The sequence below is a fragment of the Rhinopithecus roxellana genome, chromosome 4 (assembly GCF_007565055.1).
Source record: "Rhinopithecus roxellana isolate Shanxi Qingling chromosome 4, ASM756505v1, whole genome shotgun sequence".
Classification (NCBI taxonomy): domain Eukaryota; kingdom Metazoa; phylum Chordata; class Mammalia; order Primates; family Cercopithecidae; genus Rhinopithecus; species Rhinopithecus roxellana.
This window is the reverse complement of record NC_044552.1, coordinates 123,916,113-123,988,201: the sequence shown is the minus strand read 5'-3', so window position 1 is coordinate 123,988,201 and position 72,089 is coordinate 123,916,113. Positions and strand designations below refer to the sequence as shown.

General features: G+C 37.3%; 1 protein-coding gene across 1 annotated transcript; it reads right to left on the bottom strand.

Annotated features, from left to right (window-relative positions):
* Positions 1–14,642: 14,642 nt before the first annotated feature.
* On the bottom strand, positions 14,643–69,546 carry STX7 (syntaxin 7). Its single transcript, XM_010357899.2, has 10 exons — positions 69,354–69,546; positions 59,885–60,035; positions 32,535–32,604; positions 29,193–29,286; positions 28,376–28,513; positions 27,492–27,544; positions 26,893–26,989; positions 25,343–25,415; positions 20,973–21,055; positions 14,643–17,585 (listed from the first exon to the last, which is right to left on the bottom strand). Exons 2-10 carry the CDS (start codon positions 59,967–59,969, stop codon positions 17,493–17,495), a joined length of 786 nt encoding a protein of 261 aa, XP_010356201.1. The 5' UTR covers positions 59,970–60,035; positions 69,354–69,546; the 3' UTR covers positions 14,643–17,492.
* Positions 69,547–72,089: the final 2,543 nt, after the last annotated feature.

The window sequence follows — 72,089 nt, the reverse complement described above, 5'->3', positions numbered from 1 at the left end:
CTCTGCAGACAGGCAGGCTCCCTAGTTCAAATTCTGGCTCTAGCATCTACTTGCTGTGTGACTATGGGTAAGTTAAACTCTTTGAGCCTTAGATTTCTCATCTGTAAAATCCCTCTTTAGTAAAATGGGACCATAAAGGCTACTCCAAAGGGTCGATGGTAAGATTGCCAGTAAATGTAAGTAGAACATACAGCTCAGTACCTGGCATGCAGAGCTCAGCAACAAACAGTAGCAATTACGACTAAGACAGCTTCAACATTCCCCTCAGCTTGACTAAACTTTAGACAGGTTTTATCGTGAGCATAGGCCCCTTTTCTTAGATCATTTACTTTAGAAAACTTGCAATTATAATTTCTTTGTCTATCTCTTTGTAAAATAAATCTTCTACAACCCAGGAGGATCTTTCTCCAAAGCCTAAGAACCATGCCTTTGAAATGTAATCATCAAGAAAAATTGCACCTCTATTCCTTTGTATCTGTGGGAAAGGAGAAGCCTAACTTCAGTAGGTGCCAATTAGCAAGCACAGATAGCCTGACCCCATTTACCAACCGCATCCCTAGTGTCTTTCGGTACTAACTCACCTCAATTCTTAAAATTCTCCTATCTTTTGTTTCAGTGTGATTGAGTTCAATTTCTCCCCCGTTGCAATAGTCTTGATCTCTTTTGCAATAGTCTTGAATAAAGTCTTCCTTCCCTGTCTGACTCATCCCGTGTAACTTTTCTTATATTATAATGGTTATTACACGCAGAAAGAAGCATGGGTTCTCCTTCTGGTTGTTTCATTTGTGTAACTTTAGTCAATATCCACTGCAGAGAATTTCAATAAATTTTGAAATTTATGGGTTCTCTTTGTGGGTTAAAAGGGAAGGGCATAGGGGGGCCAAATAAGAAGCACTATGGTTCAATTATAGTGTTCTCATTTCTTCTGAAATCCTCTAGTTGAGTATTGTAATTTAAATGGAACAACTTATCTCCCTAAAAGACCGATTTTGAAAGACTATTTTCCTTTCCCTGTTAACTGCTCCCAACCCAACAACCATCGTCATTTTTAAAAGAATTCTAAGGGCAAAGAAACTAAGAATCTAAGAGAATGTAATACAATTCATGACCCAAAGAAAAGCAGCACATATTAAATTGCGACTTAAATGCTATTCAAAACATAAAATTGTGCCATTGTAGTACGTGTGTGCCTGCGTGTCTGTGAGTGCCTTTATTTCTCAATGATGAATTATGTTTCAATGAAAAAGAACAATGACTTCCAAGTAATAGTATCATTATATAAGAGACAATTATGCCACTAAATTTAGATAATTTAGAAATAGTCTTAAGGAGAGAAACAAAAATTAGAGAAAAAGTATGGAAATATAAAGTAAGGAACTGAGATGTATTGTTTTTCTCAATGAAGATAATATTTACTTTTGCTTTAAGATCTAGATATGACAAATGTTTTCTGGTTAACAATTTATCCAAAAAGAAAAAAGAATGTCAACTTTTTTTTCTCTCTATTCCAGAGAGCTCCAGAAGGTTTTTAGGTTTAAAAAAGAAAACAAAAAACAATAATAATACTCAAATGTCATATCAGAATTCTTAGGCAAGAGCTGTTGGTCTTTTAATTTGTTCTTAATACCATGATCAAAGGAAAAAAGGGAAAATTTTACAAATCATTAACAGCTTTGAGGATGAAGGAAGAGCAGATTTTCAAGCATTCTTCTTTATTTAGTCAGAAATGACAGGCTCAACCTCAGCCTACTTCTCTGAGGCACATTCCTACCAACTCTTGCATATTAAATTTTGCCAGAGCAATGGGCCTGGCATGGCCTTTAGAATCACAGTGAATCACAGTGACCCTTACCCAACTGAATGTCTCCTCCAATCATGTTTAATGTACAAATATTCTACAGTGCCAAGATTAAGACTTGCATTGCTTTTTTAAAATCCACATTACCTTGTCATTGTGTAAGACAAAGGTATATTTAGGACTGAAAGGTGCTTCTTATTAGACCTATTCAGGAAGAAAATAAGTCTAGAGGAGCCAAACTCAAAACATACTCTTCACCATACATAATCAAATTCCTCTCAGAAATAATGTTCTTCTTCTCCATCTATACTTTGGAAAATTACATGAAAATCAGTAGGTACCTGTAATGCAATCAGTGCTGAATTAATACTCAACAAACCGAGTCTTTGAGGGCACCAGCAAAACAGAGGAATCAGGAATGACTAAGAAAAGTTTAACTTTCATGAATTTATGTAGCGTCTTGAAATAAAATGTAAAAATGAAGCCATTTTCATTTCAGTATTCATGAGTTTTATAACATTTTTAAGAAGTAAATTTTCTTTTGAAGATTTTATACATTACACATGGGGTTATTACAATCTCTTCAGTGTTCAAGGTTTCTAAAATTCTCAATTCAGCCCTGGATACAAAAACTCTAAACACAGAGGGTTAAGGTATTAAAGATGAAAGCTAGTACCCTTACAACTATTTATATTGCAAAAGCTTTGCCCTCCTGCAAGAACATGCAGTTTCCCAAACAGTAACCTCTCTTTACAAGGTTATGCTTATTAGCTGGGATTTGAAGCTCAATGGAAACACTGTTCATCCATGGTTCAATTCAGATTGTAATTTCTTTTTAAACTACCTGACCCTTATAATCATATGGTGAGTTGGTCTGATCATTCATCTTCTCGAGGCCAAGTACTTGGTCTGAACACAGAGTCACTTGTGTTTCTGAAGCCTCTCTGCATCAAGATGATTGGGGTGAAAAACTGTCAATTGAAAAAAGTTTGAAAGAAACCTTTTATACAATGTTTTCATTGTCTTGTTCTTTTTCTGGAACTACAATTTCTGATTGGGAAAACGAAAGTCTTCCTAGATACAAGAATGAGGTTTTAAGAGATAATCTTTGTTTCTAATTAAGTGTGGAAGCTATCAACTATTCCATTGTCCCCAGTGTCAGAATATGCTGAATAAGATTTTGCTTTTTCTCAGGGTCTAGCATTTATTAAGCACTCAGCAAATACTTACTGAATGAATGAATGACTCTGCCCAAGCTCGTGTCTTTGTCTCGAAGCTGTATCTTCCGTCACACTATTAAAATGTTTTTTATGAACATGAGCATCTGGCTTCACATACAGAGCAGCACATTCCACATGTTGCCCTAACTGGATCACCAATTGGAGGAAAGTAAGTCACAAGCTGATTGCTTAAACTGGGTTTTTCCCCATCTCTGAACCAATCTCTGAGGCAAAAGGAATGCTATTAGGCTGACTGATTTATATAAAGCAGTGCCTATCGTTTCTGCATTAGGATGGAGTCAATTCCATCCAAAGCCAATAGTACAGACAACACTCTAAAGGAAGGCCTAGGAGCCATGAGTAACTGCCGAGGGTACCACAGATGCTGGGTTAGACAAGCAAGAAATAGTGACGATGTGACTTCTGTTTTTGTGATGGCTCAGTGGAAAACTGATACATATAACCAGTGTGTTAGAAATAATTCCACATCTCCTAAGATTTAAAGAAAATCTTTACATTGGTTAAAAAGATACTAATAAGTTTTTGGTTTTAACATTTGATACCAGGCTTTTGTTTTTAAGTAAAAAACTCTTAAGATGCAGTTTACTGTGCAGTGGAAAGAGTGTTAGGACTCACTAGACATTGATTAGCTGACTGACCTAGAGTGTTTATCAGTCAACAAAACTATTTCCAGAGAGGTTTTAAAGAAAACAGTTGACTTTATGTAGACTATGGTTAATATCTTTTGCAGATTTTCTAAGAAATATTTCCCTATCAGAAGTCCCCAAAACATTCCTTTATCATTTTCCTTCTAAATCTTTTATACATGCTTAAGGAAAATGTGCATGCTCTAATTTGGGGGAACATTGATCCTTTTTAGGTATTAATTGAATCAACTTTGGTTACCATGTTGTTCTATTTATTTTTTGCTGCTTGAGCTAAAAATTGAGTGACTTCAAATACAATAGTTCCATTTTGCTCTATACAATTTTTACTTTAATAATTTTGTTTAGAACTGTTATACCTACTTCAGTTGAAATTTCTATTATTTTTGAGAGTCTCCTTATCCCTATTAATGCTTTTCACTTTAATATTTGTAAGGCTAATATTGATATAGCTATCCTAACCAGGTATATTTGCTTGTTTTATTTTCCCTAATTCTACTTTTTGTCTTTTTCTCTGTCCTTGTACTGGCTTTTGTAAATTGTATATATTGAACAAAGTAGACTTTTAAAATTAATCTGGTGAGATAGGCAATTTATATTTATTGTAACCATTTGTTATATACTATGCCATTTCTTTGCTTTTTCTATGCTTTTTCTTCCTTTCTTGCATTTTTGTGGTCTATCAGAGTTGGGATTTCTAAAATGTTTTTCCCTTATTTCGAAATGTTTTCTCTCTACTGGTTTGAAAGTTATATTGCATTGCTATTCTTTAATGGTTATCTGAAAATTTCCTGTTAAGTACTTAGATTAACAAAGTCTAAAGTCATTCATTATCTTAACTTCCACCCTAAAGAGTATCCGGATCTTGGAGCACTCACACTAACTTCTAAGTGCTCCCGGACACTTTCCCCACATATACATTTTCTGAATTATGTAAAATGTTGCTAGTATTTTAATTATGCTCTTTTTTACTCCACAGAGTAACTACTTAATATAGACAGTATTTATTTACATTTCTCATGATTATTGATTTTTTAGCTCACCATACCTTCTTGCATCTCAGATTTTCCTCCTAGTCATTTTGCTCTACTCTAAAATTCATCCTTATTCTTAAGTGAAAGTCCATTGTTTGTAAATGCTCATTTTGAGAAAAAAGTGTTTTTAATATACCCTTGATTTTGAGAGATAATTTCACTGGGCACTCATTCTATTGAGTTATTCTCTCAGTACCTTAAAGATGTTATTCCACTGTCTTTTGCCTTCCAGTTTTGTCTCTGAAAAGTCCCCTGTCGGCCAGGTGCAGTGGCTCACACCTCTAATCCCAGCACTTTGGGAGGCCGAGGCAGGTAGATCACCTGAAGTCAGGAGTTCAAGAACAGCCTGGCCAACATGGCAAAACACCGTCTTTACTAAAAATACAAAATAATTAGCCAGGTGTGGTGGTGCACACCTGTACTCCCAGCTACTTGGGAGGCTGAGGCAGGAGAATCAATTGAACTCGGGAAATGGAGGTTGCAGTGAGCAGAGATCACACCACTACACTCCATCATGGGCAACATAGCAAGACTCTGTCTCAAAAAATAAATAAATAAAATAAAATGAAAAGTTTCCTGTCAATTTGTCATTCCTTTATAAGTGGATAGTTATTCTGGCTGCTTTTAAGATCCCTTTGCCTTTGTAAGTTTGACTATAATGAATATACATTGGCTTCCTTTTCCTGGTTGATATACTTTTTGTTTCTTGTGTATGTGGATCCACTTTTTTTTTTTTTTGAGACAGGGTATAGTGGCACCATCATAGCTCACTGCAGCCTTGAACTCCTGGGCTCATGTGATCCTCCCTCCTCAGCCTCCTGAGTAGCTGGGACCACAGGTGTGTGCCACCATACCTGGCTAATTTTTGTATTTTTTGTACAGATGAAGTTTCACCACGTTGCTCAGGCTGGTCTTGGACTCCTGGGCTCAAGTGGTCTTTCCACCTCAGCCTCCCAAGTAGCTGGGACTACAGGTTCGTGTCACCGCATCTGGTTAATTCTTATTTTTTTTTTTTTTAAACTTTTGTAGAGATGGAGATGGAGTGAAGGCTCTTGCTTCATTTCCCAGCTTGATCTCAAACTCCTGGTTTCAAGTGATCCTTCTGCTTTGGCCTCCCCAAATGCTGTCATTACAGGCATGAGCCACCACACCGGGTCCCAGGCTTTTCTTAGCTCTGGAAATTTGTCAGCAATTACCTCAATTTTTTTTGTTTTCTACTTCTTAGACTCCAATTAGCACAAATTAAACCTTCCCATTTATCCTTCAGATCTCATAATCTGTAATTCATATTTTCTATCCCTTTATCTGTTTTTGCTGCAATATGTTGTTTCCTCAGTTAAAACTTGACAGTCAACAATTCCTTTAGTTGTGATGAATCTGCTCTTAAACGATTCATTATGTTATATATTTCAATAATTAAATTTCATAACTAAGTTGTCTTTGGTTCTTTTTAATATCTGCCTTTTAACATATCTCTTATTTCATGTTCATTTTAATTCATACATTATTTATTTAAACATATAACTGTTATTCTACTTCTGCTAATTGCAATACCTGAATTCCCTGAATATCTAAATCTACTGTTTCTCAATGCAAATGGTGTGTTTCCTTGCATGTCTGATTAATCTAGAAGCATTAATTAGGGAGGCTTTTCTTCAGAGGGGATTTTCATCCACTTCTTAGAGTAATCACTAGAGTCCACTGACTTAGGACTGCTTTAACACTTTAAAGCATTCCTGGTTTTATGAAGGAGTCTTAGGTTCACTTTCTTTACTTTGCCTGGAGTCCATGGCTTAGTCTCAGAGGCACAGTTTTCCTTTCTCAGCTACTTTAATTTTAGCCCACTTTCACTGGTAATAGCCTTTAGTGATTATCTTTCTTTCTAATGAGCCAGGAAATGAACTAATATTACGTGTGTTGTATTTTATCCAAGAACTAGTTGTCTTTTAGTAGAAGGATCCTTGAGTATACCTAGTCAACCATATGGCAGGAAGCAGAAATCATCTACATCTTAGCTGATTTTGGTAATCTGCATTTTTCATATAAATTATTCATTTTCTGTTTTGTGATATATTGGCATAAAGTTGTTTATAGCATCTTATTATTATTTTAAAATCTATATTTGGTTATTTATCTGTATTTTCATTCCTAAATTTTTTATGTCTTCTATTTTTTTCCAGATCAGTTTCACCAAGTTATGTGTACTTTATATACTTATTTAGAGAGACCAACTTTTGTTTAAATTGATCTTCTCTTCTATAGTATGGGTTTATACTCCAGGGGGTCAGCCAACATTTTCCGTAAAGGGCCAGAAATTTTAAAACTGAAAAATGCAGGAATCAATATGAAACACTTAATTGATAGGCTCAATAGCAGAATGGAAGCTACCGCAGAAAGAATGAATAAATTTGAAGATAAAACGATAGCAATTACACAGTCTGAACAACAGAAAACAGGCAGAACAAAGATGAACAGATCCTCAGGGACTTACGGAACTATAATAAATCTAACATTTGTGTCATCAGAGTCTCAAAAGAAAGAACAAAGAAGGCAAGACTGAAAAAATTCTTGAAAAAAATGATAGCTGAAAACTCCCCAAATTTGGCAAAAGACATAAACATACAGATGAAGATACATCATAGTTAAAAACTAAACACACACACACAAAAAAAAAAAAGAAAAAGAGAAAAGACAAATGACACCTATCTACAGGGATCAAAACAATGTAAAAAACTGGATTTTTCATGGGGAACTATGAAATTTTCTTTCCTTTTTTTTTTTTTTTTTTTTGAGAAGGAGTCTCATTCTGTTGCTCAGACTGGAGTACAGTGGTGCGATCTCGGCTCACTGTAATCTCCGCCTATAGGTTCAAGTGATTCTCCTGCCTCAGCTTCCCAAATGGCTGGGATTACAGACGTGCACCACCATGCTGGCTAATTTTTGTATTTTTAGTAGAGGCGGGGTTTTGCCATGTTAGCCAGGCTGGTCTCTAACTCCTGACCTCAAGTGATCTGCCCGCTTCGGTTTCCCAAAGTGCTGGGATTACAGGCGTGAGCCACCCCTCTTGGCTGGAAGTGGCAGAACAATTTTCAAGTGCTGAAAGAAAAGAACTATCAACCTACAAGTCTATGTCTAGTGTAAATATTCTTCAGATATGAAGGGAAAATCAAGACATTTTCAGATGAAAGAAAACTAAGAGAATTTGCTGCCAATGGAACTACAATAATAATAATAAGGCTAAAGGAGTGCTCTAAATAGAAAGGAAATGATAATAAATGAAGGAGTTTTGGAATATCAGACATCAAAAGTCTAACAAAGTACAACCAAAAACTCTACATATAAATCTGACAGCTTAGATGAAATGGACTAATTCCTCTAAAAATATAAACTATCACAAGTCAATATAAAACAGATATATTAAATAGCCATATAACTACTGTAAAAGTTGATAATAAAAAGAACTCCCTTCCCAAAAATCTCTAGGCCCAGATGATTTCATTGGAAAGTTCTATCAAATGTTTTAAAAAGCACTGACACCAATTCTATACAATCTCCATTAGAAAACAGAAGAGAAAGGAATACTTCCCAGTTCATTTTGAAGCTAGTATTACCCTGATACCACCAACCAGTATGTCTCATTAAAACAGATGCAAAAATCCTTAACAAAACATTAGCCAAAAGAATGACACTATAATACAAATATACCCCATGACCAAGTGGAGTTTATCTCAAGGATGTAACAATGGTTCAACATTCAAAAATCAATGTATCTACCACATTAATGGGCTAAAGAAGAAAAATGACATGATTATATAAATTAATGCAGAAAAAGCATTTGACAATTCAACACAAATTCATAAAAACTTTCAGAAAAAAAAAGGAATAAAGGGTAACTTCCTTAACTTTAGCAAGAGCATCTGCTTTAAAAACCTACAGCTAACATTATACTTCATGATGAAACACTGAATCCTTTCCTCCTAAGACCAGAAACAAGCCAAGATCTCTACTCTCACTGCTCTTATTTCTGCTGGAATTTCGACCCACTGCTTTAAGGCAATGAAAGGAAAAAAAGGAATACAGGTCAGAAATGAAGAAATAAAACTAGTCATTATTTGCTGATGATACAACGGTCTATGTAAAAAAAAAAAAAAAAAAAAAAAAGTCCCAGGAATCAATCAAAATCCCCTAAAATGAGTAAGTGGGCTCAGTAAAGTCTCAGTATACAAAATAGAAAAATTCACTTTATTTCTATATACCTAGAGATAAAGAAAAAAATATTCCATGTGAACATGGAAATTCAAAATACAATGCCATTTGCAATCTCTCTCAAAAATTAAATTGCTTAGGTATAAATCTAACAAAAATATACAGAATCTGTATGCTGAAAACCACACAATACTGATTAAGGAAAACAAAATTAAAAAGAAGTGAAGTGAAGTGATCCTGTGATCATGAACGGGAAGGCTTAACATGGTAAAGATATCAAATCTCCCCATATTGATGTATAGGTATAACATAGTTCCTATCAAAATGCCAGTAAGATATTTGAATAGATACAGACAAGATTATTCTAGAATTTATATGGGAAGACAAAGGAACTAAGTGGCTAAAACAATTTTGAAAAAGAATAAAGTGGAATAAATCAGCCTATTTGATTTGAAGACTTACTACAGTAATCAATATTCTGGTCTTGGTGGAGGTATAGACACATAGTCTAATGGAAAAGAATAGAAAACCCAGCTATAGACCCACACAAATATGCCCAATTGATTTCTCGTTAACTCATTTTTGTTCAACTGATTTTTGACAGAAGTGCAAAAACAATTCAATGGAGAAAAGAGAGCCTTTTCAACAAATATCATGTTGGAGTAATTGAATATCCATAGGCAACAACAACAAAAATGAACCTAGACCTAAGTCTCACATTTTATACAAAATTAACTCAAAATGGAAAAGTAAAATGTAAACTCTAACACATTTAGAAAAGAACATAAAAGAGAACATTTTGGGGATCTAAAGAGAGAGGCAAAGTTCTTTATACCAGAAGCATGATCCATGAAAAGAAAAATGGACAGAGTGGACTTCATCAAAATTAAACACTTCTGCTCTGTGAAAGGCCCAGACAAGAGAAATGAAAAGACATGCTACTGACCGGGAGGAAATATCTGCAAATCACACATTCAACAAAGGACTAGTATCTACAAAAAAAAGTACACACACAGACACACAGATACACACACACACATTATTTAAAAGCCCTCAAAACTCAACAGAAAAAATTCCAATTAGAAAGAAAAGACATGAAGAAACATGTCACTAAAGAAGAGATAGAGGTGACAAATAAGCATATGAAACAAAGATGCTCAACATCATTGCCATTAGCGCAGCGTAAATGGCAAATCAAAACTGCAATGAGCTGTCACTATACACCTATCAGAATGACTAAAATAAAAAGTAGAGATACCACCAAATGCTGAAAAGGACATGAAGCAACTGGATCACTCATACACCACTGGTGGGTATATAAAATAGTACAGCTATGGTATATAAGTTTGGCAATTTCTTAAAAACTAAACATTCAACTACTATATGCCCCAACTACTATATAACTGCTGGGCATCTGACCCTGAAAACTAGATTATGTTCACACAAAAACTTGCACACACATGTTTATAGCAACTTTATTTATAGTAGCCAAAAACTGACCCAATGTCTCTCAGCAGGTGAACAGTTAAACAAATGGTGGTACTTCTAAGCTATGGGATTCTATTCACACTAAAAAGTACCTGTCAATAGACTTGATACACACAATAAGCTGGATTAATCTCCAGAAAATCATGCTAAATGAAAAAAAGCCAATCCCAAAAGGTTACATATTATTATGATTCCAGTTATATAGCTTTATAGAAATGAAAAAAAAAAAAAAAAAAAACTATGAAAATGGAGAACAGAGTAAGGTTGCCAAGGGTTAAGAAGGGAATAGGGATGGGAGTGAAGTGGGTATGGTCATCAAAGGCAAGATGAGGGATCTCTGTGCTAGAAGAAGTTCTGTGTGGAAACGTTCTCTACCTTAGCTATACCAGTGTCAATATCCTGGGTATGATATTGTACGACAGTTCCGAAAGATGTTCACTGTGTGAGAAAAGGTACACGAAAGAGGTCTCTGTATTATTTCTTTACTTCTTTTCTTTCTTTCTTTTTTTTTTTTGAGATAGAGTCTCGCTCTGTTGCTCAGGCTGGAGTGCAGTGGCGCGATCTCTGCTCACTGCAACCCACGCCTCCCGGGTTCAAGTGATTCTCCTGCCTCAGCCTTCTAAGTAGCTGGGATTATAGGCGTGTGCCACCGTGCCCAGCTAATTTTTTGTATTTTTAGTAGAGATGGGGTTTCACAGTGTTAGCCAGGATGGTCTCGATCTCCTGATGTCGTGATCCACCCGCCTCAGCCTCCCAAAGTGCCGGGATTACAAGTGTGAGCCACAGCACCCGGCAGGTCTCCGTATTATTTCTTACAACAGCATGTGAATCCAGTTTTCAAAAGTTTAGTTAAAAATACTAGCATTATATATATATTTTACACTTTATAAAGAATGGGATCTTTATTTCAAATGTCCATACCATTCCAAAGGAAAGTATTGGTCACATACTCCATTCCAGATTTAAAGAAAATTTAAAACAACATAGAAAATTTCTGAATGACTAAGAAAAATGTTTGACTGCCGATCAGGAAAAGACGTAAAGACAATAGTGTAGCCCTAATTTTGAACAAAAAATGTTTGTGTATTGCCTCCAAGAGAGAACTAATGTGGATTTCTTGAACAAGAAATGTTTATTTATTGCCTCCAAGATAGAACTAACATGAATGATATATAAGTAAGGTTATCTTACTTATTAGCAAATTTTGGTATATACCCCACTATAAAATAGTACTTAAATGTTAAAACCATGATAACCTTTATGAGGCTGAACATTAAATGTGGCCCTGGAAAGAGGTTGGATGTGGTGAGGCACATTGACAATGCCTCAAAATGAACTCAAAACGATCACAGCACCTAGGTTTGAAATAAGAATAAAATAAAATATAATATTCCCCATTAAAATCTTGTTTTATTTTTAAAATCATTACTGACAGAAGGATCAGCTTTGATCTGAGAGCTTTTCACCATCTAGTTTTTAGCTATACAAGTTATTAAAAAAGCAAAAGCTTGTACCTTACTTGGATTAAAAACCTAATTTCTAGAAAATAGGTTCTTTTCTTTCTGTTCTGAGTTTAATATTTCAGATCTCCCATTAAACAACTGATGAAAAAACTTTCAGAGGGCATTAGAAAGTGAAATTAGGTATCAGAAAAATCTTAGTCTAGGCTAAATAACTGTATTTATAAGTTTTCTACCAATGCTATTAGGTGTTGGAGTTAGTAACTACTGTCTAACGATACTTACAGTAAACACTTAAAAATTTGTACTTTGGGTTGGCCAAAGTGGGAATTAATGCCCTTTCAAGTTTATTTAAAGATTCAGTTCAGTTCTAGAAAACTCCCTCTCCAACAAGTAGAGGTGTTGTGCGTGTAACGACTGCACAGGAAATCTGGTTTTGCCTTCCACCACTTACATTTTAAGCATAAATGCCATCACTACACAAAACCTACGGGAATCCCACTCTGAGTAATTAAGTGACCAACCTCTTAAAAACTTGCCAGAAGCAACAGTGTCTATAAAAACCTATTTAGTGTGTTATTTAGCTCTATTTCTGCATTTAAAATTAGGATTTGGAGAAAAATATTACGTAATATTCATATTAGCCAAATGATTACCAAAACAAAGAAATAAAATTGGTGTATTGATATGGTATTTAAATTATGAGAAAATGCTCCAATAGGAGGATTTTATCCTTATTCCTATTTGATTTAGAAGACAAAGATTTGTCAAGGGATGGGGTAGGGTTAAATTAAAAACATTTTAAGATACGTTTCTTATATGGAGCATACTTACTGTTTTTGCTTTGAGTGCATTCTGATGAAATACAGATTCCAAATTCCCTTTGGCTCTCACCCTTCTGTCTAGTGCTTTGCCCTCTATTTGGGGCAGTAATTCTATACATATCCTGTAAATGTCTGTCCTGATGATCAGGATGCCCAAGCTCTGAATCCAACTGCTGCCACCAAGAGAACGGCTCCTTTTTGGAGCCATTACACACAGATCATCACTCAAATCAGTAGTTTCTCTTTAGAAAACTAGTAATTTTCTGGTAGTCTGTCAATTAAGAAAAGAAAATGAAATTCGGTTACTTAGTAAGGAAAACCGGATAAACAGGAGGCTGGTCCAAAGGGAGATTTATACTTAGACATTTCCTTTCTTCCTTGCCTCCTTCCTTTCACACAGATATTTCCCTTCTTTTAACACACCAAGTGCTTTTCATATGCCAAATAACAAAACGTAAACTCCCTGAGGACAGGAAGCTTATTCTTTTGGTTCACTCTTAGAACACCCTGTGCCCAGGCATTTGGTAGCCCAGCAAAACAATGGCCCCAAATAAGTGCCAAATTAAGTATTTATTAAGGAACTACTATGGGAGGGAAGGAAGAAGGGAAGGAAGGAAACTGTGTTAAGTCTTGGGGCCCCAGAAGCTTAGTATACGTATTTTTTATTTTGTTTGGAAAAAAATTACTTGCTTACCATCTAGAGCCAATGCTTCTACATTTGTCCATCAAACAATCTTTAATGAAAGTGAAGAAAATTCTGAGGCTTCCAGTTCATGTGGTTTGAACTGTACATCTCAGTGCTCGTTTCACAATTATGCTAGACTGACAACTCATTGCTCTTTCTAGAATGTCCTCTGCAGTGCAGGTAGACCAGAAACTGCACTTCCCACAAACTCCTTCTGTCTCTGGTTCTAAGTTAGAGTTGACCAGTGACAGGCACTTCCAGGAGAAAAGGAGAGACCATCTTTCCTCAGGGGCCACTGTAGGCAGAAGTGTAGGCAGGCAGCGGACATGAGTTTCACAGCAGTTTCAAAATCTCTTGCAAGTCACTGGCTTAACAGCTGACAGCTGGGGACAACTCCCTGAGACACACTGTCAGTGCTGCATGCCAAGACAGCACAGCCTTCTGGATGTTCTCAAGAGTCACAGCAGTGCCTGAGCCAGCTCCTGAGATCCACCCACTTTGCAGCTGCAGACACCTCCCTCACCCACCATTTTGATGTCTAGTTCCCTATGTTAAAACACTTTATACTTATAATCCATCAAGTGGTTTCTTTTTTTCTAACTGAATCGTTCAAATAAGCAAAATTCACATTAAAGAAGAAGGTTTCCTACCTATCTTGTGATCTCAGTGAATGAGATGCTGCTTCATCCAATCTACTGACTTTGGAAAATCCAGCTGAAATGAGGAAAGATAATCGTGCATGTCTGGCAACCAAGTAATTTCTTGTCCTATCTCCCATGTCACAGTACTTTGATGACACAAATTCCTAAATACTCAGAAAAAATGGTTTTTATCTTAATTGATTTATAAATTATGTTAGAGTAGCTGTTAAACAGATACTTTTGTCAAAGAAGCAGTATATTGTAACACTTTCAGGCTCCCATTGGCTTAAAATTTGATTTCTTTGCTGATGAGTCAAACTGTTCAAATGTTATGGAGGACTAAAAAGGCCTGGGATTCACAGGTTTATTTTTTGTTTTAACTGAATCATGAAAATACACAACTTTTTTTTTTTTTCCAGGAAAGACAGATGTTATTTACCACCAACGAATTTTTATCATATTTAAATGAACTTGAAAATGTCATTCAACTCAAATCCCTCAATTTACTTCAACCCATTCTGAAACTTTATATTGCAGCAAACCAGCCATGTGAAAGAAATAAATTCAATTTTGACTTTCAAAAAAAATAAATGTTGAATAAGTTACCTTGTGAACCTTAGCTATTAAGGTAGACAATGACTTTATTTTCTTTACATAAGTTTTATATTTTATTATGACATTCATTTTTCTACATGAAGACACAAAGATTATACCAACTACATAAACTGTTTTGTACTTTCCTTGCTAAACCACAGATGTATTTCAAGGAAAGAGGGGCCTTTAAAGGCACTTATTTATCATTGTAGGTGTGTCTAAAAAATTGATATTCAAAAACACAACTTTTTTGTGTACAAAATTTTACGATTTTTAACAAAAGCGGTGGAGACACTAAACGACCCAGTGGTGACCTCTTCAAAGTGCAGTGTCCTTGGTCACCGATGCAGATGCTACTGTGGCAGCCAGCGTGCTCAGAGGGTCCAACTCCAGACACTGCATCCACGGCTGTCCTAGACTGAGCTGTACTTGTAAAAGAGATGGTCCCACGTCTACTAAAAAAACAAGCTACTCTATATCAATATGACATCACTCTTTTACCATCAATCATATTGCAAGACCATAGTATTTAACGACGAATACAACAGCCAAATACTTAATGCCACATTGTCATTCAATGTACCTGGCTGGTTAATATCAATCTGTGTTTGAGAATTTCTTTTGAGCACACAAAAACAAATGTATAGTCACTTGAGGAGGAAATTCTTCAGTCTGACTCAAATGGACTCACCATGCCGTCAGTTATGACAACAACTCTAATCTTATTCTTCACAGGGCAACCTTCACTTTTCACGGCAATTCTAAAACTGACCTACAGAAAAATTCAAATTTTTTTTTTAATTTGGCTACCATACTATGTTTCTTATTTAATTTTTTTCTAATTAATACTACTTTTACGTTCCAAATATTCTGTGGGAAGTTTTTCCCTCAAAATTAATGTTTCTTAAAAGAATTGAAACCACTAAAGTTCCTTTTTAAACCACTGATCACTGCCCCAGTTAAAATAATAATAATTTAAAATGATTACACTTCAAATAAAGGTACTAAAATCATGCCCCCCAACTTTAAGTGCTTTTGTTGTTACTGGGTACTCACTGTGAAATGAATAGAAGTAAATGTACTCGACCTGTATGAAAATAAACATTTTATCAAGTACAGCGAAAAAACTAAACTGATGGTGAAAGTCATGGGGCCGGGACTTTAAAACAGCAGTAAGATGCTGGTTTATCACCAGAAACCTCATGTGCCTCTGTGCACTTGAAGACCACATTCGAGCAGGCCTGGTGGGCTGGCCGGGCCTCAGAACAGGCACTGTTTGTGTGAATTCTCCTCCCTGCATTGTCCATTCTGTTCTAGGGCGGTCTGATTCTGGCAACAGGAGTCTCTGAGTTCCAACCACTTACTCACAAAAGAGTTTTGTGTAATCCCTTTTGTGGAAAAAAATGGAGTTTTTCTGACATGCAAAGAAACTTCTATCAGTCTGACAAAGTAGGTAAAATCGGTGACACCCTAAAATAAAAACCTGGAGTGAACTGGTGCTCCAGAAAGATGGTGAATGGCCACAGTGCATGTGGTGACGTCTCCATGCTGAGGTTTCAGGCAGCGCGGCACTAAGTATCAGGTGACCTGTGGTCCCACCAGAGCATAATTCTCATGAAATAGGCCTAACTAGATACCTTTTAACTCATCTTTATTTTGGTTGCAAAGATATGGTTTACTTAGCTACTTACTATTTGTTCCCATTTGAAGTCTCAGAGCTTGCTAAGTTAAGCACTGCCTTCAGTACTGAACTGCTATACAAGAACATTATAAAATACAAAGCATAAACTAAGATAATCCTCTTTACAGAATTCAGATTAGTGCATTAAAACAACACTGATTTCAAAAGGGAAGTGAGATAACTGGCAAACATCCAATTGCTTTTCTAATGAAGGATGGCACAAAAGGTAAACACTAAATTTTAAGTGTCGGGCGTGCAAAAACAGTTAATTGTGGGAAAGTTACTTTCCAAAAGTAATTTGGACCTAAAAATAGTAGCCATTATTCTATAAGACATAAGGGAAGGTAAATAATGGCCCACAAAACCAGATGATATGGTTAAGATAACTAGTTTAGTGGAATAACAAACTGGGATCTTTAGAATCCAAACACGATAGGAATTGGTATTGGTTTTTCATACTCTTTTTCCAAATGATGTTAAACATTTGTAGTAACTACACTTTCCCCAGTAAACATCAGACTTAAATAGGTCATATGTAAAAACAACCTGTCCTTAGTAATTTTTACTAGGCAATCTACAGCAAAAGCTTAATATATACACAGAAGGAGTATCAAATAAACTAGAAAAGTATTCACCGACTTCAGAGTAAAAAGGATCTTAAAAGAAAATCAACAGAAAAATGAAAGACACTTTGTGCTGTTGTGAACCAGAAAAATATACCCCATGAATAGACCTTAATTATTTTACATTATTGAGAATATTTTCCCTGCTGAAGCAAATCAAAATTAAATTTGAGAATTTTAATTGAAGTAACACAAATCTAGGTGTGTCACAGTGACAGGGAGATGCAGACAGAATACACACACCTTTAAATTTACAAATTCCCAAAACTAAGTCAAGCAGGCTAAATAAATTACAAATGAAAGGCATATGCAATGTGGGCAAAAACTTAACAACTATTAAATTGAAGACCATGGCAGTTATGTCAGCAGTGATATTTAGAAAATCTTTCAGTATTAGAAAATATCAGATTTAATCCAAAGGAACCACCCCAACCTCCCAATAAAAATAACAAAGTATGGGAACCATCGTTTATACAATAGCTTTAAAATAATAATTTAAAAAAAAAACATGATTACAGGAACCTTCCTACATAATTTAGACAATGTAGTGCAACAGCGTGCTCCTTCATAACTTCAGCGGTTCAGTCCCCATATGATGAGACCAATGATCACAGCTCCAATGACAAGGATAAGAATGATGATGCACAGGGTTTTTCTGGATTTGCGCTGCAGATGCAAAAACAAAAAAACATGTTTACAGATTTAGTGGAGTATCTCCACAGCAACTAAAAATAATTTGGTTCATTTCTAGAGTAAAATCAGTAGCAGTATAATGCCCTCAAATTTTTGACTGCGTTTTTTGTTTCTCAAAAATCTCTTTAATATATATGGCAATATTCTTTCAAAAAAATTATTGAACTAATGCTACAATTAAGGGAGCAATTTTTCAACTTTCATTGGTAATTTTTCTAAGGGTGTGGCTGAGCTTAAGAAAGAAGACACCATGAATAAGTTACTGACTTAAACAAGAGACTGAGGTTACCTATGTATGAAAACAGAACAGCTTAAGAGCTTCAACATTCTTTACCTTTTATTATAGTTTTTCTTAAAAATGAATTATCTGAAGATATCAGTAAGTATAAATTGGCAACTTTTCTTCACATGTATTTCTTTCTTTCTTTTTCTTTGTTTTTTGAGACGGAGTCTTACCCTGTCACCCAGGCTGGAGTGCAGTGGCACAATCTCGGCTCACTGGAATCTCCACCTCCCAGGTTCAATTGATTATCCTGCCTCTGGGATTACAGGCGCCTGCCACCACACCCAGACAATTTTTTTTTTTATTTTTAGTAGAGACAGAGTTTCACCATGTTGGCCAGGATGGTCTCAATCTCCTGACCTCATGATCCGCCCACCTCAGCCTCCCACAGTGCTGGGATTACAAGCCTGAGACACCATGCCCGGCCCCTCACACATATTTCTTGTTTCCAAAATACAAGGATTTTGGAATGAATTTCCAAAATCATTCTCATTCTTTAATATTAATGGGAAACTACATTCAAAATCTCAACAAACAAGTAAAAACCACAGAGCAAATACAATCATAATGCTGTCACTGAAAACCGAATGGTTAAGAATTTTGTTTCATTCTTCATTCCTGGTCCAGTCGTAGATTTCTGTATTTCTTTAATGGCGTTTGTATCTCACATCAACATGCAGGAATCCTTTTTCTTACAAAGTAGAAAAATTTGTAAATTTACTTTATGTCAAGTAGAAGTACCAAAATATTTATAAAAAGATACATTTCTGAGCCTGAAATTACCCTGAACACCACAGTTTGAATATTTCACATATTCATCTAATTTTTCCAGTGAATACTCCTCATATATCAAACACAATTTCTCTAAAATTTCAATATCATGCATAAATATTGTTCCCAGACTCCACTTGGTTACCACAAACACATGTGTAATGTACCTGTGAGTCATCACGGGTATCCCACAATGGTGTACTTGATGCCTGGGGTACTTCCCTAGTGTGGGGTAATGAGACTCTGGGGCAATGTGGTAATACGCGGATGTATCACCTTCGTATCAAGGCTTCCAAACAGAACTATTGGAAAGCTGCCTCTTTTCTCAGCACTTGTGCTGCTTAGCCATCTTGTCCCCGCTTTGGGAACTGGGGGAATTAAGCCTGGGGGCAGCTTCCAGTCCTGGGGTGTAGCTTGGGACATGTGCTTTTTCCTGTAGGCTTGGCCTTCCACAAGGAAGAGAAAGAGTAAAACTTGGCAATATATCCACATTCCCCCCAAATCCAAAAGCAAAATAAAATACCACGTGAACCTAGTCACTGATGGATCCTGTTAAGTTTCGGCAGTTATATGCTAACAGCTCCATAAGACTTCTGGCATTTGCAGATCTGTGTGTGTGTGTGTGTGTGTGTGTGTGTGTGTGTTTTCAATTATTCATGAGGGATACCTAAAGTCCATGACACAGTGATATAGTGATACTAATTCCACTGAGCTGCGTATCTGATATGCACAAAGATAATAAACGGGAGTGACTGTTGGTGAATACCATTGGTTGTAACTCAGCAAACTCCATACAGCTTCATTATTATTTACTTATCACTGAATATGCAGTAATTTGTCCAGTAAAAGATGGACTGTGAAATGAAAGGCAATTTCTAAGGTTAGTGAGAAAAGCAAAAAGCAACTGAAAATGTCTGAGAAGGTGACAATATCTTAGATAGTTTATAAGAAGTTAATAGCGGCTGGGCATGGTGGCTCCCATCTGTAAAGTCAGCACTTTGGGAGACTGAGATGGGTGGATCGCTTGAGCCCAGGAGTTCCAGACCAGCCTGGGCAACACAGCAAAACTCTATCTCTACAAAAAATACAAAAATTAGCCAGGCATGGCGGTACACGCTATTCGGGAGGCTGAGGCAGGAGGATGTCTTCAGCCCAGATGGCAGCGGTGGCAGTGAGGCGAGATGACACCACTGCACTCCAGTCTGGGCATCAGAGCCAGACTCTGTGTCAAAAAAAAAAGTTAATAAGGCAAAAAAAAAAAAAAAAAACGATAATTATGAATGACAGCAACAACGGAATGGAGTTTTAAAAAGGAAATCAAATGCTACATGGTATTTAGGGGTTTCCAAAGAGCCTGGCCTTATCCATGCTGAACATCAAAGGTCTGCATATTGTATGATGTATTAATAGTTGATAGTTCTAATATTTGTATAGTACTTGACACATAATTTATATTTGACACATGCATGTGGGCTCCCCATATTAACCCGACTCAAGAAATAAATTCATTCCTGGTGAAGGGTCTGCTGCATGTGGACAGAATATATAATGAACAGTGACACTCCAAGCTAATACGATTTCCACAAGACCTGAAGCAATCTCTCTAGGACAAGGAAAAATTTGTTTCTGTTTTTGTTTTTTTTTTTTTATTATACTTTAAGTTCTAGGGTACATGTGCATAACGTGCAGGTTTGTTACATATGTATACTTGTGCCATGTTGGTGTGCTGCACCCATCAACTCGTCAGCACTCATCAATTCGTCATTTATATCAGGTATAACTCCCCAATGCAATCCCTCCCCCCTCCCCATGATAGGCCCCGGAGTGTGATGTTCCCCTTCCCGAGTCCAAGTGATCTCATTGTTCAGTTCCCACCTATGAGTGAGAACATGCGGTGTTTGGTTTTCTGTTCTTTAGTCCAGAGTGTCAATGACAGAAAGAAAAAGTAAAAGGGAGCAGCAAGAAATGGAAGGAGAGGCCTATTACAAAAAGGTTTCTGAGTAGAAATGTCACAACGACATCTGAGATCCCCGGCCATCAGAAAAGCCTAGAATTGTCTCTGCGGCCCAAACACTAAACTTTCTCTCCCCGTGGGCCAACAATTCTGGTTCAACCCTGAGAAGAACAAAGGCTAAAACCAGTTCTAAACTGACTGGTATTATTTAAACAGACTTCTCTTCCATGGGATTTTAATTTTTAACATCTTCAGCCACTTTAAACCTAATCTTTCCCTGCTTCCCCAACACAAACACACACACACACATGAAAAGGCTAAGTTATAAGAAAATCGATCACAATTAAATTACCTGATAATCTGCTGCCCTTGACAGCTGCTGATTTGCTTGCTGAACGTGCACCTCTGCATTTTCCACATTGGCTTCTATGCTATCTGTAAAATAAAATACACACACGCCAATGTGTTAAACATGTATTGATGCGGTAGTAACAAATCACTAGATTTCATTCAAGGTAAGACTAAATATGCTCATTATTCAAAGGTTAATCGTAATATATCATAAAGTTGAATTTTTTTTAAGATGGCTGTAAGAATTATAGTGTACACCTATACTATTTTTCAGGTGATCCAAACAATACACAAGCATTTGTAGAACAGAACCTTGATCATTTTCAGTACAGAGCAACTCTGGCTCTACCTGGCAACCCCTGAAAAGTATTGTCACCCTGACATTATCAAATTAGTGTCAGCACAAGGGATGTCTCAGTGTCAAACTTCACAGCTTGTTCCATGTCAAGACCAATGCACAAGAGATCAACTCTCTTCTTTCTACTGCTGATAAAAACTGGCACCTTGACCTTTCAAAGAATATTATCTCCTCAGAGGGAAACAAACAGAAAAACCCAAATGCTACAACTTGATCCCTCACTCATTATGTTAGTCATTAATGTTTCTCAATTTCTTTTCCCTCTATGTCTTTGTAAATGGAGTGTACTTTAAGTTATTGGAGCATAATACCGACGCTCTACCTAGTTTGTGTTCTATAATGGCCGACTCAGTAGCAAGCACGTGACAATATTTATTTAGGGTAAATACAGAGTGCTGAAAACCATTTACTCTGTGGTCATCAACATACTTCTGTGCTAAAATCTAGCCCTCACCAAGGGCCCATGCAGGCTTCTCAAATGGTGGCAGTTTTTCTTCCCACCCTCCAGGGGCCTGGAGGTGGAACGGGTGTCATTTTGAAGCATGAGACCCTCGTCTCTTCCTCCCTACCAACTCTCAGCTTTAAATCTCATGCTATCAAACTCAGCCAACCCTCCTTGTTGCAGACATCTATAAATTGCATGGCCTTTTCTTCTCATTCCTTGAATATTTTAGCCTCTGACTCACTGATGCTCTCTCAAATACTTCTCTTATACATACTGGTGACTTCAAGATCCAACTGCTGACCCTTCTAACACCCCGGCCTCTCAGTTCACTGACCATACTTTTTCCAAAGATGAACACCTTTCCTCATCCACCCATTTCCATGGTCACATCCCAAACCCTGACATTCCAATAACTGCAGTTGTTCCATAATCTCAATTTGAAGGGTCTCACTCTCTGATTACCACCTTCTATCTCTAGAGCTCACTCCTTCTAATTCCCTGGCTCCAACGATTTTCAACTTTCATTGATCCTACCACTTTTTCACTGTCCCTCACATATGGCATGTCCTCACTTCCCTCCTTACCCTAGCCTTAGAGTCCTTGGACAATCACTTAGCCTCAGCTTACACTCATCCCCAGCTCCTTGCCCCTCCACTTTAGTCATATGACAAAACCCCAACCAGTACTCATGCAGCTGATAATGGATGTAAAAGGGATTAACCATGTTTCACTTTAAAGTCATGACAGCCCAGCAGGTCTACTTCATTTCCCTGATTCCTGAAAGACTATGTCATACTTTCTCTTCTCTCCTCAAGTTTCTCAAGCCTCCTCCGGCATTATCATTCTCAGCCCATGACCTTCATTTCTAGTTCTCTGAGGCAACAGGAACCATCAGAAGACATTTCCACATGTTTTCATGACCCGATCTACATGCAATATCTGTGTGCCCTGACAACTTTCTTGTCGCCAAGAAGAACTATCATACCCCGAGCAAGAGCCAACTTTTCCACTTGTGCATTTTATCATATTTCCCATCATTTAACTCAAAAACCTCAGTCCAGCAAACTCCCTCCCTCTCTTACTCAATATTTCTTCCCTGGTAGATCACCTCCATCAATCCTGCCTTACAAACAAGCAAACCAAAAACCTCTCGTTTACTCCACATCCATTTTTGCAGCTATGCCTGCATTCTCTGTTTCACTTTCCCTCTTTACTCCTCGAAAGAGTCATCTATACTTGGTATCCACCACTGTTCTCCTCCCATTCTCTCTTGGGCCTACTTTTATCATGCTTTCACCTACACTATTTCACCAACGCAGCTCTTACTGAGGTCACCTATCCCTACACATTGTTAAATCCAGTAGTCAAATCTCAATCCTCATTTTACTTGACCTGACACAGCAGCATTTGAAATAGCTGACCAGCCATTGTTCTTGAAGCACTTTTTTTCCCTTCCCTTCTAGGATGATACATTCATTTGGATTTCCTCCACATCACTGGCTATTCTTTAGTCTTTTTTATTTGTTCTGCTTCAATTGTCTGGGCTCTAAATCAGAGGTTAAGAAGCTTTGTCTGCAAAGAGCTAGAGAATGAATAAGCTTTGTGGGTTGTATGATCTCTGTTACGAGTATTCAACTATGCCTTCACTGTGCAAAAGCAAACATAAACAATACATAAATGAATACATGTAGTTTGAAGACACTGTTCTAAACATTTAGAGGATCCAAGGCTAAGTTCTCAGATCTCTTCTATTCTCTATCCAGACTTAATTCCTGGATTATCTCACCCAATCTTGTGGTGTTAAATACTATGTGTACACAGATCACTCCTAAATTTAGATTCCCTGCCCAGACTTCTCCCCTGAACTCCATATTCACTTTAATAATGTCTAGAAAACCTTCACTGGGTGTAAAGGGGCACCTCAAACTTAACATATTCAAAAATGACTGATTTATACCCATCTAAGCCTGTTCCATTTACAGATTTCCCCATCTCAGAAAATAGTAACTCCACCATCATAGTGGGCCAAGCTAAAACCTTAGCATCACCCTCAAATTAACTCTTTCTTTCACACTCATACCCAGGCAGTCAATAAATCTTTTTGGCTCTCCACTTAAAATATATGTGAAATCCATTAATTTCTCACCATCCCTCTAGTTCCATCCTGATCCAAGCCAACAAGATTGTGCATCTGGATGACTGCAATAGCTTTTTAGGTGATCTCCTTGCTTTTGGTCTTTTTCCATCAGCCAAGTGAGTCTTCTGAAACCTAAGCAGGGTTATAGCACTCCTCTGCTCAAATCCTCCTTGGCTTCTCATTCATTTGTAAAACCTGAAGTCTTTACATCAGCTCAGGGTCCTAAATGACGTCATCCCCTGCCCTTGGACATGATCTCCATCTCCTTCTTGCTCATTAAAAATGTCAGCTACACTTCTGCCTCAAGGCCTTTGTACTTGCTGTTCTCTCTGCCTGGAACAGTTTCTCTCACTTACTCCCTTACATATACCAAGGCTTCACTAAAATGTCACCTATCAGTAAGGTCATACCTGACTACCCTGTGTCAAGCAGCAACAATTTCCACCCCAGCAGTCCCATCCCTCTACCCTGGCCTTATTTTCTCCATCACTTATCACTATTTACTTGCTTTTCTCACCTTTTTAAAAAATTATCTTTCCTCCCATTATAAGACCAATTGAGATAGGGTATTTTATCTGTTATCTAATTTCAGCTGAATCCCCAGTGCCTAGATTTGTGTCTGGACATAGTAGCCACTCAACGTATTTTGGATGATGAATAAATTAGTTTTTGAAATTTTACCCTGTGATCTAATGGGGATACAGAGGAGGGTAAAAATAGATAAAAAATAGTTACACTGAAGTAAAGATGCAAATATTTCAGTTGGACCAAATTCAGAAAATAAACTAAAAGCATCTTTAGACATACCAATAGATAGCTCCAGATTTCAAGACGGTCAGGATCCTGATGAATGCTAACAACTACCCCCTAATTGAAATGCTATTACATTCAATATTTAAGGGATTCTTAGCAACTTAAAAAAATCACTTCTAAAAAGAATTCCTAAATTCTATGTAATACTACTAAATTCATCTGCCAAAAAGCTATTAAAATGAATGACTAGGCAAATGGTTACCTATTCCCTAATACCTAAAAGACAAGATGTCATGCACAGTTACATATACCACAAGTTTTCCCAAAAGTGCTTAGCATGATGACAATTAAATTGGACTAAGACTAAAATCGGAGGCCCTGGAAATAAGCTGGAATAATGTTTCATGGTGCCTTCTATGGTCTTGGCAGCAGTAGGCCCTGATTAAATTTGGGCTTCTGAAATAAATCAAGCTGGTTATTTCAACCAGCAGGAGTCAAAAATGAGATCTGTTTTAGATAATGCCAAGGGTGATGCTTACTGTGTTTTATAGACATGCTTTTGGTTCCAGGGAAACCAAAAAAGGGATGGAAAGTGGTTACTCTTGTGTGAGAAAGTTACAGCAGGTAAACTGCATGTAGCTTGCTCTCACCTCCAGAATCTAAGTCAGCAGGTCTTACCTATTACATCTCCTTGTTCATGAATCATCATTCCCAAATCTTTAAATATTTCATTAATATCCATAATATCAGCCTAAGAGAAGAAGGCATATATTATTATAATCAGAAATTCAGTCCCCATTCCACAAAAGAGGAAAAATTTTAAAAACCCAAACCACTACTCACACATGGGTGAGCATGCATCTATAATACATAAATATAATACATAAACTTTGGAAACATCAGGAAAATATCTGACAATAATTAAGAGGAATTTGAACAATAGCCACCAGCTCGCTAAAATAAGTCTGTGGCATTAAAAATACCAAGTGAGTGAGGCAGGATAGAAATAAAGGATCTATATATAATAGAGAAGAGCCATGGATTGCTGAGTTCATTTTATACAATCTGATAGTTTTATTACCACAAGCAGTATCTACTTACAAGGGTATGAAATATTCTTGGCACATATTTCTAGTAAAAATTTACATATCAATTTGACAATTTAAAATAAGAAAACACTAGATGTAAATTTAAAGTCTCACATTAATAATTTGAGCATGCAACGGATTAGTGAAATGTCACTACTGAATAAAAAAGTTATAAATTTAGTGAATAAAGAAAATATAAATTTACTTTTCTTCAATGACACAATTAACTATTTCATAAAGTTTTTATAAGGACTAAATGAGATAATTAACATAAAGAATTCATCCCACAGTGTCTGGCACATGGAAGGTCTTCAATAAATTGTAGCCACTATTAGCTATTATTAGCCTTCTTTCTAGGAACTAAGTAGGTTCCATAAGAGCTATGACTTAATAAATCTTTTAGATCTCTTTGATGTCATAAACATAGTAAAGAGAAATAAAATTCTTTGAAGGCTTTATAAAAGGTCTTACTTATGCACGTATGATGTGTATCATGTATCCTGGGAAGACATCCAGACTCTCAGACAGACATTTATCTCTACACTGGTATTTTCTCAATACTAAGGTAGTCCATAGATGGCTTAATAGAATAATAATAATTTTTAAAAAGCTGCAGTAGGAGGGAGTATGTTCCCTCATCCTAGTACAAACAGTAAGGACAATATTATTTTTTTAAAAAAGGAATTATTCTAATTTATACATTACAAATGCTACCAAACTGATACATTAATTTTCTTTCTCTGGGCCAGACATGGTGGCTCACACCTCTAATCCTAGTACTTTAGGAGGTCAAGGCAGGCAGATTACTTGAGACCAGGAGTTTGAGACCAGCCTGGCCAAACCTGGTGAAACCCTGTCTCTGCTAAAAGTACAAAAAATTAGCCGGGTGGGGTGGCACATGCCTGTAATCCCAGCTACTCAGGAAGCTGAGGCATGAGAATCGCTTGAATCTGGGAGATGGAGATTGCAGTGAGCCGAGATCACACCATTGCACTCCAGCCTGGGCAACAGAGGGAGACTGTCTCAAAAAGAAAAAAAAAAAATTTCTTTCTCGTGCCCTCTCCCAGCATTACCTAAGCATTTTGAGAACAAACTCACTAAGAACAGAGTAGCAGCCCAAGTCTACAATGTAAGCCTTACTTCAAGTTGCCTGATAGAAGATTCTCTCTCATGAATAAGGCGGAGGTCATCCTCTGTAATTTCTTCATCCTGCACCTGCACTTGAGGTTGCGTTTGGCTAACAGAAAAAAATGAACGTGGAAAAAACAAAGATTGGTATTCAAAACAATGAGATTCATTTCCTATTTAAGATACATTCATTAAATAGGACGTTTTACTCTTCAAAGTCACAGAACCACTCACTTAAAAAATTCTAAGAATATAACAGATACATGAATAAAATTTTATTCATTTTTCATTTCACTTATATCATTATATCTAACAGGAGTTTAGAGTTATTAATTATTGGAAGCTGTATTTGTCAACTGGGTATTTCTTCTTAGCTGATTTAAACCTCATATAAGGGAAAGTCTATATTATTAATTAAGTCCATAAACATTTATTTGGAAAATTTTATATATTTTATGATAAATACTTTATAATTAAAATTTTTTTCAAATTTACTCTGTTTTCAACATATAAACAACTTATATTGAAAGCTTTAATTCTGTTCCAGGGGCCTTAATGTATAAACTTTGAAAAATTACCTTCTGATCTGTAAAGTGTTTTGTATGTCTTACCTTTCCCAGGATACAAGATTCCTTTCTTTTGAGCTGTCCTCAGGAAAACCGCCCTGAATAATTTAGTAACAGGATGGAATGAGAAGTGGCAAAGAAAGCAAAAATGAGAAAAAATAAACAACACTCATATTTTCCCTAATAATCTAAACGATTTATGTACATGTCTCTGTGTGTGTGTGTGTGTATATATATGTTGTGTGTGTAGAGAGAGAAAGAAGTTCTTGTTCTAATTTTTCAGGTCAACTGCTTCAAGTAATAACATAATTATAAGTAATTTTATATTCTAAGTAGACAAACACTAAACATTCTCAAGGGTCAAATAAGTATTATTTAGTTAAAGCTTAATGTAGTCTTGGAATCAATATGTTAATGAATAAGAAAACTTGTGATAGTTTGTAAGGGAATTTAAAATTAAATTAATTCAAAATTCTATTGTAAAGCTTCCTTTCATTTATTTTCTCCAGGCTCATGTTCATTTTCAATATTCACACAACAGAGTTGCGCCATCCATCTCCATCATCTTGGTGTAATCCAGGAGGAAAGCGCTTTCTATACTAGCGTGTACACAAACAGAAAGCCTCCGTACCAAGACAATGTGAGAATACTACTCACGGTGTGATCCCTAATCTTTTTTGACAAAATACGTCTCTGTATTTTTATATAATCTGTAAGCTTCTGTACAATGACACAGAAAAAAAATCACAGTAATATATAATTATCATCTTCTCTAAAAATGGAACAGAAAAGCATAAAAATGAATATTCAAGTGCTGATTTCCAAGATATTCACAGATCTTTACGACTTAAAAAATTATGCTACTATAGACTTTGATAGGACCCTTAGGAAGTAAGGGTCGTTTCTAGAATGTCTTTTAAAATACTCACAGACACTCTGGAACTGGCTCTTACTCGAGCAACAAACTCTTTCTCTCGCTCAGCAGCTTGCCTCTGAACCTTTTGGAAGTTTGTCAGTGATGCTGTGAACTCTGCCACTAAGCGATCCTTCTGTATTTTCCTTTGACGCTACAGGAAAGAGAAGAAAAAGCCAACTAGAATCTAGCTGTGAAGTAAAACAGTTTGCAGTAGTTGGTTCTTTATTTAATCCTGAAGTTTTCACTTGCTCCTCAATTACAGGGCCTTACGGATTAACTCTCAACAACATTCTGATAGTATGTCAAATACTGAGCATATTTAACTGGAGGCAAAAGACCCATTATGCTGGATTTCTCACCTCAAGTTTTCATGCTGCTAAAAACTAGCTCATTATTTTGAGGCTATTTTAAAGTAATTCCTTTTCAGGCAAATAAAGCCTTATACTTTTAGCTAAGTAATAACTTCCATTAAATAAGCAGGGAAATAAATATGTGCCCCCAGGACACCTCACATCTTGAATGAGCTTGCATGTTCCACGCACTCAGCCCCGGAAGGCCAGGAAATAATTACTCAGGAAGCATTTTCTGAGAACTTACTTAATTATGGGTCAGGGCAAATGCATGGAAATAATTTTTGCTTTATTGAACCACAGGATACTACCTGAGCAATTAAATATAGTTTTGTGTTCTGTGAACTAATCTCAAACAGAATTATTTTTGATTTCCTTTCTAGCATAATTTCCTTTCTAGCGTAACAGTTCAAAGATCCTACAACGTATTTGGTTTTTTTCGCATTCAATGCATCAACAATGTGTCTTACAGCTTGATACCTGTTCACTGGGGGTGGTGGGCAGAGATCCAAACTCTTTAATGTACTTATCTGTTTCTTTGGCAAGCTGGTTAGTATACTGCTGCTTCTGTTGCCTAAAGTGAGAAAACACGCATTACAACCAAAGGACTAATATACTTCTTTAAGCTACAACTCTGCCATTTGAATCAACACTGAAAAAGAGTTGTACAAAAATTGCCTTTTCATAAACTGGCTCTCAACTTTCTCTATCAAAAAAATTTCATATCCTATTCTTTGATAAATATTGAGCAAATATTACGTGTCAGGTTCTTCACTGACACAGGGTAGGTGAGCTTAGAGAAATCAATATCAATGACCACTTAGAAACACAGATGACTCAAATCAGAGGGAACTTGAAGGAGAGACTGTCGGATGCCTGATCCTTTGTTTGAGATACTGGGGATGTGGCAATCCTTAATCTGCATCTCACACCTGGAAGGTCAGGTGAGCAAGAAAAGATTTGTTGCCTTAGACTTTGCCCAGTTCCCAGATCTAGTTATAACTGGCCTCTCTTATTTCTCTATGTGAATAGATGCTATTCTCTATATGCTACAGATACTTAAAAAAAAAAAAAAAAAAAAAAGGTGGTGGTGGCCAGGCACACTGGCTCACACCTGTCATCCCAATACTTTGAGAGGCTGAGGCAGGCGGATCACTTGTGGCCAGGAGTTTGAGACCAACTTGGCCAACATGGCAAAACCCCATCTCTACCAAAAATAAAAAAAATTAGCCAGGTGCAGTGGTGCATGCCTATAATCCCAGCTACTTGAGAGGCTGAGGCAGGAGGATCACTTAAACATGAGAGGTGGAAGTTGCAGTGAGCTCAGATTGCACCACTGCACTTCAGCCTGAGCAACAGAGGAAAACTCTTGTCCCAAAAAATAAAAATAAAAATAAAAAGGGAAGAGACAATATTGATACAAATTTACTATTATTTAAGTTTGCGCTGGAAAAAATAATAGCATTTCCTTGTAAAGGGAAGGAACACAATAAATAAAAGAAGTAAATCATAGTTATCCCTCAGTATCTGCAGGGGATTGCTTCCAGGACCCCTGTGGATACCTAAATCCATTGATGCTTAAGTCCCTGATATAAAAAGGTATATAATTTGCATATAATCTATGCATATCTTCTCATATCTTTAAATCATCTCTAGATTATTTGTAATACCCAATAAAATAATGTAAATGCTATGTAATAGTGGCCATATTTTATAGTTCAGTTTTTGTTTCTTTATTATTGTATTGCTATTTTTTTCTTGAATATTTTTGACCTGCAGTTGGTTGAATCTGGAGACATACGATCTATGGCTACAGAGTGCTGACTACATACCCATATTTTATCTAGCTAGCTTATAAATTGAAAAGATTTCCAATTTGAAAACATGACACTAAAGAAAAAGCTCATATTGTGATGTTTTACAAATTACAACATCAGTACCTCTCATATATTTCATCTCATTTTAAATATGGTCTGGTCACACTTAGGGTCCTTTAAAATAACGAGATATTGTATAAGAATATGCTTAAGAATAGGGATCTGTATTTGGCTGACAAAGGGTAATTAAAATCTGTTTCTATCTCTATTTACCAAATACCCTATCTTTAATGCATTTTTGTAAATCTCTGGAAATCATAATATAATCAAAGTTTTAAAAAGAAGACCTTAGGCCCGATATGGTGGCTCATGTCTGTAATCACAGCACTCTGGGAGGTTGAGGTGGGGGGACTGTCTGAGTCCAGAATTGAAGACCAGTCCAGGCAACATGGCAAAACACCATCCCCACAAAAAAATACAAAAATTAGCCAGGCATGGTGGACATGCCTGTATTCCCAGCTACACAGGAGGCTGAGGTGGGAGAATCGATTGAGCCTGGGAGGTCCAGGCTGCAGTGAACCGTGATCAAGTCACTGCACTCCAGCCTGGGTGACAGCATGAGATCCTGTCTCAAAAAAAAAAAAAAAAAAAAAAAAAAAAAAAAAAAAATTCTTAGTGACTACGGATATATATTCAGAATCTTCACTATTAACTCTATGAAAATATTAGAACTATTATGAATTATGTACTTCTATTCCATTTTAATTTAGTTTAATGGATTGTGGTTTGGAGCATTTTTACCATTCTGACACTTACCCACTGTGGAAAAATAAAATATAAATTAGAGATAATTGTAAGTTCTTCAAATTGTACTTCCTAAAAATATGAATTCCTATTACCTATCTTTTAATATCATTCTCTTTGCAATTTTCCCTCTACAGTTAATGTTATTTAGAAGTATCGCTTACTAGATATGTGACTTGAAATTTACAGCTGTAACAGTACTGAAATAAAATTTAAGAGTTAAGTTTTAAATGACATTGGGCAACTCATTAAACCCATAAGAGACATGAACAAAATGGAAACAGTTTTTTTGGTCTATTTCTCTTACTCCAATTCTGTAAGGTTTAAATGAGAAAATATGTAAAAATACTCTGTAAAATCCGTAACATACCACAGACAAAATATTATTGCTATGACTGCTGGTCTTCTAACAATGCTGTTAATTTACCGGAATATGTACTACATAATTCATTATAACTTTTTTTTTAAACGGAAGCTAATGCTCTCTGAAATTCAAGGATGTAGGTATAAACTTGTGGGGAGACAGCTCACGTAGCTGGATATGTACTGGATCTAAACCAAATTAAACTCTGGTGACTGCAGGGATTGTTAGCTATGGAAAGTAAATCACATAAATTGAGATACTAGAGTATAATTTTTCAACGGCTGTCAAAAACAACCTACCTAAAAACTATAAGAAATGCAACTAAAGAAATTCTGCTTTGATAGGGTAAGCCTATCAAAGAATTTTCTTTTCTTTTTTTTTTTTTTTGAGACAGAGTCTTGCTCAGTTGCCCATGCTGGAGTGCAGTGGTGTGATCTCGGCTCACTGCAAACTCCACCTTCCACGTTCAAGAGATTCTCCTGCCTCAGCCTCCTGAGTAGCTGGGACTACAGAAGCCTGCCACCACGCCTGGCTAATTTTTGTATTTTTGGTAGAGATGGGGTTGCACCATATTGGCCAGGCTGTTCTCAAACTCCTGAACTTGTGATCTGCCTGCCTCGGCCTGCCAGATTTTTTAAATAAAAACACCTTCCTACTCCAGACAGGGAAAAATCTACACAAAAGCTTGGTACAAATGTATGGATAAGGTAGCAGGAAAACTCCATTGGTTTTCCATTTTTTTCCTCCAATAAACATAACACTACATACTGTAAAAGCAACAGAATAATAGCAATAGAGTTTTTCCTTTCTCTTTTATTTGTTTAACTAGATACTTACAGCTGTTGCCTCAATTCAGGTGAATCTTGAGGTGTTCCAAGTTGATTCAGAGTTCTTTGTATTTCTACAGCTATTATAATAGAAAATTCATGTATTAATTGTCACAAAAGTTAAGGCAACAGAAACAATGAGTTAAAAATATGTACAAGCAATTGGGCAGTTGAAAACAGACAGAAAAACAAAGACGAAAATAGAAAATATTAACTGGGAAAAAGAATAAACGGTTTACTTAAATCTAATTAGTAACAAAAATGAATTAATTTTTAAGAGGAAATTGTGTGGGAATGTTAACTTGTGAAAATGCACATATGACCCCAAAATACTATCTTCTTCCTTCTCCCATCAGGATATTAAATACAATGGCACACAGACTTTAATGCTACTAGCATAAAAATGGTGAGGAAAATAAGTAACGATTACACATTTCATTAGAATATAATGTAAATAAGTTATAGTTAATAAATGAGAAAGGAATAATAGAATTAGAAAAAATCATTTTTCAATTATCCATGTAATAACTGATTTTAGCAAGATCATCAAAAAATGCTAAAATCACAGGACATTCACATAACTTAAATTACCACCACACAGATGACATTAATTACAAAAGACATAACTTTATCATATATAAATCTGTTGTCTGAAAACAAATGACCAAATTTAGCAGTGAGAATGGAAAAAACTGACATTATGAACCTTGTGACATGCTGCAGTGAGAAAGTCACAATATGCTCTATGGATTTTTCTTGCCAAAATATTTAACATGAATCTAATCACAAAAAGAAATTAGACCAGTCTAGATTGTGGGACAATCTACGAGATAACTTGCCTGAGCATTTAAAGAAGTCAATGTCAAAAAAGGGAAGAAAAAATTTGACAAAGACAGGGATGCTTTCTAAATTAAAGAATTAAAATACCCAAAAGACACTGCATGATTTTTGACTGGATTCTGAATCAGGAAAAAGCAAGTACTATAAAAAAAATCGTAGGGACAATTGGAGAAATTTGAATACAGAAAGTAAAAAACACATTAAACAGAAGTTGAAAAATGCCCACAACTGGTGAATCCAGATGAAAGGTTCATTGTACTATACTTTTATATATATTTTGTGAGGTTTAGAGTCCTTAAAAATTTTAAAATAAGAAGTCCAGGGCTTAAAAGTCATGTTAAACTCACAATCCGGAAGTCTACGACTATTGCAATTTTTTTTAAAAAAAGGCTCTACACAAAAGGGGAGGATCGATACAGTTTTATGTGTGTGGGGACATAAATAAAATGTCATGGTACATAAATAAAACGTCAAGTAGAAACAATCTGAAAATCCAAAGAACTCTTACAATCTAACCCCCCCATTCTTTTTATTTAAATGAGTGGTTTACTTATATAGCTTAAATGCTTTAAAAATATTCATTATTTACATGCTCAAGGGAACGATAAAGTATTACAAAATGCAGGATAAGTTTTGGTCACTGGGAATGAAGTAATAAACACTGCTTTTAAGTCAAAGCTGAAAAACAGAAAGACTAGAGAGGAGTCAAAGCATATAGCAACTGTTAGCATTTGGCTAATTTAATAGGAATTTATTTTTGCTTTTTGGGAGTTGATTTTTCCTTTCATAAGATGAACGAATTTTGTTTGCTGTGTTTAACTTATGGCTGCTTGTGATTAGCTATATATTCCCTCTCAACCTCAACAGATTTTCTTGAACTGCCTTATAGGGGCTTTATTTTCTTAAGTGTATTGATAAAACAAACTGTAGTATGGGCATCGACAGACTACTGGCAGGTGTTTCTCTCAACTCTAAACGGTAATGTTCTTTAGGAAAAAATCATAGCAAGTGAGAAAAAATAAATTATTTAATAAATGACACCAGGAAAACTGACTAACCATTTGGGCGGGGGAGAAAGAACCCTACCTCCCAGCATATAGCAAAATACATTTTTAAGAAACCATTGATTTAAATAGTAAAATTGAAAATATTAAACTGCTATAACAAATATAAATGTTTTTATCATATGATCTTATATATGATCTTGGAGTAAGGGACATAAAATATTAGCTAAGGATGATACAAAACTAAAACCCACAGAGGAAAATATTGACAAATTTGACTACATAAAAGAACTTTGTTAAATGTTATATAAAAAATGTGTACATATATCACAAGTACTTATGTAAGTGTGTGTTTATATACACATGGGAGACTGCAAGATATGAAGAGGAAAGAGGTTAAACTACAATGGTAGTTATTTTCGGTAACAGAAAAACAGCCCCCCAAAAAATGGACAAAGGTTATAATCTTGCAATTTACAAAAGCCAAATGTATATATAACAAAATTTCAACTTCACTGATAATTAAATTTTCACATTTCTGATCAGTAAAAATTATGAAAAGCAGTTGAGGATATAATTGCAACCAAAAGCCTTAAAAACAAAAGGTATAGACTACATAATATATAAGAAAGACGGAGCAATAGTCAACTAGAAATAATTTAGACAATGTCAGACAATCCAGTAGAAAAATGGGCCAAGACACGTGTATACCTATGTAACAAACCTGCACGTTCTGCACGTGTATCCCAGAACTTAAAGTATAACAAAAAAAAAAAAATGGGCCAAGAATAGGAACTTTAATATTCATGAATAAACCGAATAGCACAAAAAGGACTGAAATGCATATCAATCTTGCAAAGTACAAACAAGTACACTACATGAATGCTATATAAAATTACTCAGCCAATTAAAGAAATGAGTAGAAATGGATTCTGACAGGCCCAGTGGGTGCCTAGTTCCACTATGTGGTAATTTCCGGTTTCTGAACAGATAACAGATATACTCAGCAACCCCCAGTTCTCACTCATACTCCCTAAGTAAGGGCTCTTATGGAAGAAAGAAATCATTGGAACTCCTTGGGGACCCACTCTAATAAAACAATAAAACCAAGGGCATTATCTGTTCCCTGGGAATTACTCAGAAATGCCACCACAAAGGACAGAAAGAGCAGGGAGTGGACATGCCTCTCATTCCCATTTAACCAGTCTATCTGGAGGATGCAGAAGGCTAAAGCTCATGACAACTAGCAAAAGCTATTCAGGTGGTGACTCCAACTGCAATGTTCCTCAAAATGTGATAGATGTACTACAACAGAGCATCACAATCTCTAGCAACTTGTATATACCTGCTGATATGGCAAATACTTTTTGCTCTATCCTAAAAGACAGAGAACATGAGGAAGGATTTACTATCAATGGGATGGGACATCAGCAAGCCTTCACAGGCTTATCTCATGGTTATGTACACTCTCTATCTCTGTACTACAATTTCGTCGTCAAGGATACGGATCATCTCCTCCTACAGGACACTACATTAGTCCAATAGACTGGTTACATCTGCTTTTAGGACCAGAAAAGCAGGAAGCAACATGTACTCTTAGATGTCTGCAAAGCATAAGTAAGCCAGCAGGTAGAAAATAAAGCCATGAAAATACAGGGCAGTGTTTCCTCAGTGAAAAATCTTCGTGAGTTAATCTGTAGATAACTGACATACTTCTGCAAAGTGCTTTTCTTTGTAGACTCAAGTACAAATGAGAAACAGACTTTTTAATGCTGCTTCCACCCTTTACTGAATGACCCAATGGTTACCAGCTTCAGCTTCAATTCTCAAAAAGAAAAGGCCATCCAGAGAGTTCAAGTGGTGGTATAAGCAGATCTACAACTTGGCTTTAATGACTCAGCTAATCCAATGGTACACCAAGCCTGTGTAATTTCAGGGCACTGAAGAAAACTAGTGGCAAATCCCAACAGGAAAAACATAGGGGTCCCTCAGAATGTTGGAGCAAAACCATCCTTTTGAGGACTCATTCTGGCCTTGCTACTGAGCCCTGGATAGAGTACACAACGGTACAAGGTAACCAAGCGAGCCAAGCTGTTCACCATGAATTGGGTGTTCTCTTGTTGGTACAGCCTTTCTACATTTTGCTCTACGTATGTCAGTCAGCCTATCCCTCACCCCAACTCCTGAAGCACTTGTTCAGTGAAATAATAAACTAGCAATGGTTGTCAGAACAAAAGCCAGAGGGAGGCTCACCAATATGGATTTCCCCTTACTCAGATGGACATGACCATGGGCATTGCCATACACCAATTTGCAGCAATAGCAATCTCATGTTATACCCTAGTAAATTATTTTTGATTTTTTGTATTAATGTTTTCATTCATCCTTTGGACTTCCCAGATGCATATCCATATGCTCTACAGAGATGATTTTACCCATTTTATTTTCTAATTATCTTTACAAACACTTTGAATAACGTGCTAATTTAAAAATAAAAAGCAAACTAGTGATGTGACATTGTTGAGGGTTGACCCAGCTAGCTGGTGACAAGATAACTGTGCTCCTTCCGTCTTAGAGGAGGCAGAATTTTATATTCACTTCAATGGTACTACTCTGGGTTCTATTATGCATCCTCTAAGCACCCACTGCGCCCCCTGCCGCCTGTCCCCACTCGCCCCACCCCATGCTTCTACCAGACTCCTAGTCCACCAATTAGTCACAATCAAGGTGTTCCACACACTGATGCTTCTGATCAAGAAACTACAGAGAAAAAAAATTAACGGTGTTCTAAGGACAATGGGATTCACTGCTCTGCCATGCATTCTGTTATCTAGAAGCTGCTGGACTTCTAGAATGTTTATGGCCTACTGAGACTCAATCCTGGCACCACCTGGGAGACAAGCATCTTGGGAAACTGAAGTGCTGTCCTATAGGATTTTTATGGTCTCAAAGAACCAGCACTCCAGGGTGCTGTTTCACCTACAGCCAGAAAGAAACTTGGATTTGGGAAGTAAGGGGACAAAGTGCAGTATTTCACAATTACACCTAATTATCCATTTGTACAATTTTTTCCATCTCTCAAGGTGATTTAGAGACAACATTCAAGTGAGGAAAACAATCACGTTTTTAAGACTACAACTGGTCATTTAGGGCCAAGGTAGTATGTTGATTGAGGTAATTATTAAGCAGAAGTTGGGGTATGCTCATACACAAGTAAAAGGGAGATGACCTGGAGGGGACCTGATAATGCTGCCATCTACAGTCATAAAAGTGAGTACCGCATAGCCTGTGAGCAGAAGCAACAAGGACCCAGGGCTGAAAATCTGGGTTATCCCAAACAGCTCAGGTGCTGAAAGACAGCAAGAGGAACGTGGAATGGTTATTATAACAGGAAAACAGTAATACAAACCGCAGCCTGTGATCAGCTGTAGAGTGGCAACTGAGGACCTGCCAATATTCTTTCTCTTGCTCTGCAATGTATATATTTAGATATATTAACTGTCTCCTTTCCTATCTATTTCCACCACTGTTATATATAGAACGTACTGTTTATGGTTACACTGAGACACTGTTCCACAGGCTAAGGGATACCGCTGTTCAGTTTTGCTGAAAGAGAGGAGCGCACAGGAAACACCCCCTAGATTTGGCATTGGCTACAGGAACTAAAGAGACCTGTTTTATCCCTTCTGTGGAAATGGGAAAGGAGTTCTCGTTGTATGAGGGATAGCAGCAGTATGTCAGGCAGGAGCTTTTGTTTTTAAGCTTAGGTACAAAAAAAGGAAGTATATTCACTGTAGAAAACAAAAGGGATAAATTACAGTGAAATTTATTTTGGGTCACCTAATACCCAAAGCTACTATTACACTGGGATCTTTTTGGTTATAATATTATGACCACTGAGAAGCAGCATCACAGAGCCAGTCTTTGGAGGGGGAAAAAAAAACTGATGGTCAAAGCAACAAAACTGTTTTAAGATTATTTGAACATTGCTTACCTTCATCATAATTCAGGTGATTAACAATGAAAGTATTAGTCACTATCACTAACAATCTAGTTATAATTAAAAGCTACATTTACTCTGTGCTTTTGGTTTTATAGATTTAGGTTTTATAGATACTGAAATTTCTTAAAAATCAAATGCTCTGGCTAACAACCTCCTTGTCACTCTGAAACAATTTTTTAAGATAATACAATGACTCATAAAATGAAGCCTCTTAGAAAACAACCATTATGTTATTGCCTAATAGAATGCATTTAACTAATGAGAGCGAGTTGCTTCTCATGAATAGAAATGAAAGACAAGTCCCCCTACACTTATGCAGCATACAATCTAGAAAAGGACAAAAAGAAAGTACAAACACCATACAAACTCAGAGGGAGCAGCAGCAACAAATGCTATAACAATGTTTCAAACAATGATCCATAATATATGTGTTCTATTGGAGAACAATCCAAAAAGCTGTAATGAAGGTGGCATTTGTTATGGTTTGAAGGGTAAGAAATAGGACATTTCAGTTTGGAGATTCAAACCTCTAATGTCATACTCAGACATACACTGAAATGATCAGAATACCTATTAGTCACCCTAACTAGAAGGCAAACTTCTTAAAGGCAAAGACTAAGTTTTATTCATTTTGTTATTTCCAGAATTTATCATATTGTTGACCCTCAATGAATAGTTTTATGAGTGAACCATAAAAAGAATACTGGAAAGACCGAAACTTATATAATAATATGTATTTCTAAAACATAAAGCATAAATAAATAGAGAGTTAAGAAAGGTAGTTATGCCCATTTATTATTCACTCATTGATTCATTCGACACACATTTACTGGGCATCTACTATGTACCAGGCACAATGGGAGGGCTGTTGAACATCAACATTAATTTGATTGTGTTCCTTTAAATTGAGCAGGTCTACACTTGAGGATCAATTAAAGGCATCATCTGATCAGGTGATAAAGGGATTACAGAAACATAAATCTGAAACTACTAAATCAAATTTGGAAGAAATATTATATGGTATTAGTTCAATCCTATTTTATAAACAAAGAAGTTGAGAACCAGACAGAATAACTAACTTGTTCCAACAACTATAGCTATTTATTAGAAGAGTTAGGGTTAGAATGTAGATTTCTTGGTTTTCAAAAAACTTTTTTCAGTGTGTTAAAAGGACTGAAAGTAAAAGATGTTAAAACACATTATTTCATAATCCAGGTGTGCAACAGTTGACAAAGCAAACAAAGAAAAAATAAGTGTGTCTAGATTGAAAAAGTAAACTGAAGGAGTTGAACTGAGATGTTTAGAGGTTTCCAGCAGTGCTCAAAGTCAGTTTAGGTCCGGCAGTGGATCACAGGGGTCCTTCTTCCAGCTGAAAGTGATCAAGAAAGAAATGCCTGCTCTTTCTCCGGGTTTTATGAACTGCCAAGATTCCAGAGACTTCATTTTATATACAACTAGCATTACCCTCTTACACCAGGGTCAACAAATTATGGCCCGTAGAGCCTGAAATCTGGTTTTGTATAGACTTCCAAGCTAAGAACTGTTGCTACAGTGTTAAAGGGTTAACAAAAAAAAAAAAAAGAAAATGCAAGAAAGTCTAAAAGTGTCCACCCTTTACACGGAAAGTTGGCCGGTCCTTGTCCTCAATTATTAAACATTACAAAAACCTTGTATTTAAAAACTCAACTTGGCATGTTATTTGAATGTACTGTCATCCTTCACTATCCCTAGAGGATTGGTTCCATGCCTCCCTCCATCCACCTCCCACAGATAACAAAATCCACAGATGCTCAAGTTGCTAATATAAAATGGCAGAGTATTTGCATATAACCTATGTGCATCCTCCTGAATATCATCTCTACATTACTTACAATACCTAATATAAAATAAATGATATGTAACTTGTTATAGTGTGCTGTGTTTTATTTGTATTTTTTATTTTTTAAATTTTTCTGAATATTTTTGTTCCATGGTTGGTTGAATCCATGCAGAACCCACAGAAATGGAGGATCTGCTGTAGTCACTACATTGTTAAGTCTATCTAGTAAAATATTTAACAATGTCACAAAATTTCCATTGAACATGCATGCATGTACACTGAGTTGAATTTATTTGATTCTCAGGTTATTCACCCATCATAGGTGCTGGCTTGAGTACCTCATTTTCATCTGTTGCTCTTATACTAATTTAGAAACAAAATACTTTTTCATTGTTTTGGATAAGCATTTTTATAGCATATTTGCTGCAAAAATATTGTTAGCACTCTATTATTTTATTACTCTCTGGTTTTTGGCTATCTCCTAAGTTCTTCCTCTTCTAGAAGGCATGGATAGTAGGATATGTGGGTTCACAGGATCTTCTGCCACACCACAATTGACCATATTCAAAAATGCTTGAGAAAAATAAGCTTAGAGAAAGGGAGATAAGAGGTTTCTAGTCAGATGACAAGCAGTATGGTGATCTGGAAAAATAAATAATCCTCCTACTTTCTCCCAAGTCCAGTCTGTAGGATTTCACTTCATTATCTAGGCTTAGGTGCTATGAATTTATAGGACAGTCATCTTCTATTTTGATTGGCCTAGGTCCAATTAAAGAAAAAAACTCATGAAACAAGCTGCAGTTTTTCCAACCATAAAAAGAATTATTTAAGCATAAACAGTTTCTCGAAGAAAAGTTCATCTAATGCATACAGATAGGATTAAATCAACATGTGTCTCTATGAGAATACAAAGAAAAAATTATTTTTGCATTATCTACAATTTTGAACTATCTGTACCACTACTCACTTCCACAGACCTGACTTCAAAGAGTATGTTACATTTTTTCATAACAGAAAAAGAATACCATTTCCTACACATCCAAAAATGAGTCACTACTGGGTCATCAAAAACAAAACAGTGTCCCATTTCTGGCTCTTCATCTATAGCAATGAAGACCCATTCTATTCCACATGGATCTGCTGCCATCTAGTGGATAATTTAAGAAAAAAAGCTTTACAGTAAAGAATAGTTTGTCATAAAATTGTAGGCTGAATTTGGTATCAGGGGCTATTAATACATAATGTTACCACCTGTCAGAGTTTACCAGCGAATGGATGCTGTCTGACAAATGAGACTGGCCAGGCTGTGGTGGCATGGCAGATCAACCTAACACACACACAGAGTACCTTCAAAGAACTGTCTCCAAATAACTAAGAATAGCTGTCTTCTCTTTTAGCAGAAAACATCTGTTTTCAACATAAAATAACCAACTTGTAACAGCCAAACATAGAAAAAAATAATGGTTAGTAAAATCCCTGGACAGGTGATTTTGAGATTCCAACACAGACTTAGCCACATCACATTGAGGAAGAAGTACAATTGAAGGCTGACCAGCAAGCACAGTTGGAGCCAGAAAGCCTGATTTGGAAACCTTATCTCACTTCTTCCTGGCTGCTGACCCTGGACAATTTACCTAACATCCCCAAGCTATAATTGCTTCAACAGTGAGAAAGCACCTATTTCTCAGTTGTCATAAACTTTAACCAAGAACAATATAGGTAGGCACCGTGTACTGGATATAGCAAGAGTTCAACAGAGTCTGTTGTTCTCTTGAAGGTCAGAAATGAATTAATAAGAATATTCTTATTAACATTGTTTTATTAAAATGCCACTTTATTGAGGTACAACTGACAAAGTGCATATATATAAACTACAGTTTTACAAGTTTGGACATATGTGTACATCTGTAAAACCATCATCACACTTAAGACAGTTATTAGATTCTTCACCCTCAAAAGTTTCCTTGTCGTAGTTTGCAATTTCCTCCCTCCTGCATATATCTGTTCCTTCCTCCCTTCATCACCAAGCAATCACTAATACGCTTTCTGTTGCTTTATGTTATTTTGCATTTTCTGAAGTTTTATATAAATGTAATCACGGAGTATTTACTCTTTTTTGAAAAAGTGTGGTGTCTGGCTTAAGTCAGCCTAATTATTTTATGATTCATCCATGCTGTATATATCAATAGCGCATTCCTTTTATTGCTGAGTGTCCCACTGGATGATACAACACAACTTGTTTATTCACCTATCGATGGACCTTTGTGTTGTTTCCCGTTTTTGTCCATTACAAATAAAGCTCCTAGTAGTATCTGTCTACAAGTCTTTATATCAGCATATATTTAATTTTTATGTGTGAATAAACAGGAGTAGAATGGCTGGATAGTACGACAGGTGTTACATTTAGTTTTCTTAAAACAGCCAAACTATTTGACAAAGCGGTTCCATTTTACACTTCCACCAGCAGTGTATGAAAGCTTCTGTTCCTCAACATCCTCTCCAGTACTTGGTACGTTCAGTCTTTTAAATTTTGTCAAATAGGTTAATAGTGGTATCTGTGTGTTTAATTTGTATTTTCGTAATAACTAAGGATGTTGAGTATCCAAACATCCATAGTTGAGATGGTAAATATGTGCTATTTACCATCTGAATATCCTCTTTGTTGAAGTGTCCGTTCAAATAACAATACTGTCTTCTGATGCATGATCAAGGTATATCTTCCCACTTGTATAGGCTTTCTTTAATTTCGGCAATATTTTGTATTGTTCAGTGTTCAAGTATTTCACTTATTTTGCCCCCTAAGTATTTCATAAAGTTTGATGTTATTGTAAATGCCAGCTTTTTAAATTTCAAATTTTTATTTTGATTGCTCATTGTCAGTATAGAGAAATACAATTTATTTTTGTACATTGATCATATATTTTGCAACCTTACTAAATTGACTTTTTTGTTCTAGTAGACTTTTTTAAATTGTAGATTCCATCAGATTTTCTAGACATTTATGTCTGTGAAAACAAATGGTTTTAACTCTTTTCCTAATGTGAAGACCTTTTATTTGTTTATATTATCCATCTGCACTAGCTGGATCCTCCAGTACAATTCTGAATAGAAGTGGTGAGGGCAGACATCCCTGTCTTGTTCCTGATCTTATAAAGGAAAGTATTCGTCTTTCACCATTAAGTATGACACTGTAAGTTTTCACAGGTGCTCTTTTGTCAGGTTAAAGAGTTCACTTCTACTCCTAGTTTACTGATAATTTTTGTTAGGAATGGAAGTAGAATTTCTCAAATAGTTTTTCTGCATCTAATGAGATGATTATATAGGTTTTCTTTTTAAAGTTTGTTAATATAATGAACACCATTGATTGCTCTTTGAATATTAAACCAACCCTGAATTCCTGGGATATATTCTACTTGTTATATCCTTTCAAAATATTGGTGGATTTGATTAAATTTTGTTTAAATTTTTTGCATTTATGTCATGAAATGAAATTGATATGTAGTTTTTTTTTTTCTGTTTTTTGTTTTGTTTTTTTTGAGACGGAGTCTCGCTCTGTCACGCCCAGCCTGGAGAGCTGTGGCATGACCTCGGTTCACTGTAACCTCCCGCTCCCGATTCAAGCGATTCTCCTGCCTCAGTCTCCCAAGTAGCTGGTGCCCACCACCACTGCCGGCTAATTTTTTGGATTTTTAGTAGAGACAGAGTTTCACCATGTTGGCCAGACTGGTCTTGAACTCCCGACATCAGGTGATTCACCAGCCTTGGCCTCTCAAAGTGCTGGGATTACAAGCATGAGCCACTGCACCCAGCCTAGTGTTCTCTTCTTTTACTGTCTTTATCTGGTTTCAATATAAGGATTATATTGACCTGATAAAATGAAGTCTTCAATTTTTTGAAACAGTTTGTGTACAATTAGCTAAATATTTGATAGATTTCACTAGTGAAGATATTTGAGTCTGGTTCTTTGTGAGAAGGTTTGAAGTTGTAATTTCAATTTGCTTAATATAGAGCTAGGCAGGTTACTGACTTCTTTTTGAGTGAACTTTGATAATTTGTGTCTATCAAGGAATTTATCCATTTCATCTAAGATGTCAACTTTATTGTCATAAAGTTGTTTATAATATTCCCTTAATTGCAGCCACCAAAAAAAAAAAAAAAAAAAAAAAAAACAAAAAATGAGTTCACGTCCTTTGCAGGGATATGGATGAAGCTGGAAACCATCACTCTCAGCAAACTAACACAGGAACAGAAAAGCAAATACTGCATGTTCTCATTCATAAGTGGGAGTTGAACAATGAGAATACATTGACACAGGGAGGGGAACATCACACATCGGGGCCTGTTGGGGGATGGAGAGCATTAGGACAAATGCCTAATGCATGTGGGGCTTAAAAACTAGATGACGGGTTAGTAGGTGCAGCAAACCACCATGGTACATGTATACCTATGTAACAAACCTGCACGTTCTGCACATGTGTCCCAGAACTTAAAGTAAAATAAATAAAATAAAAACCATTTCAAGGGAAAAAAAAATCCTTTAAATAAATGATAGATTCTGTAATGTACAGAACTGATGTAAATATATATAGATTTTTACATATAAAAATATGTAGAATTTGTAATAGATCATCTCTCTCACTCCTGATATTAGTAATTTGTTTCTTCTATTTTTTTCATATTCAGTCTGGTTAGAGGTTTATCAGTTCTATTGATCTCAAAGAAATAGCTTTTGGTTTCATTGATTTTTTTTTTCACTTCGATTTCCACTATGACTGAATTTCCTTTTTCCTGCTGACTATGTAATTTCAGTTGTTTTTACTAAATTTATTAGTGTGAAAACCGAGGTCATAATTTGAGACCTGTCTTCTTTTCTAATGCAGGTGTTTAGTGCTCCCTTAAGTACTAAGTTAATACCATCCAACAAATTTTGATATATGATGCTTTCATTTACATTCAGTTCAGAATATTTTCCAATTCCTCTGTTTGGCCTTCTCTTTGATCCACAGCTTATTTGAAATGTGTTTAGTTTTCAAACATTTGGGGATTTTCCAGGGATCTTTCTGTTACTGAGTTCTAATTTAATTTCACTGTAGTCAAGGAATAGATCTTGTATGACTTGAATCTTTCAAAGTTTGTTGAAACTCTTGCTTAACGCCAGGAATATAGTCTCTCTTAATAAATGTTCCGGGTGCACTTGAGAAAAATGTGTGTTCTGCTGTTGTTGAACAGACTGTTGTATAAATGGCTGTCACTATCAAGGTGATTAGTACTTTCAATCTTCTGTATCCTGATTTTGTATCTACTTGTTCTATCAGTTATTCAGACAGGGGTATTGAAAGCCATAATTGCGGCTTTGTCTATTTTTCCTTGCAGTTTTGTCAGTTTCTGCTCCATGTATTTTGAAGCTGTCTTATGGGGGAGTTCTGTCAGTTTTTTTAAGTGTTCAGCTTCTTATTTACATTTCTTAACTATCTAATGTGAACCATACTTGAGTGCTAATAATAATCTATGATATAATTATAAGAACTACAGAGATGATAAATATCAATTGATACAAGATAGTTATAGCCTGTAATTGGGAGGGAGGAGTCAGCTACTATGTGACAGTGATATGTATCTAGTAGCTGCATATAAGTGACATATTTAAAACAGGACTAGAAAAAAAAACTTAAATATTAAAAGAAACAAACTCTGTTTTAGACTCCAATCTTTCCTCGTCTATCAAGCCCTCTATCTTTGTTAGAGGGTGGTTTGGAGTATTAAACAAGATGATATAGGCCAGGCGCAGTGGCTGATGCCTGTAATCCCAGCACTTTGGGAGGCCAAGGTAAGCAGATCACTTGAGACCAGGAGTTTGAGACCAGCCTGGCCAACATGGCGAAAACCCATCTCTTCTAAAGATACAAAAATTAGCCAAGTATGGTGGCACATCCCCGTAGTTCAAGCTACTCGAGAGGCTGAAGTACAAGAATAGCTACAACCCAGACGAGGAGGTTGCAGTGAGCCAAGATTGTGCTGCTGCACTCCAGCCTAGGTGACAGAGGGAGACTCTGTCTTAATAAATAAATAAATAAATAAATAAATAAATAAATAAATAAATGTATATATAAACATTTTAGAAATGGCATAGATCTTTGTAAGAATAAAAGTACAAGATGGTATTACTAATAAGTCTTGGACAATTAGAGTTAGGATCCAGGTTCTTTATACAGTACAATGTGCAGAGAAAAATGTATCATTAGAAATATCCACGTCTATCTATTTCTTTTATCAAGAAAAAACAAGAAAAGTGTATTAAAATTCTAAAAAGCATATCACAAGTGGAAAAATTTCCTGGAGAATCTGAAGGATGGCTACTAAAACAATTTTGGCTTCTCCCCTCTAGCATTAGCATATCTCATGGTCTGTCTTACGACCTGAAGAGAACACGTGTCTTCTTTGTGAGCAAAAGCACTGATCCAAACTGCAGAGACAAGAAGGGGTGAGAAGGGAGATGGAGAAGGATCTTCTAAAGGATGAGTCTCGAGGCTGGAAGCTCAATGGAGAGTGTCCACCCGCAGGGCCCAACTACACTGGCTTCCTGTGCTCCCCTTCCCAGCACAGAATATCCGAAGGCATAGCCCGCTTCCACAAAGCAATCTCAAATTTACAGCACATCTAATTTTCACTTTGTCATTGGTTTTCTTCCCAGATACTTTAAAGGTAGAAAGGCATAAAGGTCAAATCAGTGGAAATTTGGGGCATTTTAAAGCTACTGTAGATTAATAAAGGGTTAAATCTGAGGGCACAGTTCTTAAAAATAAAGCACAAAAACAAGTCATCTAAAATTGTATGTAAACAATAATTTGGACTTCTAGATGGCTGGAACATTACAAGTTCTGGGTTGTAAAAGTTGCTGGGTCTTTTAGCAAATTTACTCACCCTAACACTTTTCACATGGACCTGCTCAGTTTACCTGCTCTGAGGTAGTCTGGAATCAGAAGCAACAACAGTTCCATGAAAATGTGATTTGTGTAAGAAGCAAACAGGTCAGGACTGGGCAGTGGTGAGGCCCTGTGCCGTGCAGTTCCCCAACCCCGCTGACACATCTTTTGCCCATCATGATGAGCTTCCTTCCTGTCATCCACTCAAGGGCCCAATAATTCTCCGACTGCTGCAAAAGCAGCTGAACTCTTGTCGCGAGTTCCCCTCTAGTTTACAGGCAGTGATTCCCAAACCTTTTACTTCAGTCATTTCTGATCAGTTCTAACTGCCAACACATGCTGGCAGCTGTATCTAAAACACTGAAAATCGATTTCTGCTTCTTATAGAAACACAGTAGAAGCATGTTTCTGAATATTCCTCCTTCTTCCCTCCTCAAGGCATATTACAGAATGGGGGAGCAGGGAGAAAAGCCACAAAAATTACATTTCAGAGAAATTAACACAAAATGTGTAAATACGGTCAAATTCTCAAAAACATGTAAATATGGCCAAAAGCAACAGAAAATAGTAGGTCCTGAGCAGGAAGCCGTATGGGTGCGGCGGAGAATAACCGGGGTTGCAGAGCTCCACACTGTCACCAGCAAATCATCAGAAGAGCTGATCCCACCCGGAGCTGGCAATGGGCAGAAGCAGGGCTGAGAAGCACCTGGGACTGTGCTGGAAGTGGGAAAAGGAGACACAGAACAGATTCAGGAGGCCGTGGGCTGCCGACCCTTCTCAAAAACCAGGGGAACACCTTGGAAAGGGGTGTCTGTGCATCTTGGGGCTGATGCAGTGATTGGGATGACATCAGGGATGGAGCAGGAAGCCCTCCTACACCAGGCTAGGTGCTGAGAGGCAGAGGAGGAAAAAACAGTCCTGTCAGGGCAGCACAGCACAGCACAGCAGAGAATGGAGCCCTTGAGCAGAGAAACAGGCACTTCCCTCTCCCTCCACTGTAATCTCCTGCCAGGAAAATCAAACTCATTCCATTGAAAAACAAAAAAAAATGGGGAGAGTAACCACACAAAAGACTATTTTAAAATGTGGAAAAGAACAGTAAAACTCCCTAAGAAAACTCGCAGCAGGAAAACATGTTGCCACAAAGTGAATATGGTAAAAATTATACCCCAAAATACCCACAGGATTTAAAAAAAAAAAAAAAAAAAAACAAAACTCAATGGAGCAATCACAGTTTAAAGGAAGATCACAAGAGAACTCCTCAGAGATGGCCAGATAACATGCATGCACTGACAAACTAGAGACTGGAGGAACTCAGAAAAGAAGGACAAATTCAAAAATAAAGGCCCCATGAAAAGGAGCACAACAACAGACAGACACACAGAACACATCAGTCCCCATGATCACCACCCACTGCAGGGTTAGTCATTTTTGGTTCCTCGGGCCACCCCTCACTCTTCATTGGTTGTAGTTCCTGGCTCACCGCCATTCTGTGCAATATGACTCCTGTCTTAATTTTTTTGTGATTTCAATCCACAGGTTGACGATCCTTCCACCATCCTGGCTGGCCTCCATTCTTTGCACATGTCTCCCATTGAAATGATCCTGTCCTCCAACCTCCCTGAGCCACACACTCCAAGATCCCATCAAACACCTTCTCATCACCAGGAACTGTCACTCTTCCATAATCTTGGTTTCAGGCAATCTACTTACAAATCACCTGCATGTCCAGCTCACTCTCCTGGCCCCAACTCCAACCTGCCATCCATTGATCCTGCCACTTTGCCATGTTTCCTCACCTCCAATGTCTTCACCCACTCCCTACCCAACTTAAACTCTGGAGTCAGTCATCATATCCAGACTCTTGCATGTATCTTAAGCCCCTCTCTCCCTTCTTAACCACTTGACAAAATCTAAAACTCTGGTTGAGTCCAACATTGCACTGCCTCTGCACCAGCACTGCACTCCTCTCCCCGCAACCCTGGCTCCACCCAGAGTAAAAGTCCTTACACCAGCCTGCAAGGCCCTACCTGACCTGGTCCCAACTCTCTCTCCTTCCTCCTCTCCATTCCTCTGAAGGCCAGGGGTGCTTACATCTGACGGCCCATGGACATGCTATTTCCCCATCTAAAATACTCTTTCCCTAGATACTATGGGACACATTCCCTTCCTTCCTTCAAACATGTGCTCAATGAGGAACTCCTCAGTACGGTCCATCCCGACTCCCCATGCACCCTATTTGTCAAATGCAAACCCCTCTCCAGCACGGTGGATCCTTGCCGGTATGTTTTTTGTCATTGTTCCTTTTCGTAACACTTAACATCTCCTTCTGACATATTACATAATTTACTTATTTATTTATTTTATGTCTGTCTTCTCTCACTAAAGATTCACTCCATAAAGGCAGATATTTTTATTTTATTCACTGACAAAGCTTTAGCATCCAGACAGTCCCTAGCACGTCATAGGTGTTTAATAAATACTCATGCAGGGAATGAACATAAATGCACAAGTAACACCCTGGTAAAATATACAGCATGATCCAAATGCACCGTGTTACATGCACCAGACTCTCCTGGGCTCAAATACCAGCCTTGCCACCTAACAGCTGTACAAACTTGAGCAAGTGACAACCACTCCAAACCTAAATTTTCTCACCTGACCAGGGTGACTGGAAGATCAAAAACAACGCACAAAGAAAGGAATAAAAGATACCTAATACAAGGCACAGAGTAAACAATTAAAAATAGTTTAAAAATACTAGCTTATATATCTTCCAGAAAGAGATTACTGAACAAAGCAGGGTATATAGGAAATACCATACAACTAAAATCACTGGATGTACTTGGGCCACCCTGCCCTACTCTCCTCCCATGCCCAGCAGCAAGGCAGTGAACTGGGTATTCACAAATAAGCAGGCCTTGGCTGGATATTTGTTGAAGGCTGCCAAGCAGGAGACTAGGATGGGATCTTGGTAATGTCTGTGGGCATTTTCTTTGACTTTATATGGAATAAAAGGCAAACTATATTAAAGAAGTGGGTGGCCACACTCAATATCATTAATACATAACTTCAAATAATGATCATGATAATGATACTATAATGAGAAAGAAGAGTAGGAAAAATAAATGTACCAAGACTTGCAGAATGATACCTTGTATGACTTTTAGTTTTTCCTAAACAACTAATAGCCAAACAAATTAATAATTGCTTTAAAAAAAAAAACCCCAGTTTGGATTAAGTATAAAGGGCAATCACTGTTTGACATGGTTTGGCTGTGTCCCCACCCAAACCACATCTTGAACTGTAGCTCCCACAATTCCCACATGTTGTGAGAGGGACCCAGTGGGAGGTAACTGGATCATGAGGGCAGGTCTTTCCTGCGCTGTTCTCATGATAGTGAATAAGTCTCATGAGATCTGATGGATTTATAAAGGGGAGTTCCCCTGCACAAGTCCTCTCTTGCCCGCGGCCATGTAAGAAGTCCCTATGCTCTTACTTCGTCTTACGCCATGATTGTGAGGTCTCCTCACCCACGTGGAAATGTGACTCCATTAAACCTCTTTTTCTTTATAAGCTACCTAATCTCAGGTATGTCTTTATTAGCAACATGAGAATGGACTAATACACTGTTTAATAAAAACACTGTTCAGTAATTGGTCAAAACAACAAAAAGGGATCAAACTGACGAGGGTGATGATTGCCAAAATCACTACAGGAAACCAAAACTAAATGCCAAGCCTAACTCATACTGTTTGATTCCTACTTCAGCACCAAATCAACCAAAATGTACAGAGGGATAGCCTCACAGGGCAGTTGAGAGGCCACTACACAACTAACGAATACGTGTAATCAAAGAGAAGCTACCCTGTCACACAATTACTGAGCATAGATTATGTTGGAAAAAAACTAATAATTGTTATAGAAATTCTTAATCAAATGTAGTATCAAAACAGACATATGGGGATTTTTATCACATGGTCACCATGACACTTTATCTACAGAGAACTCAGAGGAGTCATTTGTGGAGGCAACACAAATGGTTAAGTTCTCAGGTTTTTAAACATATACACCTAGGACAAAATGTCTGTTAATGGAGAATTAATTAAATGATGCATGGCATAACCACATAAAAAAGTAAGCAACCAATAAGAAGAGAAAAAAAAGTAAGCACCAAAAAACCTGTATAGTGTGATCTCAATTTCATTAAAAAAATGAAAGAATAAAATTATGTGTAAATACTTTTGTAGCCAAGATATATTAAGCTCTTTATCTCTGGGGGCCAAGATTTTAGCAGGAAAGTCAAAAAATAAGTAAACACTAACAGTACTTTAATTTACTGATAAAAGGCATTATAAAAACAAAACAGGTTAATGAGACAAAGAATGACTGGAGGAAGCAAAACAATAAGGCAAGGAAGACATTGCTAAGGAAGTGAGCTTTGGGCCCTGAGACCTGAATGCCAGAAAGGAACCAGTTACACGCAGATCTGGGAAGATGTCTGAAGCAGAAGAAGAGCAAGTGCAAAGGCCCTGAGGTGAGGATGAGCTGACTGTTCACTAAGCAGAAAGAAGATCTACCTGGTGGAATGTGGAGCAGCAGAGCAGCACCATGGGACAGAGTGGTAGTTGACAAGTAGGGGCAGGGATCAGATCTTGGGGATATTGTGGGGCATGGTGGGGATTTATATCTGATTATAAAAGCCACAGAAGTAACTGTTGCCTTTCAAGCTATAGGATGACATGATTTGATTTATAGTTTTACAAGTTTACCTTGGCAACTATTTGGAGAAGACTGAAATAGGCGGGAATGGAAGTGAGGAGAAGAATTTGGAGACTGCAGTCATTCAAAGAAATAGCAGCAGCTTGAGCATACGTGATAATGGCAGAGATGGAGAGACACAGATTTGACCAGCAGAACCACTAAGATTTACACTTATACTGAATACGGGGAATGAAGACACCCACTACTATGGTTTGGGGTTGGAACCAAGGGTAAGAAAGTTCATGTTCAGGGCAGAAGCATGTGTATGGTTCACAGATAGGAGAGTGAGGGATAAAGCTCCCTGAAGCATCCTGGAGCCACATCTTAAAGATTTAGTTCATAAAACAAAGAATTCACTCATATCTGGCCATAAACACCATGTTCAGTCATACAGGAAAAGTCACTGAAGAGAAGAAAAGTTGTCATACTGTTAAAACTTCCTTGGATAAGATATTAACCTTCACATCTATCTCTGCTTTATGTCAGCATGTTAGGCATGAAGAAAATCACAATGAAATAAAAACTACTGAAGTTTTTCTCCTCCAAGGCAGGGAAAAAAAACCACCCACCACATATTTTCAGATGTGCGATCTTAGACATAAATAGCTCAAACAGCATTTTAGGAAGGGGGAAGGGACAATTTTTCAACTCTTCTTCCTCAAATAAACTGCCTTTTCATCCCACCAACAGACTACCCCGAAAAAAAGGAAACATTCTTAATTCCTGAGTAAATATACGGTTCCAATAAGTTTCTTAATTTCTCAGGACTGGAGCTCCTTTTTTAAAAAAATATTTTCCCTGGCACACACACACAAAAAAAGCTGATAATATTAGCTTCCCTTTTGTGCAGTCATGGGTTAAAATGCAAAAACAAGTGTCCCCTTCACCAGACCCTAACTAATTAAAAGAACTGTGATCATTCTCAAAAGTAACAAAAGGGCTCACACTTTTATATAGACTTTTAATTTCATCTCAAAGTCATAAGAACCTTATGGGGACAGGAGGCATGCACCAATTCTTAATAAACAATTTTGAAACGTACACTCGCAGCATGGGAAGCTAATTACGACACAGAGAAACCAACAGCATCTGTTTCAATTTGAAACTGAAGTCTGTGATCTGTAGGAGAGATATGATTAAAAATGAAACAAGTGAAGATTCAACAAAAATATTTTTCAGTCACCTTCTCTTAGCACTTATAAGCTTACGTTCATACTTTATGTGCCCCTAGAAGGTTCTGTCTTTCTAAATTTTCTGGAAAAAACACACATACACAAGCCCATGTGATACATGACGCATATTTTAGCAGAAACTTCTATACTCATACACTCGGATGAGTAGATTTTATGTTTCCAATATACCTGTTTTATTCACTTTCCAACTTTAGTCACACTACATCTTCCTCTTTCAGGTTATTATTTTAAAAAGAAATACTCATATGCAAGAATTCACATTAGCACAAGTGGAAAGGCTTACTATGTTACTTAGGGGTTAGGGGAATTTTTATGTCAAGGACTATGTTTCACAGTCAGCTATTCTCATTTCTATTCACCAATTTCCTTCAATACAAAATTAATTCTGACAGGATTCAAACCTCTGTGCCCCAACTTTACCATCTCCTAACACTTAAAAATAATACATAAGCCTTGGTGGAACTCTAGCTAGTCTTGAGTGTGATGGCCTCTTCTATTATGGGTTTTTATGAGCATGAATTATGGATTCAGAAATGGCAATTGGCCTCTTAACAACACAGAATAATTTTGTATCTGTTAGAAGAGTTTCGGGACTCTTAAAAAATTTTGGTTAGAATTATTGCCTGCTAAAGTTTGAAGAGACCATAATCTAGCCCACAGAAAATACACATGAGAAAACCATGTCCTGGAAGGCTCCAGAGCTTACTCAAGGTCTTATACTGCTTACACCGCTATTTGTATGATTTCAGGAAATGTACATGCAATCACATACAGCTTGCCTGATTAGAAATGTTTCCTATCATCTCACTGATTTCTTTAACTCTGCTACATTCTAAAAACTCTGATTCTAATCAGAGAATTGCAAAAGCAAATCATGAGAAACCTATGACTAAAATGAATAAAAAGCTGTAAATATCAAATGTTGGCAAGGACTTTGAGCAGCAAAATCTCTGATACACTGGCTGTACTCATATCTGGTACAACCACTTCACAAAAGCTGAACATACACATATCCTATCAGCCAGTAACCCAATTCCTGCACATACATGCACCAAAAGAATATATAACAATGTTCAGGGAAGCACTGTTCATCCTAGCAAAAAATAAAAACAAAATTAAAAAATGGAAACACTACAAACAGTAGAAAGAATAAAGTGTGGTATGTTTAAATGTGGAATACTATACAGTAATGAAAACAAATGACCTGCAGCTACATGGATGAATTCCACAAACATAATGAAAGAAGCCCAACAAAAATAATTCTACTTGATTATTCATTCTATTAGACTAAGAAAAGGAAAATTAGTCAATGATGCTAACAGTCAGGACACTGGTTATCTCTGAAGGGCATGGAGGGGTGTAAGCACAAGAAGGGTTTTAGGGGGTTAACTAATGTCCTATTTCTTGACATTTGTGGTAGTATGATAGAGAATTCATTGAGCTATACACAAATAATTTGTCTAGTACTCAGTGTATACATTATAATTCCATTTTTTAAAAGTCTGAAAAAACAAGCCCATGTTTACTTATGTGATGTATTTTGATATATTGATTCTGCTGCTTTTTAAAACCTGAGTTTCTCTGTGTGTTCTCAAGATATTTTTCTACATTGTTTATGTTTGGGGAAGGATGAATCGCCCCTGTGAAAATGCCTACTCTGGGTTTACCTTTATGATAGGTACCTTATACCTATATGACGACCAAGCCTATCATACAGGTAAACCCACAAAGGCTTGCTTATCCTTACACTATACATCACAGCTAGGAGTATGTCTGACAGAAAATATGGAGAAATGATAGAAGGTAAATGGGCATAGATGTTGCTAATAAAAATGTCACTTTTGAACATCTCAATCCAAAGTTTGAAAACTAAATCTAAGCATTTCTAAGAGGCATGATGATCTTCTAGACCTGTGAAGAGCTAAACAAACAGTTTTGTTTGCCTGCCAACTCCAGTCTACTTGGAATGGTTGCCTGGAGCCTCGGGTTGAAAAAGACTGGATGGCATGCTAGGCCAGCAACAGAGAATACTGTCTATGCCATGGCCAAAAGACAGAGCGTGCGTGGCACGAAGGCCTTGCTGGCTGTTATGGAGTCAGTACTTTCTCTCATAGGACAAAAATATTTTCTTAATCATTTTAAACTGTCTACAGAACCTGTAATAAAGTCATAGTTTGTTATAACTATTTAACAGTTTTATTATTTTAATACAATTACATTTCTAAACTATTTTACATGTAAGCATTTACAATATTCAAATATTTTATGCTTAATATAAACTCTATCATTATAATATGGTTTAAATGCTTTACTAGTGAAACAAATTCAAAAGACTACAGATGATCTTTAACAAAAAATGGTTTAAAATATTTTTGACTGCCATTTTCTTTTTTTTGGTATAAACTAAACCATATAACTTAATATTTTATGTGTTTATTTATTTCATCAAAACTAATGTGAAAATAAACTTTCCCACCACGACACTCAAGAAGACTTTAGCTTTAGTTTAACAGATGCTGCTCATATTCTAATTACAGGTTACCTTACAGCATCTTCTCTTTAGGTTTCTTTTGTAATACCAGATAATTGTACTGACACAATTTCAAAAGCTGCAAATGTAGTGTGAAGAGAACCTAAATGCAGTGCAAAGTATCATTTTATTCAGTCGCACCCAGTATTATTAGCATTACCAAATGGGGAAAAAAGTGAACTGAAATTTCACACTTCTGCCTTTCACTTCCACGTGATTTCTGCATAGCCCTTATCAGTACACATTCTTGACAGTAGTTAGATTTTTAACAATATTTTATCTAATCTAAACTCCCCTTCATTTAGACATTGAATCTCAAAATTAGAAAAAGTACAGTGATGACTGGTTTCACTAAATTCGTTGCCCCAAATCTTAAATGTATACTCAACACATGTGCTAAACCCCCTTCTTTCCCTCCCATTCTCTATCTGATGACCTTGTTTCCCATTTCATTTAAGAACAGACCACTCAAACAGGAAATCTATGTTTGCCCACCACGTTTCCATCTGTTCTACACGTAGCCTCGCCTCTATACAGTGGATGAAATGTGAACCACTTTCTAGTGGTCCATTCCCATGCCCTCTCACTTTCAGAACATTTCCTTTGCAATTATACTCTTACGAGAATTTCCCTGTTGCAGTGTAAAACGGAACCCTTTCTTTGATCCTCTTCCTACTTTCATAGCAGAGTCTGCTAGTTGCCTACCAAATATTGATTCTCTCACCCTTCTTTCTCAAATAGAATAATCCACAATTTTAGTGAGCACACTGAAATCTTGCATCTTAAGATGTTTTCAGCCTCTCTGGCAGCTAGGTGTAGCCACATGATCAATTACATAAGCAGAGGTGAGGAGGAAATCTGGAAAGTCTCTTTAAAATGGAAACAGTGGGTGCTTCTCCTTCGCTTCCTCCATCTACACTTGCAATATGGCTATGAGAACATTATGTTCAAAGTCACCAGTTTACCAAATCCAATTATCTGCTTTTATCTTAGTCTCTCAGCAGCGTTAGAGACAGATAATGCCCCACTCATTCTTGAAACATTCTTTGTTTAATTTCTAGAAATCTACCACATCTTGATTTTTATCTTACCTCACAGGTCACTCCTTAGATTCTTCATGCTACTTTCCTGATTTCAACATTTTTTAATGTTCCAGGCCTCTTCTCTTTACTCCCTCTCACGTGATTACTTTACACCCATGGTGTTAAATACCATTTATACTCTGACGACACTCTCACTTCCAAATTCCTGTATCTAAAGTAGATGCTTGATATCTCCACTTAGATATCTAAATGATATCTCAAAATATACTTAGTCAAAACAAAACTCTCCCCTACTTGTCCTGAACTGTAGTCCCTCCCATCTCAGTACACACTTGCCACCAACTAGTTGGTTGCTCAATGCAAAAACTATGGAGTCATCTTTAACTCCTTCCTTTCTCTACCATCCCTACCCACATGCATCAGCAAGTCCCACTGGCTCTACCTCCAAAATACACTCATTGCTTCTCTCCATCCCCACTGCCATCACCCTGGTGCAAGCCAGCATCTCTCTCCCCAGACCTCTATGATGACCAGCATACCTCCCTGCTATTCCCCCAATGTCTATTTTCTAAGCAGCAGCCAAAGTAATTTTTTCACAATGTAGATCTGATTATGTTTCTCCCCTGCTTAAATGCCTCCAGTGATTTCCACTGCCTCTTAAAATGAAATCTAAACTCCCTGAACGACCTGCAAGGCCCCAGCTGACCTACCAGATTCCTCTGGTTTCATCTCCCGGCACTCTTACCCCAGATGCTGTGCTTCAGCCACGTAGGCTTTTTCCCTTTTCCTTATTTTCTGAGTATTTCAAGCCCAGGTCTGCTTTTGAATTTTTAATACTAGTTATTCCTTCGGTCTGAAATGCCCTTTCTCTGAATCTTCTCACTACCAGTCCCTCTTCATCCTCAAAGACCATCTAAAGTAAAGGCAGCTTCTCCGGTCACTTGCTCTCACCTCACTTTCACTGTACTTTCTTTATAGAAAATTAAGTTGCTCATTATTTCTCCTTACTACACTGTAAACTACAATGAGAATAGGACCTTATAGATTGTTTACTGCTACATTCCTACAGTTTGGAACAAAATCTAGCAAGTACTATGTGCCCCCAAAATTATTTGTGGAATGAATCCCAACACAATATCAAAATTAAAACCCTCTTAGTCTGAACCATTATTCCTATGTTTAAAATTCTTATTAACAAATCTGAGAAATATCTGACCATCCTTTTTCTGGTCACTGATAAGGAATCTTATTCCTCCTGAGGGAGGCAATTCTCCCTTAACAACCCGGATTATTCAAAAGCGCTTCCTCCTTCTCAAGTTGAAATCTGACTACCTGTAGCTTCTGTACATTTGTGGAGGCTCCCACGTTCATGCAGAACATATGGCTTCTGTTTCACACATGACAGTGATTCAAATATCTGGAGACGGTAACTGTACCTTCACCTGCATGAACAGTCCCAGTCTTCTTAACAGCTCTTCACACAGACTGTGGAGTATCATCGCCAGTCCTTCACATGCTCCAAGACTGCCCCGAATGTATTCACACACTAAGCTACCAACTGTGCCATAAATATTCGACTCTGGCCCAGTTTGTCACTTCTCATCCACTGAATCAACTGATCTCCTTCTTAGGGAACATGGCCTGATTTAAGTCGACGCTTTTCTCCTTCCAGTTCATGTTCACACACAATCTTCAATCCAAGTATCTTTCATACTACCTACTGCTTGCTACTTCAACAATCTCGGTACAGGACAGTCATTCCTCATCCTCAATTCCTGACACTGTTCAGCTTTCCCAACACAGGATGCTTATTCTATTCTTTGGAGGAAGGCCTCTTGGCCTCCTTTCTTGCATAAAGGTCCTAATTTTCCACATATGTAATTAGAATTATAAACTTCCTTAATTTTTGCACAGGTAGCCAGATACACTTAGGGCAGATCAGTGCTATTTCTAACCAGCAGCAAGGGAGCCATTAAAAAAAGAAAGAAAGAAAAGAAAAGATAAGAAAAGAGGCTCTTCTGTGGCCACCATCAGAACAGATCTGATGCCAGAGGAGCAAAGCAGAGCCAATGCTGGTGGCCTGTGACAAACTGCAGCAGTTCTCAGTGTACCGTTCCTATATTCCCTGCTGCGCACAACACGGTGCCTGGCACTGTGCACTTTCTTGTTCTTCCAGGAATAGGTAAAAAACCCAGAAATCTCCCAAATCAGAATAAGGGTTATTTTATACCATTGTACACAGCAGCACCTTTTTAGAGTCTAGTTTTATTCTCTTTGCTCCTAAAACACACTGGCATCTCATTTAAATCATTCAGGTAGAGGAACAGCTGTTGGGGAGTTAATGATTAGGTAAAGAAACACAGTATGGTCATTTGAAAACATTATTTCTGCCATGTGTTAACATTCTGTAAAAAAGAATAGCCTTGTAAGGGAGTAGGCTGAAGAATAAAACTGTACTAACATACTCTGAAGGATGAGAGTTCAGGTAATGCCCCGAGGGCCAAACACTGAGAGGAAGATGACTGGATGCACCTGATTAGCCATAATTTAGAAACAAAAAACAAAGGTCAAAAAAAAAAAAAAAACTTATCTGCTCCAATCTGCTATAATGATTTTTTTTTTAATACATATCCTGACGATGAATAGTTCTGAATGAAGTGTCACACTGCATCAGTCTACTGGTATTCTATCTCTGACAAGTATAGCAAAGAGTAATTTGTGTGGAACGCAGGTCTGATTTTCTATAATATCTTCCTCAATAGACTAAAACTTCCCCTCCTTAGTTCTTCTTGCTCCTTAATAAGGTACCACATACTTGCCTGTCGTAAGATTAACCTAACCCACATCCAGTTAGATTTTACTTTTAATAAGCTTTATGTTCCTTAAGCCCTTGGTAGTGCTACCTGGTTCCAAACCTATGAGACTGAGTCATCAGGTCTCATCATCTCATCTAGAACCAGATAGCTTTAAAGCAGATATAAGAATCCATTATCCTTTTAAATCTTTATTTTATTTAATGAAATAATGTATCATGTGCCTGGCCCTGACTTCCTATGGAAAAATGCAGTAAGTGTTATCTCAAATATAATTCTCTTGCATTCATTCTAAAGAGTGTGAGTCCTTTAAAACTTGTTGTTAGAGGAATGTTCCTCCCTCTCTCAGAGTTGTCCTTTTATGAACCTCCACCAAGTTCAGTTAAGAGTGGATACAAACAGTGAAGACCGTTTAAATCTCAACTCACAACATTGTGTGATCTTCTGGATGTTGGAAGAGATCCTCTGGGCCAGTTGGGCGGGGTCACCACCAACTCCTGGAGTGTAAGACATGGCTGATGTGCTTATTCGCTAATTTCATCAGATGTTGGTAGGCTGTGCAGTTTTCTAAGCAGTCACCTAAATAATATAAAAGGCACACAATTATATTTTTTAAGTTACTGGCTTACATTTTCCAAATTAACAAACTGTGAGGTTACAAGGACAAACTTGATTAATCTAATAGAGTTGAAATCTGGCAAAGTGACATATCAAATAGCAAAACTCTCATGTCTATTAAAAAAACTGGACTTCAAAGGACAGAGTTATGTTAAACACATCAAACAATTAAAATAAGGTTTAAATTGCATATTCCCTTTGAAAACGTCTTTGATCTCTTAAAGAAAAATTACTAAATCCCTTTCCTATATATAATTTTAGTTGTTTACATATTTTTTCCTTAACTAAACCCCAAACAATTATAAGGCAGGGCCCACATGCTATTTATCTTTCTCCAATATTAAAAACAACTCTTAGCACAAACAGGCATTTAAACATTGATTAAATGGAACACAGACTCCAGGCTATCCCCAGAAATTTCACTGTATTAGGTTGGTGCAAATGTAATCACGGTTTTTACCATTACTTTTAATCGTGGTTTTTGCCATTAAAAGTAACGGTAAAAATGGCGATTACTTTTGCACCAACCTCAATATCTAATTTAACAAACACACAGGACTTGCTCAGGAATGTATGGTTAATAGGGCTCTAATTTTCATGGAAAAGGTTAAATTTGAAATAGCAGAGCCAACTACTGAGAAGCAAATGTCATATAAAATGTTTATCAAACCTTCCTGACAGAGGAAGGAGAACAAATGACTCTCCCCTTTCAGCAGCCAGCATCTCAGAATGGAAGAGACACTGAGATATTGCCACTGGAGGCAGGTGAGATGACATTCTCTACCTCTTCAATCCACACCACTCCAATCAGGGTTTGGAAAGAAGGTTGAAAAGGAATGACCCTGCATACTGAACTGTGCACAGCAAAGAATTTCAACTACTGCCACTCCATCTTTTCCATGAATATGCACTGGAATACCGCAAAGTTGTTGGTGGTCAATTTGTAAGCCAGCTCTCTACTAAGAGCCTGCTACATGCCCAGCATTAAACTAAGCGCTTAGGAGGTACAAACAAAACAAAACAAAACAAAACAAACAAAACACACTGACACAGTATCTGCTTAAATCAAGTTTGTCATTTAGGAGGAAGGATACAGTTAATAATGCAAACCAACGAAAAAACCCACAAATCCATAAAAGATCACATGCTAGGCTAAAATGAGAGGGGCTACAAAAAGAAAAAACGGCCATCACCCTCGTCTAGAAAGAATTTATGAAACAGAAACATAAGATCTGGATGCTTGGTTATGACCAGTATGCAGAACAACAATGGCAAGGACACAAAGGCTGGGGTGGAGAGACCCAGAGCACATGGAAAGGCCACACGCAGTATGGTATTTACTAAAGGAAGGGAAGGTTCCTGGTCAACCCTGAATCAGATGATTCACAGCCGGGACAAGGGGGAAACAACAGAAAGGGAAAGAGATGAATGGCCTAACATTTCTCACACATTTGCGACATGAAAAGTATTTCACATAGACTAATTTTCACAACCTCCTCCTTAAATTAAGTGGCATTATTCTTGTTTTAATGATGAGCAAACAGCAGGCTTATTATGATTAAGTAATGGCAACCCAACCCACCCACAGGTGGAGGTGGGATTCAGTCCCAGGGTTCTGATGCCAAGGCTATCCATGCTTGCTACCACATAGAACTAAGGTCACAGAAGATTTCTGGGAGAGAAGAAGCCACAGTGAAATGTGTCTTCGCTCTAAGGGACAGTGTTGGCAGGAAGCACAACAGCTGTACTGTTGAGACCGTTAGAACAGTACTGGTTCCATGCCTGCAACTCTGGTGCACTTTCAATGTGTCTGACCACCCTGAGAGCCCTGGCTGCTTTTAGATATTCTCCAATTTCCCTCTCAGGTACAGTTGATCTATTCTGCGCTCTTTGGATCGCACCAAATCCTAGAGGTAGATCCAAAAGCAATTTCATAAAAGGATAAATTCAAACCTAAAGTCAGACAGCTGGACCACTACAGTGGGGAGACAGGAATAAACTTCCTTCCAGGTAGCCTTGGACTTGGGCCCAGGCAGAAAAAGAGCAGACATGGGGATTCATTGACACCAACACCATCCGGGACATCCTTGAAACCATGCAATTTTAAATGTATCTCCAAGTCACTTAAAAAACAAATACAGGTTTTGAATAGCCAAAACAATTTTAAGCAAAAAGAACAAAGCTGGAGGCATCACATTACCTGACCTCAAATTATACTAAAAGGGTATAGTAACTAAAACAGCACGATATTCATATAAAAACAGACACACAGAACAATGAAATGGAATAGAGAACTCAGAAGTCAAGTCACACATCTACAGTCAATTGATCCTTTTGGCAAAGTTGACAAAAACATACACTGAGGAAAGGACACCCTTTTCAATACATGGTGCTGGGAAAAATGGATCACCACATGCGGAAGAGTGAAACTGGACCCTTATCTGTCATCACATAAAAAAAAAAAATCAACTCAAGATGGATTAAAGGCTTAAAAGTAATACCTAAAATGATTAAAATACTAAAAGAAAATCTAGAGAAAACTCTTCTGGACATTGGTTTAGGCAAAGAATTTATGACTAAGACCTCAAAAGCACAGGCAACAAAACAAAAAATAGACAAATGAGATTTAATTAAACTAAAAAGCTTCTGCACAGCAAAATAAATAATAAACAGAATGAACAGACAACCTGCAGAATGGGAGAAAAATATCTGCAAACTATACATCCAATGAGATTAATATCCAGAATTTACAAGAAACTCAAACTACAAAAAAAAAAAAAAAAAAACCCACAAATAACCCCATTAAAAAGGGGCCAGAGCCATGAATAGACATTTTTCAAAAGAAGACATACAAATGGCCAAGAAGCATATGAAAAACGCTTAACATCAATAAGCATCAGATAAATGCAAATTAAAACCACAATGAGACATCATCTCACAACAGTCAGAGTGGCTATTAAAAAGTCATCCACAAACACATCTTGAGCAGAAAAAAAAGAAAAAAGAAAAAAAAAGTCAAACAAGTACAGATGTTGGTAAGGATGCAGAAAAAAAGGAACACACTGTTGGTGAAAGTGTAAAGTATTACAACCTCTATAGAGAACAGCATGGCAAGTCATCATAGAACTAAAAATAGAACTAATAGTTGATTCAGTAACCTCATTACTGGGTATCTACCCAAAAGAAAAAAAAAATTATGCCAAAAAGATACCTGCACTTGTATGCCTATTGTAGCATTATTCACAATAGCAAAGATTTGGAATCAACCTAAGTGCCCATCAGGTGTCTATTAACATTCCTGAAAGGATAAAGAAAATGTAGTGTATATAAATGCAACGGAATACTATTCAGCCTTTAAAAAGACTGAAGTTATGTCTTTTGCAGCAACACAGATGGAACTGGAGGCCATTATCTTAAATGAAATGCAGAAAAAAGTCAAATGCTGCATGTTCTCACTTGTAAGCGGAAGCTAAATAATGTGTACACATGGACAGAGTGTGGAATAATAAGACACTGGAGACTCAAAAGGATGGGAGGGTGAGGGATGAGAAAACTACTTAATGGGTACAATGTACATTATTCAGGCGATGGTTACACTAAAAGCCCAGACTTCACCACTATGCAATATATCCACATAACAAAACCGCATGTGCACCCCTTAAATTTATATACATAAAATGGCTTTATTGAGATATGGCAAAACAATACACCTACTTGAAGAACACAATCCAGTGGTTTTTCATATACTCGCAACATTGTACAATCATTACTTTTAGAACATTTCTATTACTCTAAAAGGAAAGTTTGTAATCATCAGCAATCACTCTCCACTTCTCCCCAACCTCACTGGCCAAAGGCAACTCCTAATCTACTTTTGTATCTTTATAGGTTTGCCTATTCTGGACATTTCATAGGAATGGAATCACACAATGTGTTCTTCCAGACTAGCTTCTTTCTCTTAGTATGCTTCCAAGGTCCATCTGTGCTGTATCATATATCAGTACTTCATTCCTTGTTATCGCCAAACAATATTCCAAGGTATGGATAAAGACAATTTTCTCTTAGTTCAATGATATCTTCCTTTCTCCTTTCCCTCTATCAAGTAGATCTCTGGAAAAACTGGCTTACAAGCCAGAACAAACACATTGAGTGAAAAATTGTTCAGTTTGTTATTCCTGTACTCTCTGGGGACGCTCCTCCACACACATGGTTCCATTTTAATCTATACCTGAATGAGTCGCACATCCATGTATCCAGTCATACCCTTGGCTTTCTCTCGTGTCTACATGTCTGTGAAGCTACAAGAACTCAGCCATTTCCTGTGCAGCACACAATGGAAGTAGCAACAAGAAACCTCTACTTTGGGCAAGACACGTAGCATTTGGGCCCATTGCCAGGATCAAAATGAGATAATGCACATCCAGAGACAATTGCTTTTCCACCCTACACAGATGAAAGTTATGATCTGTTCTTGCGGCTGCAGGACCAACATCAGCACAAGACCATCAGAAACTCACCTGTCTAAAAACCATGCAACCACACCTGAGGCCTACTCTCTCTCCCATAAACAGTTCTATCAAGTCAAGGACAGTATTCTACAGCATTTTCCTTACCCCTAAAACTCACACCAGTGAAGTCCAAGTCTTCTCACTGTTTTCTTGCAAGGCCACCTTTTTTCCTCTCTGGAAAATCAATCACTTAGTCACAAACACAATCAATTTTCTTCATCACTTTCCTCAAGCTACTAAACGTGAGAAGGTTCCTGCTGGTGAGACAATTGGCAACTGGCTTCATTTACCCAAAGTGGTGCTACTTAGATTGACTGGAATCATAAGTTTTGTTTTACTTTTTCTTTGTTTGGCATTGCTGTTGTTGTCATTGCTTTTTGAGACAAGAGCACCCAGGCTGGAGTGTAGTGGTGTGATCACAACTCACTAAAGCCCTGACTTCCGGGCACAGGCAATCCTCCCATCTCAGCATCCCGAGTAGCTGGGACCACAGGCACCTGCCACCACATCCCACTAATTTTTTGATTTTTTTTTATAGAGATGGGGGTCTCACTTTGATGCCCAGGCTGGTCTTGAACTCCTGGGCTCATGCGACCCTCCCGTCTCAGCCTCCCAAAGTGCTGTGATCACAGGTTTGAGCCACTGTATCCAGCCAGGAATCACGAGTGAAGAATGAAAAGCAATTTGCGAAAGATAGAAAGATATGTAAAATAAAACAAAGTTAACAATGGCCAACACTCATCTAGGACTTATATTTCCTAAGCATTGTGCTTATGACTTTTAAATTTATTTTCTCAGTTAATTATTATAAGCCTATGATGTGGGTATAATTACTAATGTGATTTTTTTACATGAAGAAATTGAAGCATAATGAGAATAAATAATCTGCTTAAGCAAAGGAGCTAAAATTTGAAAATAACCATAGAGCCGACATTTTTTAAACACTAAACCATACTGCTTCCTCGTACAACAAAATTGAGGGCAGATGAACTCACTCAGTTAGAAAAATCAAATTTGGGCTGGGGGCGGTGGCTCACGCCTGTAATCCCAGAACTTTGGAAGGCGGAGGTAGGCAGATCACAAGGTCAAGAGATCGAAAACATCCTGGCCAACATGGTGAAATCCTGTCTCTACTAAAAATACAAAAATTAACTGGGTGTGGTGGCATGCGCCTGTAGCGCCAGCTACTCAGGAGGCTGAGGCAGGAGAATCGCTTGAACCCAGGAGGCGGAGGTTGCAGTAAGCCGAGATCACACCACTGCACTCCAGCCTGGCGACAGAGTGAGACTCGTCTCAAAAAAAGAAAGAAAAAAGAAAAACCAAATTTACCACTTTTCTGCAAGCCCCATATGAAGTTTTGCTATTCCCACTCCTAAGATGAAGGAACATGCTTGGGATAACTACAGGAGTTGATCAAGGTAACACAGAGGAATAGCTTACTCCTTTTCTCTATTATTCTTCTAATACGTGGTATCCAAAAGGCAACAACAGTTGGCTCTTTTGATAATGAGACACACAAAGGAAAGGAACCAAATGGTTGTCTTTAAAAAATATATATATAAATACATGCATAGACAGATAGGATAGGTAACTACAAATTGATTAAAAGTTTATGATCTCTGCATACAGGCTAAATGGGTGCTGATTCAGATGTCTGCTTTTCCACATTAGTCTCCATTACCTAGCCCAGAGCAGCTATGCACTAAAGTACTCTTGTTGAATACTTTTGAAAACCCACTCAGAATTCCTATTTCATTGCTCAGAATAATAATTATATAATTCATTACCTAGACCTGCACTAATAGAGTAGCCACTAACTAAATGGGCTGTTAAAATTTAAATTATAGTGGTTACTAGAAGCAGGGAAGGATGGCGGGAGGGGGGATAGCCAAAGGTTGGTTAACTAACACCAAAATACAGCTAGCTAGGAGGAATGAAGTCTAGTGTTTTATACCCCTAAAAGGTGACTATAATTAATTACAATTTATTGCATATTTTCAAATAGCTAGAAGAATGAATTGTGAATCCTCTTAACACAAAGAGATGTTAAATGTTTGAGGTAATGGATATGCTAATTATCCTGATTTGATCATTACACATGGTATACATCTACTGAGGTATCACATGTACCCCACAAATATGTATAATCATTATCTGTCAATTAAAACAAAAGCAAAAAAAACTTATAAGCTGCTAACAAGGTAACTGCAGTAAGAAACTACACTTTTACTCTACATTTCATTTTTTGATGTGACAATTTACACCATTTTATATTGTATATCACTTAAATTACATTGTAGCTCTTGTTTTTAAAAAATTAAAATTAATTAAAATTAAGTTAAATGAAAAATTCAGTCCCTCGGTCATACTAGACACCTTTCAAACGTTCAAAAATTCTGTGTGCCTAGTGGCCAGCAGCTTGGACAGCTCATTCACAGACCACATCCATTATCACAGAAAGAGCTATTGCACAGTGCCAATCTCCACATCGCGATAATCATCTTTCTATGAAGATACACAAACACCATAAAGAGAAAAACAGGAAGGGAGAATCAAAGTGCAACACTCAGATGAGCGTCTTCTCAAGACTGCTTCTAAAGAACACAAAAGAATGAACAAAGGGAACGTTAAAATGTCATCTTAAAGTATCAAACACTACTCCCAGTTAAAATCAGATATACTGTAGAATCCTTAAGATTTCCATTTAGCATATATCTCATGCTCTATAAATCTACTCTGGGCAAAGAAGGGGTCAATTTCGCTTTCTTAATTATTAACATCAGCATAAACAACTGGACTTCTCTCTACCCTCTACTCCAAATAAGTTCTGAGGGGTGGGGGGTGAGCATTTTTTTGTCTGTTTTGTAGATTGCACTATTCTCAGTGCCTGGCTACATCATAAGTGCTTAACAAATATTTGTAGAATGAATGAATGTACTCACTTCCTAAGAACACACACCCAGCGTGAGGGTAAATATTACCATTTCTAAAACATAAAATTCCAGTGCCTTCTTTCAGATCCCGAAGGTCCCAGGCTCCTTGCTGCCTTGGGCCTTTGCTGGGTGCCATTTCCTATTTCTAGAAGGCTCTTCCCATGATCTCCATGTGACTGGCTCCTTCTCCCCAGCAAGGCCTCATCACATGCTAGAGAAATCTTTGTGACCACTCTGATCTGAAAGTGAGAACTCACCACAGGCCACTCTTTGTCAATCTAACTTACTGCTTCACAATACTCAATAGTCTAATTAGTTACTGTTTATTATTGATCCCTACACCTCTGGAATACAAACGTTTATTATTGATCCCTACACCTTTGGAATACAAACAGGAGCTACTTCTGGAATATAAATAGGGGATAGATGACCTTGTCATTCTGTGTAATCTACAGTGCCTGGTGCATACTAAATGCTCCAGGAACTGTCTACATAAGTATCCTCTGCACAAACTACATTAACTGCATTCTTTGGCCTTAGCTCTTCCATCACTGAACTTTTGTACTACTTGGTTTTAGTTCACAATATCAAGGATTATTTTTTTTCACACTTTCACACACGAAACTTGCAAATTAAATGGAATCACAGCAAACTGTACTCAGACTTACTGTGGATATTTTCTATAATTTACTTTTCAATCATCAGCACTTAAAGCTTGGGGTCATAATCAAAATGAGGATTGATTTTGTTATCAAGAGAAACATAAGTAACTATCTGAGGAAAAATGATGACGTTAATGAGTTAATATGGTATCATATTAACCCCTGCAGACACTGTGAAGTTAAGAGCATAATTCTTAACTAGTCACAAGTCTGAGGCCAACTTCTCAAAGTGGCCTATAAGGCCCGGCCATATCACAAACACAGTTTAACACCTCTGCCCAGGCGTGCTCAGAGAACCTGCAGAAGAAACGTTCACTTCCAACATTATTAAATAACATAGCATTTCATAATTACTTTCTTTTCTTCAAGATTCTGGGCAAGTTTTATATACTATATATAATTATAGTCAGAATACAACGATCTGAGGTAAACAAAAATTAACGTATATAGATAAGAGCCAAGCAAATGTGAGAAATTTGTGGGAAAAAACACACAGCATTTGATCAGAAATGCAACTTTTTTTCTTTGTCTGAATTTAAAGAAAGTAAGTAACTAGAAAACAAGGTGGAGGAAATACTAGAAATATTTTATGTATGTTTAAAGGTTTTTATGTAAATTAAACGTGTATACTAAGAATGTCAAAGAAAGTATGTTAAAGTCATCAAGTCAAAAAAAACAAATACTATGAGCCACTGAATAAGCAAACATATACGGTTTGTCTGCTACAGCCATACATTTTTCAGTTCCTCTATATTCGGAAAGTTTAAAGTGTGTTTTTCAATCCGTGACTTGAAAAGAGGAAGAGGTCATTTGCTCCTGTCTGGATTCCTGAGCTGGGCCCTAGCCGGGTCTGGCGCCCGCCCCGCCGTGCGCCTCGGGAGCGCTGCCCAGGGGACAGCGGCGGGTGCGTAGCTGGCCAGGCCCACCTAACCACAGCCGCGCGCTCCAGGAATGCGGAATGCGCCGCGCCCCTGCACCCGGCCTGGGGGCGTGGGGAGCCGCAGGCGTTCCGGGAGCCGGGGCAGTCCGGCCCTTCCTTACCTACCGAGTGCCTGCTGCAGAGCGCAGGGCGGCGGCCACCTGACCACGCGCACAAACAAGGAGGCGCAGCGCCGCAGGGGCACTGCGCCTCCCTGTCGCACGGCCAGGGAACCTCCCTCCCCAGGGTCCTCTTACCTGGACCTCCGCGGCTCCCTCCTACACCTCCGACCACCGTCACCCACCGACCCTGGAGCCTTCAGCAGCAATTCTCAGCTGATGGGCGGTGGCGTGGGGACGCCCAATGCGCATGCCCGCAGCACAATTCAAGGAAGAAGGCGGGGTTCACCCCTTTACTATTGGTCCGCGGGGCTGAGTGACAGCGGCCCTCACCGCCCCTCCGGTTCCAAGCTAAGGAATGGGGGTATCAGCAAAATTGCAAGGGAGCTGTTCTTTGAAGCCTGACGTAGAGATGGTGAACGCCTCTTAGCCTGCGTGCAAAAAAGCAGAGGACAGAATGGAGGACGGTTGTCTTCTTTATCTGGTGAAGCCAGCCTTCTTGCACGCGGGTCTTCACCCCGCCCCTTAGCTTCTGCCTATCTTGTTTGCTAAGCTTTAACTGCAGTAGATCGCGTTCACAGCTCTATCGAAAAATGGAAAGGCGAATACACAATCCTAGCGGGAACAATGAAGGAATAAGTGAAGAGTCATCTCTGGGTCCTCACTTAGTAAACAAGTTTTTCTAGTACATACAAGTCATTCGAAGCATTCCTGAAAAGCAGGGCATAGTTTTCACAGGGTTTAAAACAAGCAGAGACTGTTCCAATGATAAATATGCAAATATAATGTAATTGTTAGATGAAAAGCATCAATTGCTACAAATGAAAGAAAGCCCTCACCAAATTAATTAGAAGATAGATTGGCTTGGCCTTTGCCTATATTAAGGAAACACTATTTTCTAAAATGATTACCCGGATATGTGATATCAAAAGTCCAGATGCACTTAGGTGGAAAAAAGCAAAACCCAGTGTAGAATTCTGGTTGGAACTCACCAACACTAAGTGTGGAATGTTATCTGTTTAAGAGAGATGGACAGAGAAAGAATAACCCAGAAAAGGAGTAACCCACAAGATAGGAAATAAACCAGGAAAAGGCAAACTAGATAATGAAGGGAAAAAAGAGGGAATGGTCCATCATGTCACCTGTCACAGAAAGTTCAAGTAAATAAAGAACTGAAAGTAGTGCATTGTACTTGAGAATTAGGAAGTGGCTGGTGAACGTAGGAAGAGACATTTCAATCATTGAAGGAACTCATGAAAGGATCTTACATCCGTGTGAGGTTTAGTGCACTTTCCAAATACCATTCATATTATCTTTGATAGAACTCTGGGCTCTGGGAGGGGAAGGTACAATGCACTACAGAAGAACCTGAGATTAAGTGGCCTCTTCAAGTTGCCCTGATAGTTACTGACTATGCTGGGACCAAAACTTAGCTGTCTGAGCCCTCATCCTGGGCTTATTGCAATTTCTTGCTTTAAAATATGTTATGAGTGGATTCCTTCCGGGTCTTTTGAAAACTTAAGAATAATATTTCATCCTTTGGTATTCAAATGGAAAAAAATAAACATAGTCTAGACAACCTTGCAAAATTTAGAAGCATTAGGATAAATGAATTACAAAGAGTTCCTGATACTTATAATATTTCATCTGTGAATCTGGTTGCTACCAAGTTAAATTCAGCCAGGTGTCTTGAACCTGGTAGGGCTTTAAAAGTCTCCTAATTTGATGAGTGATAATGTCACATCTCCCCAAATAAATCCTTTCCATGTGCAGAAGTTACCTGTGACTGAAGGCTTGTAATTTGGATTTTCAGAAATAGTAATTTGGAGATTTGGGCCTTCTTGGAGAGATTTTGAAGGAAACCAGAAGTTCTTGAGTGGGGAATGTTATCTGCATTCTTGTTGTGTCCTTATTAATATAAATACCTCCTATGTAATGTCTCTCATGTAGGATGGAGAACTGTCCACTGCTGTATCTCCAGTGTCTGGGATAGCAATTCCAGGGAATAGAAGGAGATAATTGCTGGTTCATTTAATAGTTACTAAACTAAAAATATTTTTTACATGACCACTGTATGATCTTCTGGGAAAGCCAAAGAAGTAAAAGACACAAAAAGGTGAATAGAGCAAGATAGGGACTTATTGGTAAGTGAGAAGTACAAGCTAACTTAGGAAAGTTTGTTTTTTATTTATAATACAATGGGAAAACCACAACTAGTTTTAAAAATCTGTGCTAGATTAAAAGGAAGTTTAAATTAATACTTAATAAACAAGAGTTAGTTCAGTTGTACCTTATTTTTAAGCACCTTCCATGTCTCTCTACAGTCTACTTGTTTTCTGTTTAAGATCACACAAGTGCCTAGTCATATGCCAAGTACAGGATCGATTTTGCCCTAGCTTTTGAACATGGAGGTAATAAACAGGTATCCCATGGAAATCTTACATGGAGCATTATAGCATGATGATTGGTATATTTGTTTCTAAATTTACCTCCTGATGACTGGTATTTTCATTTCTAATTTTACCTCCTAAGTGTTGTTCATATGTGCCCCCATCTCTCTGTCCCTCACAGTTGACATCCTGATCCACTGCAATAGCCTCCTTGTTGGATCTTCTATCCCTGGGTCTACTCAACTTTATTATTGTCAAAGCCACCACTGAATATTTGAAGCTCCAATCTGAGAATTTTGCTCCAGGCTTCATGCCATTTCCATGATTGCAGCATTCTCTGAACTGTAAATCTTAAGAAAAAAACCCCAAAATGATTAAATTGGGGAGAGCCGGGGAATTATGTGGGTTGAAGTAAGGAATCAGGGACTTGGTCTACAAAGAAATGTTTGGGAAACATATTATATTACATTCTTGAAGATTCACA

Coding starts and splice junctions, on each gene's coding strand:
- STX7 (XM_010357899.2), bottom strand. CDS start 59,969: ATGTCTTACACTCCAGGAGTTGGTGGTGACCCCGCCCAACTGGCCCAG. Junction 28,514..29,192: donor CCACCACCCCCAGTGAACAG/GTATCAAGCTGT, acceptor TCTTTCCTGTAG/CGTCAAAGGAAAATACAGAA. Junction 27,545..28,375: donor GAGCCAGTTCCAGAGTGTCT/GTGAGTATTTTA, acceptor TAAATTATTCAG/GGCGGTTTTCCTGAGGACAG.